Here is a 71,661-nt window from a genome sequence, read left to right on the forward strand (position 1 = left end):
AATCAAAATGAATTTGGATACCACGGGGTAAGGGGTGGCCTAATTCAGGGCAGCGCACAATTGTCTCTTCGCTTCTATACATACATACATACATATTTTATTGGATTGAATGTAGAAAAATGGTGACCATTGTGTTCTATTTTCACCATGTTTATCATTAGTTTGCTCTTACCTGCATATTTTCTATTGTACACGAACATGCAAATAGGTAATAAGTATTGTGGTTGACCACTGGAAACTTTAGGGGCTTTGCATTTGCTTCTCCAATTAAAATAATGGTTTCGACTTAATAAATTTACAACATGATCTACATACTCGGTTTATGAATTTTTACACGTTTTTCTTCCAAGACGAATTCAATCTCACTCTTCAATAGCAATCCTATTTACGAGTGTGTTGTTGAAAAATGATAAAACTGTTTTCAAAATGCTAGATAAATATTTTTTCAATACCATAAGATGTATAAATGGTAGAATTTTATGCCGATTATGTTTTAATAAATGAACCTAAACTCTGAAAGATATGGGGTTCTCGCATGATTTTATCGTCAGAATTCGATGTTATTAACGAGAACTTATGTAGGAAAATTATCACAACATACTTTGTCTGTGCTGGATAAAAATCTAATAAACGCTGTCGATGTGTTCGTTTCCTTGGATAAATTTTTGGGAGGACTTAATGGAAATCAGGTGAAATATCATCCGAATAAATCTTGGCCAAAATATATAGCAATATTAGTATTGCTTGTGCTAGGCCGATGAACAGGCAATATATGCAAATGCATTAATTAGGGTTGTATGGATTGATTGATATTCAAAATTAGCCATCACGCCTCCATCTGTGATAAAGTTAATAATTTCTTGATTTAATGATATGTTGTATATTTTATTGAATTTGGCAATTGATGTATGATTTTATTGCTCAACTCTTCTATGGCCATAGAGCTACATTTGTAATCTAATTAAAATACTTTAAAAATTAAATATTAGTAAATATTTTATTAGTGGAGCTCCGTGTGTAATCATTGTACATAGATTGTGTTAACTAGCATAGTAGTCTATTTAGCCTAATCAATGAATAAATATATCTTTTTAGTTGTCTAATTTAGTAATAAATAGTATAATCGATAATATAGATAGTAAAGTAGTGTTAAAATTCTAACTTTAAATTACCATATTTTACCCTCAATTTAAGCCATTTCTATGCTTTCTCTAAGTACTTTTGTTTTCTTAAAATACTTCAGCATACAGGTGCACCACGCGCCAATGACAGTGATAACCAGCGGCGTAGCCAGGATCGGGCCTTGGGGGGGGGGCCCAGCCAAAAAAATTAGATTACCCTTTTTAGGCTTAAAATTTCACTCACTCATACCGTTTTAACGTAGGGAATTGATACATAGTTACCCATATCTTACAAGGGAACCTTAAGTACTGTCACCTCTCGATTTCCTTCCAAATGGCCTTAATCGACAGATAATTTGGTTAAACTAAAACTTTATCATAGAACATGCGGTGCAAAATCACGTTTTCGCGAAATATTTGGCGAGAACTGCACCAAAACCTGTCATTTTCCCAATGCTTTTAACATAGCCATCAGCCTTTCGAATGATGAAATGAACTTTAAGGAATATTGAAAAATTATATAGTTACCCGTCCGCGTGATTTCAGCCCGATTACGAATATGTAAAAAGTGATGCAAGCTTTTGCCAATTTTTTGCAAATTGCGAAAATCGGAAAAATTTCGCAAATTCGAATTTCTTCCTTTTTTAAATTCAACAAATTTTTCAGTTTAACTGATATACAAAACATTTCTCTTATTGCAAAAAAAAATGCAAAAATTTGCAAAAACTGAATTTAGCAAATTTTTCATGAAAGTAAGTTAAATAACCAATGCTAGTCTATTTTTACGTATTTTTCGAAATTATTTGCGGTATTTATTTTTGCAAGTTGCAAAAACTTACAGGGTGCAATTTTTTAATTGAATATGTAGAATTTTTTGCAATGTTTGCATGTTTTAATTTTCCAACAAATTAACTTTGGTTTTATTCGCTCATACCTACATATGTGACAATTTTAAGTTTCTATAAAATTTAAACATTGGAACCTTCAATTTTTGCAAACTTTTGCAAATTTTTTGCAATAAGAAAAATATGTTTTGTATCAGTTAAACTGATAAATTTGTTGAATTTAAAAAAAAACGAAGAAATTCGAATTTGCGAAATTTTGCAGATTTTCTCAATTTGCAAAAAATGTTCAAATCTTTGCATCATTTTTTGCATATTCGTGATCGGGCTGAAATTACGTGAGTACAAATATAATTTATTAAGATTCTACAAAGTTCATTTCATAATTCGAAAGGCTGATGGACATTTTAAAAGCATTGGGAAAATGGCAGGTTTTGGTGCAGTTCTCGCCAAATATTTCGCGAAAATGCGATTTTGCACCGCATGTTCTATGACAAAGTTTTAGTTTCACTAAATTATCTGTCGATTAAGGCTATTTGGAAGGAAATCGAGAGGTGACAGTACTTGCTAGCAAGGTTCCCTTGCTAGCTTTAAGTATTAAAAACCACTAGCTTTAAATAGAATGCGATATGCACTGCCTGACTAACCAACTCCTCAAACATGTATTTTATTTGGTGGAAATATGGTGTATCTAGATAATTCATCCCAGTGATTTTCTTATGACAAAAAACGGACCAAACATTAACAAGGGTCTGCAAAGTTTTATAGTACGAAGTAGCTTTAACGCAAAGCGTGGCACCTCAAATGGTAGTACCACTTTAAAAATAAACCTCCTATTTCTTGGATAGCCTGTTTTACATTCAAAGAAAAATTGTACGATAAGATCCGGGCAAAATGAAGGATTTAATAACAAAATTTTAAAGATTACTCAAATATCAAACCAGTTTTTACTTTAAAAAAATTTGCCAAAAGTCATCAACAAAGAGTTTAGGGCAGGAACGAAATAATTAGTCCAAAGATTAAGTACTAACAATGAGGAGGTGTGAGGTGGTTACCCCCGATATCCACCGGACTAATTTCAAATTTTTCTTGCTCAAAAATAAGTGGACCCGAATTTTCTCGTTTTCCTGAATGGGCATGTTTACGCTCTTGGCGAAATTTTCAAAACAAATTTCAGCCAAAATTCGGATTTTTAAAAACGCTGTAACTTTTCGAATTTTACCCCGATTTCAAAAATTACACCCAATCTTTGTGCAGAATTACATCACTGAAAATATACAAAATGAGAAAAGACTGACTATTCTCAAATTTCATGAGATACTGACTTCAGACGCTGTCCACACCAATATTCACGATCTGGAGAGAGTCATGAGAGTGGAGATGTTGTTTTCCACTCTGAGCGACACTGCTAATGGTGATGCTCACCAGAAGTGGGCGTAGCACGGCCTCGTTTTTCGAATGTCAAGACGGTTAAGGCTACATTTTTTTATTTACATTTTTTTGAACTCAATGTACAAAATAAGTCTTGATTGATGTGACTTTGAATTTCGTCACTTTAAGTTTTGTTAACGCCTCTTGTTTTCCGATGATTTTCGGAATTTTCCCATCCATAAGCTTACATATATTAATCTGTCTCAGAAAAGCAACATAACTTTTTGCACCCTGTCGTCTGCAACCTAATTTTTTTATGGTGGTTAAGAAATTTAAGATGGCATTAGAATTTGTGGAATTTGGGTTGCAGACGACAGGGTGCAAAAAGTTATAGCGTTTTGAAGTTGTCATTAGAAGATAGCAAAAATTGAAATTTTTCTAATTTTCTAATTAGAAAAACGCCGCTGCCTTCATTCACGGTTCAAATATCCCCGGAATACTATCGTTCGGTGACGAAAAATATCTGGAAATCAAGCAAGAAGAAACCAATCATAGTTTGCAGGATAAAATACATCTCCGTAAAAAACTTTGCTGTCTCTTAGTTTTCTACTTTGAACGTTTCCCTCCATACTTAGGAACATTACGAAATTTGATCAACGCTAATGTTCAGAGGTATTTTGCTAGGTTTAAATTACTACGGCATAGAGCTCGAAAATATACAGGAAACCCGGAAAATATTTTCACTATTCTTGTAACCGAGAAGTTGGAGGAAAGGGGACTTTGTTATTTAAGAACGTATCTACCCCAACTGGTGATGATTTCCATAATCAAGTCGGGTAAATCACATGTCAATGAAATTTGCCTGCCTGGTGTTCCTGGGACTTATCAATGCAAATTATCAACTCAACTTCTTGGTATAAACTTGAATTTAGCTGAGGCTCTAAAAAATACAAATTTTCCCGACAACTGGGATCTTGCTCGTATAGCTGGTTATCACAGTTATAAAAAAGAACTGTTTCGTAAATGTGCTTCGAAAGATAGCCATCCATTTGAAATTTGTGAAATAGATGCGTATATCTTTCACACAGTAACCAGGAAAGTTAACACGTCCCTGTACAAGGTCAGTCCGGAGGGATCATGGGAGGGACCAATAAGTGAGAAACTGTGCGATGCAAATCAAAAGGGTGTAATGATCCCACGAATACAGTAAATAGAATTTATAAATATTTTAATTTTCATATACATATGTACGGGCATCAAGTATTACTACTTTTTGAAAGCTTGTCAGCGGTGTTGGCAATACCGATGGCAAATTTGTATAAAACTTTGTATAAAATTGACTATTTAGTTGGCGCGCATTACCAATTATCTTAAATGGTTGTCCAGATTTGACAAATCAAATGAAGTATTCAAGGGTAATTACACTGCCGAGCGAAATAAATTGTACGGTGACTGTCTCCAGATTCAAATTACCATAACTTCTCGAGTTGTGGGGCTATAATATTCAGCTTTATTTTGTGTTGTGCACAATTTAATAGTAATTAACTGGGAGTCATGTTTTGTACAAAAAACCCAATGAAGCATCCAAGAATGGAAGTGATATGAAAAAAGTCAAAAAAATTGTGTGCGAAATAAATTGTACACTACTATAAAAATTACAAATAGCGAACAAAAACTCATAATTTAGTATCAAATGAAACTCTACTTAACGTATAGGACCCTTGTAACTTAAAATCACTGCATTTTCACAACCCTTAATGGGTCGAACCAAACTTTGAACGTTATTTTCTCACATCTTCGAAAATTCTAAATTTAACATCGTTTCTGTCCGAAATAGTTAATGTTCGGATTTTTTCTTCTATCTGGTACCACAAGTGTTCGACTGGGTAAATCTTCAGGGAATGCGGAGGCCATTCCCACCCTGCAACCTTGATTTCTTAACAAAATCAGTTGCTCTACGTTTCCACATGCTTTGGGCCATGGTCTTTCTACAATACAAAACGTCGACCTGAACCAAGTTTGGCTGCAGAATTTTGCATGACCCAACTCAAAATATCTTTATAGGTAAAATGGACCGTCAAAAATCATGGCTTCCAAAATTATTTACCTAAAATGAAGCATTATGTTACTCAAAAAATCAAAATTTTTAATTTTTAAATTTTTAGAATTTTTAAAATAGTATGTTTCAAATGGTGAAGGCTTTTGCGGACTGACTTTTGTGGTCGGACGGTAGAAAATTCAATAATTTTTGAGAATATGGACGGATTCTAATTTGGCGAAGAAAGTGACGCCGTTAAAACTGAAGAACTTACAACGAACGGTAAAGCGCGGTCCTGTTCGTATTAAGCTATGTATATGTATTGGTCATTCAGCCATTGAATTTCTGAATTTCTGAAAGGAAGGATGAACTAGCATTACTGTCAAGATATTTTGAGCCGAAATATTAAAATTTCCGCCGCCAAACTTGTTCTTCGTCAACGTTTTGTACTCCTGAACGACAGGATTTCTAAGCATCCTGCAAGGTCAGTCTGTGCAGTTATTAACAAAGCCAAGGTTTTAGGGTGGGAATGATCTCCACATTCCCTGATTCATTTACCCAGTCGAACACTTGTGGTACTAGATAGAAGAAAAAATCCGAACATTAACTATTTCGGACAGGAACGATGTTAAATTTAGAATTTTCGAAGATGTGAGAAAATAACGTTCAAAGTTTGGTTCGACCCATTAAGGGTTGTGAAAATGCAGTGATTTTAAGTTACAAGGGTCCTATACGTTAAGTAGAGTTTCATTTGATACTAAATTATGAGTTTTTGTTCGCTATTTGTAATTTTTATAGTAGTGTACAATTTATTTCGCACACAATTTTTTTGACTTTTTTCATATCACTTCCATTCTTGGATGCTTCATTGGGTTTTTTGTACAGAACATGACTCCCAGTTAATTACTATTAAATTGTGTACAACACAAAGTAAAGTTGAATATTATAGCCCCACAAGTCGAGAAGTTATGGTAATTTGAATTTGGAGACAGCCACCGTACAATTTATTTCGCTCGGCAGTGTATGTTTTACCTATTTTTAGTAAGTTAAATTCACCATTTTTTTTATATGCCTTCTTATGTAATTGGTCGTGGCATTTATTAAACGGCTTCACAGGAAGCATTGGCTTCTTTGAAGTAATTTAGATAGGCATGACCATTACATACATAGGATGAAAGCATTTCCTTGAGTTGGGATAACTGCCGCCTGTTCCTCACCCAATAATTAGACCTGAAACCCGAAAATTCACACCAGAATGGATCATCCTCCATGATTGTTTGTTGCACGATGATCCTCGGTTATCAGCTTCACTAAGTATCCTCTAGACTTGAACTTAATGTCTGTTCCCAGTAGGCAAAATTAGCTTCCGACCAGCAGACCCTTTTCATTATTTCCAAGTCCACATGTGGAGAGCTGCGTAGCCACTCTTTTAAGTTTGTTACCATTGGAAATCCATGACTTTCGTCGTGGCTTCTCGAACATTAAACCCCTTGTTATGAATTCAATATCTCAATACCATGCTTTGTTCTCAAATTGGACTTAAGTTTCAGAGCCGAACTCTTCCAATCTAGGAGAACATGTTGCTTGATTAATCTGCCAATTTTCGACGTAGTTATCTTTTCCCCGTCGAATCCTGGTCAGTGAGCAACTACGGCGGTTAATTAGAATTTTTTTTAACTACGCTAAGAACAGATGTAGGACATCAGGTAAACAGGAAGCCTGTTTTCTCGTTTAGATTAGTATATGGTGCCAAAAAATTTTGGTGGCTCCTTCCAAACTTCTTTCAATGACAATGAAAGTTGCAGATGAATTACGTAAATTTAAATCAAAAGTATTGTTAAAATCGAATACCACATTAGATTTGTCGAGTGCCTACATATGTATTAAGTTTGGTTAATGCTCATGCATATCAACGTTATAAATGGGTAACTTTGCCAATGCTTCTTGGATTTATGATGTATGCATTTATGTAGTAAGCGTCTTAAGAAAAGCGTTATTTATCCAGGTTTTGCAAAACCCATACTCGTCATATCGGAGAAAGTTTGGCAAATCCTACAACTATTGTGACAGGAGTATCCAGGTATAATTTTATTACCTGCTTTTCCGAAGAGCGGGTAAGCTTTTGGTTATACTTGGAGCCTTTTCAAAACCAGGTTTGGGTCGGGATCTTTGTAGGATTTGTTTTGATTTATGTTCCAACTGATGTTTACGCCCGGGCTGTTCTTCGCAATAGAAGGTAAATATATTCAGAAAGGCGAATTTTAATTATTATTATGCTGGACAATTTGAAAAATGCTTAAAATATTATTGAATTAAGGTTTAACCCGTACTTTTTCTACATCGGGTCCATCCTCGCTCAATACTCATCAGTTCCTGACAGGCTCTCAAAATTGAACCCGTTCCGATTGACTATGGGCGTGTGGGCCATCTGTTCTACAATTCTTCTCAACTGCTATATTGGATTAGCAATTACAAATTTAAATTCCCCACTATCCAGCAATGTTCCAAATGATTTCGTCACAATTTCAGGCTCGCGTAAGATTTCAGCTTACGAAAGGAATCAATCTTCCGACGGATATCTGTTGAAGAAACGATTCAATTCGTTTTTGGAATCTCATTTGACTCATTTGAATCTTCAAATCCCAAATTTTTACAAACCACTGTCAAACAGCTTCATTTTGCTTTCTTTACCAGTAGGGGGAATTGTGATTCCGAAGTATCTACATCATTATGAGTTACAAAATATCGTTATGAGTTCTTGGCCGAAGTTAGGTAACAATCCTGGCTGGGTTACAGAAGTCTTATACTATATGATGGATGCGAAAAAGAGGTTTTATCCGATTCGGTACAACAATTACCCGGGTAAGAAATTGCTTAATTTTTATGTGAGGTAAAAAACTTTGGTTGCATTTGCACCTTAGCGCATAAGTATTTTTCCACATTTTTTTCAGTTCGAAGCGTCCTTCTGCCTACAGACATCATAGCAGCAATTGAAGAAGAAATCGTGACATGTGGTAAAACTGCTCTTATTGCAGAAAAAACAGATGCGATAGCACATTTACAATTCTACACGAAACATTATCCTTGGTTAACATTTAACAAAGTTTCAAAGCAAACTTCGCCGCCTGGAAAATTTGTTGGATGGGCATTTGAAACCGTGCGGGGTTCTCCGGTAGTTAACAGATTCGTGGGGCTGATTGAATCAGGAATTTATGAAAAATTGATTGAGTTCATGGCTCTGAATATAGTTCGGCAACAATTAAACGAGACTACAATAATAAAACGCAAGTTGAGTTCTCTCCAAGCTTCCTCTTGTGCACCACGTATCTCTCTCTCGCTCTGCATCTGGATCTGGATCCTCTTCCATCTGGGTCGCGGGTGTGCCAGGGCAAGTAAAGTGTGTCCCAAGGCCTTTTCGCCATGTGAGCCTCGTCCACTCACACCCCCCACCTGCGTGCCTGGTAACACCCCCTGCCACACCCGTCCCAGCAACGACAAGCTGAGCCATCAGGCGAAGATGGATTCGCCGGACCAGTGCACAGGAGGATCTACGCTTTGGAGGGACTCCCCAAGTAGGTTTTGTTTTGGTATATCGGGGTGGTGACCGTGGGGAGTGGTTTGTTTGAAGAGGGGGGGAGGGGGTCGTGCATGGCGGAGGGCAGCATAGTCTGGTCTACGGGGGTCCCATGACCTGGCTGTGTTGAGATGGGGGAAGGGGTAAGTGGGGGGGTCATCGGCCCCGGCTACGGCTTCCATGGGGGACGTGGGCAGATCCCACGGTCCGTGGATACCCCCCGCCCAACAACCTTCAACTTTCTGCTTCCGCATGCAGACGCCACCCTCATTTGGATATCACCAGCACCCCACGGAATCCTCCTATGTATCTCTGCCATACATTTTCCTACCTGGTGTCCAGTTTGGGCCGAATGGTGTATTGGGCCACCTTCCCAATACATGTAGAGGTTTTCCGAACTATCGGTTTTCCCTCTACACCCTTGCTACTGCTGTTATATACATATTATCCTTAGATTGTAGCCTAAAATATTATTATGGTGTGTGATTAGCCTTATTGGGATGCCGTGTGCTACTTGTGGATCATGCCCACAACTGAGCACACACTTTACTAATTCTTAGATTGTACATTATGAGATGAAACTATGTATGTAAGTAGTTTGAATGAGTTTGTATATGTAACGAATGAATGATTATGATTGTAAGAGCTTGCGCTATATCAATCTTGAATAAACCTACCTACCTATCTAATAAAACGCAAGTTACTTGAGAAAACTGGAGTTAAGTTAGGAATTAATGCAATTAAATTGGGCGAAAATATTCAAACCGTGTTTATGATTTGGGCAGGGTTAATAGTACTGGATGGGATTTTCTTTCTGGGTGAAATCATTAAATAATGATTTCAATATTGCAAAGTCTATTATCATAGGCGTAGGCAGAAGATAAATTAGAAATAGTATTTACTTTTTATGGAAACTATGTACACCGTAATAAATTCAATCATGTCACCAGTAGGTCACACCTTGATCACCGTGTACAAATAAACCACCAATACTCAATCATATCACGTCTAACACAGGAAAACTAACTAATCACCAGAACCGGCAGAGTCACGTCTGTTAAAGGAATTATTAGAGTGTAGCTGGTTAAATTGAATATATGTATGAAGGTGATTATTGTTTATACTTGTCAAACATAGTAACGACTCGATTCTCACCTGTCTGAAATGTATAATAATATGACCTGTATATATTTATTATGTAGCTTAACACTAATTTAATTCGAATTTGGCGCAATCGAAAATTGTGTAGCCAGGGTAAGGATAACCTTGGGGTTTTGCTACTGATTACCCCTACCCTTGGGTTTTACCTGCGTTCTGCGGGTATTCGAAATAGTTGGAGTTCTGGGAGCAAACTGAGTCAGGACCCCATATGAAAACAAATTATTTTTCATCAATTTTGTAGCAAAATAGTTTCTTAATTTAGTTAATCTAATTAATTTTTAAATTTGTTCTTAATGTGCTATTATAATATATGCATTTTTAAAACTTGAAATCCGTCCTTTCCTCGATTATCTGGTGGGTATGGGTCAAATTTGCTACCCAAAAACCCACAAAAACCCGGAAAACCATAACCCAAACACCCGGGGTAGCATACCTTGTGCGTAGCTATTCAAGTTATTGAGTAAATTTCGTTTTGCGTATTTGTCACCAGTTGTTACAATTTTACCCCGACAATCATTAACAAATCAACAAATTAATGTCTTGATACATATATTTTAGATCTAATTTTGAACATGAATGTCATAGCTTTATTAGTCATACATACATTCATATGCAATTAGAATACCAGTATGAAATAGGCCTAAATGCAAAGAATTAATGTTTAATTGAGGTTAATGTCTGCTTTATTCACACAAATACAGTTATTACAATTGTTAGGCATACATATATTTCATTTTGTGAAATATGTACATAAATTACATGCAAATCCGATATACGTGGGTGTTTTATTATTGATTTTCAAAATGTATGTTCCGCACTGTTTCTGGTCAAACTTTTGATGAAATAACAAACTTCAAATACATTTAGGATGCTGTGATTTTTTTCAGTTCTGTAAGTTATCATTAACGCTAGCAACAACTCATCAAAATTTACCTCGAAAATATGCCAAAATTTACGACTTGATTTCATTATCATCCGAACACCGTTTATCCCTGATGTCTTTCTTTAAGTTTCGATACGAATAATAATCACTAAGGGTCAAGTCTGGACTGCACGGGGTGTGGTTTGTGCAGGTAAAGAGATTTTCGTCTGCAGCAGCCCTCTAAAACAGCCAGGTATTTGGTGGTGCGTTGTCGTCTAAAAAAAGGCCAACTCTTTATTTTGACCCCACGTTTCTTTTCAACCGCAGGACGCAGCACCATCGGGGTTCCTGCACACACGGCCCCATTTATTGTAGTATTTCCAGCAATAAATTTTATAAGGAGGAGACCTTTGGTATCCTTGAAAATGGTCATCATCAATTTTTTGTCAGATTTTTGCACTTTTCAATTCACGGGCGGTGGCAACCCCTCGTGCTACCACTGAATGAGTTATTATTTGGTTACCGGGTCATAATAGTATACCCAAGTACCATATCCAGCTAATAAAATATTGAGTAGATTCAAGTCTTTATTTAATAGGCTAAAATTGGCATTGCAAAAGTCGACTCGGTCCTGTTTGTGAGATGCCGAAAGCAATTTTGGTACCCAAAGGACGGAAACCATTTTTATACCGAAGTCTTCAGTTAATATGGAACAAATTGTTGTTTTTGGAACACCCATCTCATCTGCTAAATAGGACAGTTTCAATCACGGATTTCTCATTATTGGTCCCTCTAGTTTCCGGAGCCTTTCTGTGGAAGAAACGGATTTTGAGCGTCCTGGCGACTTTTTGTCCGAGATCTCTTTTCGCCATCATTTAAAATTATTGGCACAATTGAATTTGTGTTTTGTGTTGAGCAGTTTTCATCGTAAATTTTAAGCATTCGATCATAAATCTACGACCCGTATTACCCATCCAGCATTAAAAATTAAATCACACTACGATATTTAATTTGCAAATCTGTCATTTTTTCCGCCGAGGTAAAGTTTGCCGATTTATTGCCAGCGTTTATGTTAACCCACAGGGATGAAAAAAATCACAGCCTCCTAAATGTATTCGAAGTTTATTATTTCATCAAAACTTTGGTCAGAAACAGTGCGGAACATACCTTTTGAAAATCAATAATAAAACACCTACGTATATTACATCTAAGGCTAGTAGGCATTCCATTTCGTAGTTTAAATTAAAACTATGTATGTGTGTTGTTTACGGGTATGTATCATAGGGAGACGTTCATAAAGTACATATGTATAAATATAACGCCAAAACCGAAGCAGTGCAGTCCGAGTGCAGCGTGGAAATGTGGCTGCTATTTTGGGATCTCTTCCAGCCGGACGAGAGTTGGATGAGATTTTTTACCTTTAGGACAACTACAATTACAACAGTTTTTTTATATTCAGATAGGGATACTTATGTACGGCGCTGGTCGTTTAGCTTTTTCGAATTAATTATTTGTATACATCTCTGCGAACACAATTTATACTACAATGAATAAACTATGTACATGTAACGCCAAAAATTTTGATTTTCTAGACCCTACTGCTCCCTTTATCTAATAGGCACGATGTCATTGGAGCCTTTGGCCCCCTCACCCTTTGTGTTTTATAATTTACTAACAGCTCCTTGTTTGTGCATTGATGTACATTAACAACCATAGTGTTAATTCTTTTAAATTAAGCTACACTCCGACCAGTAATACCAGGACACCTAACATTTTTTCCAATTTCTCAAAGGCCGTTCAAAATATTTAGCCTTTTCTTTCACCAATTACTACTGCGGTGCCTAGTAGTCTTGTCGCAAAGTTTCGTTAAAATTGGTGCAGGGGCGGAGAAATTATCTAATAATATGTTAAAATCAGGTGGCCAGTAAAACAAGGACACCCCACAATAAATTATTTGTTTTTGACGGACTTAATTAGAATCTGATCCAGCTTGTCCAAGAAATTAAATTGTGAGTATATTGGTGATATTCTGGTCAATATATGACGTAAACTAGCTCTTTTTTTCTGTCGATTTTACATAGTGAGGGGCAAATTCCCGTACTTATTGCAGAGGGGCAGAGTTGAAGCTCAATGTGCTTTACGGCGGAGTATTTCCGAAACGTACACTCACCTAGGTGTCCGCCGACCCTCCGTAACAAGGTTTAAGGCCAAGGGGAACACTTTCGGTAGAACAAGGAAGCGAGAACGCACGCCTAAAACGACAGAAATGCAAAAATTCAACATTCTCCGTTGCACGTGTATTTTCCTAGAAAAATGGGTAGAAACGGGTTTACAAAACTTAGTTTTACCTTGGTTGCATGTGTATTACAAATGTTTGCACGTGTATTGAACCTACTTTGTTCTTTGCATCATTTCTTATTCCCTGTGTTGATCGTCATACATTACATTAACCGTCATAAACCGACGATCTTAACTTGGGACAAAATTAGACAACAAAAGGTGAGGCATGGGATACATCAGTTCTGGATTGTATTGGACGGGAAATAACGGTATTCTAGAAAAAAGTTACTGGAGGGATCAGTACTCTCCGAATTCCAATTCTATAATTTCGTCTATCACGTGGAAATAACTGTGAATAATCACGATCAAACCATATCCACTGTTGGACCTGTACTTACGGAGACCTGCAGTGCTGCTTAAGGATATAGTGAAGTTGTGAAAACACGTAAGCATTGCATATCCAAAGACAAATAATTGGAATGAAAGGATCTCTTCTTTTCGTATAAAGTCGCAATATTCAGAAATATATTATTGTAATTATTCATTGCAAGCAAAGATATCATGTACATCACAATGGATCATCTTGATTCCGTCAAGAATGAAAATATTTTATCTGATGATGTAATGGAAGCATATGTTCGTCCTATTTTGATGAATAGAAAAAATGAATTATCGGTATTGTTACCCCAATTTATTCGTAGAAATGGATACGCTAATGTCAATGGGTCAAACGTTACCATAACATTTTACCCATATTACAGCACATTATATATGTGGTGGTGGCTACTGGAGAAAAAATTACAGCATGCAGATCTAGGTGTCTGAATTTACTGATCCAATCAGCAATTCAATAGAGATCTGCACCAGGCCTAAAAAATAATTACACTAACAAAACTTTCACTCGGAAAAGAACTTCTTCCACCAAACTGGTAGCTGAAAATCCTGAAGAGCGACTTTATCTTTATGTAACAACTCGTAGCTAATTAAACCCTTCGCTTACTCAACGAAACTATAAAGTTTGGATTAGGCTGACTAGGAAAACTTATATACCAAGCTTTTTGAGGTTTTTTCCGCATCTCTCTGAAAATCGAGACACGGACTATTTTGTCACCGTTAAAATCACAAAGAGGGTACCGGATCAATCACTTAGAATCCCAGAGTTAATCCTGAACTCCTGGTTTGGAGGCCGACGAAGCATCCCTCTCGATCAACATGATGTTACTGATATGGGGGAAACTGTATCCCTTGTGAAACTGAAACTGGAAATTGTATTCCAAATTAAGAAACTCGACTAGTTGAGTTTATAAGCTAGTCCAAATCGATTATGATTCATGTATATTAAACTCTACAGGTATATTAAATTTTTGTAAAATTAGAGTACATGAATACTCTGCACTTATTTCATCAAATGCCGAGTTGGAGGTGCTTATCAAGAAGCAGTGCCTAATTTGGCACGAAATTTTACGAGATTTTAAGATATAGTGATAATTTCCAAACTTATACACATATGCGACTAGTGATGAGTGTGGTATCTTGAATCCAGAGTACAAAAGTCAACGGTTTCCAAAATCATTTACGTATAAAAATCAAGCTGTCAAAAAGTTAGTACGTATGAAATAAACCCATTATCAAAAACTGTGAACTTTGAAATTACCATTTTCATGCTTGCTACATGTTTAGAAAGATGGGGATATCAGTAGGTTGCACAGGGATGATACACGCCTTGGACATTGAACGTGGAGGCTACGATAATCGCGTAATCAATTGGCGTGACTAATCCTAAGTAGACGCCTATTTGTGAAACCCACGTTCTACCACGCGTGTGACTCACCCGCTCTCTTCTACGCCCATCTCCTCTCCAGAAATGATTCCCGAGAGTGATGACGAAATTAATAACAGCTGTACCGCAACCAGTGTGTGAAACGGACCAAAGCTTTATGTTACAAAAACGCCCAGAAGCATGTGGAAATTGTGAAAAATTGAAAGCTCAAATTTGAAAACCAGTCATACAAGATAATTCATTGTGTCTCAGACTTGTGAAAAATGGGTTTTATGACATGTGTCGTTACAATAGTAATGATGGAGTATTACCCAATCGGTCTTGCAGTATCGGTCTTGCAGAAGAATAATGAAATTAAATATGAAATAATCTCCAAATTTCACAAGAGGCAAAGGGATACTGGGCAAAAGTCCATCAATGTGAAACCTTTTTTCGCACAACAGATATCAAACCACAGGAAATAATTGGGACCCTTGCGTAGGAGACATTGAAAGCCAATTCACAACAAATTAACATCGGTTCCCACGAATTGGAAGACATGATCAAAGGACTTAAGATAGGCATAAAAGTCTTCGAAGTTGAGCTTTGATCACGACTTATTTGAGGACAGTAAGGGTATTTGAGTTTCAACAGTGTCGCATTTTCGAGATTTGGTCACACGTGGCAACTAAGTAGTCTGGAAAAGTATTGTGAGCACGGGGTAAGAACGGCGGCTACCAACCTGACGTCATCTTCCAATTGAAGCGGTGTCACATTCTTTTCTCGACGACAACCTATCCATTATTATAGTGGGATGAATGCAACAATATTGTTATGACTACTTTTAATACAGGGCGCTTTAGATTAAATAGGATGTATGTGTTAATCAGGATGAGTGATGCTTTAAATGTTATATTATTATTATTGCATCCAGAGATTGAGAAAGGAAGAAAGAGAGACATGATAATATTTTTAATATCTGGAGAAGCGAGGGAGTATAGTTGAAGAGAAATACCGACACTAACGACTGCAAAATAATCTAAAATAAGAATTTGTTGCTCCTCATTATTTAACTCATATGTCTTCATCAAAATTGCATGAAAATACTAAAGCCCATCCAGAGAATGTTCAAAGTATGTATATCAGAAAGAAGTTTTATCTGCTTTCCAGTAAGCCAGTAGCTGATAAGTCACCTGCTTTGTTTGTGTGCGCAGGACATTTCATGCGCACTAATCAACTGTCACCCAACAAAGGGACATGGAGAGGGATTATTACACCTATCTTGCCTCGGCATAACCTTAAGTTCGACCTCACCTTGATGTAATATAACCAATAGCAGCTTCAAGAATTCAAGCCAACGAATAACAAGTGAAAGCGATGGGAATCGTAGTAAAACCTATGAAAATTATTCCCGGAGCAAAAGACAACTGCTGATAAGTAGCTGAATCTTAACTATTTTCAGACAGGAAAGAACGACGAAACAAGCACCAAATGACGAATCAAACAATTTACAATAATGATTATTCGATTGACTTCCGTACGAAAGGGTGCACTCAGGGTGCCTGCAAAAGATTTCTGTATGACTAACAGAATGAAGGGAATGGACCTTAATGGCGTCCTGGAAAATGCTATAATGGAAAATACTGAACGTCATGGAAAAACTAAGACTATTAAAGAATTTAAGATATCATTATTTTCAGTGTTAAATAAGTCATTTTGAATGATCTTCCAGATAAAATAAAATAACCCAATTAAATTGATCATAGTATAAACTGCTATATGTATTGGAGTGTCCGAAGCCGATGGCTTGTATAAAGGTATGAGGCCTATTTCGTAGATAACATTTACTAAACATGGTAGTTATAGCCTAAAAATAAAAACAGTGCATCATTATTCAGGTAAAACTTATTACAAAAATTGATCTAGATAAATCAATGTGCCCGGTCGCAATATAAAATTCCAACATATTGCTGTTTGGAATTCCAGGCGTGCGTAAGAATTTACTAGAGCAAAGCAGCTTCACTCTCTGGGGCACAGTTCTTCACCATTCGGGGGTCGGACATAAACTCAGACCGGTAGGGCCGGTGTGAGGATTTATGAAGAATATTTTCACCAAGGCAAGAGATTATCCTCTCAGCATTATCTTCATAGATGAGATTGACAGCGTGGCAGCAACCCGCCATGGTTCAGAGACCAAAACAAGAGACAGGACCCTTACTGACAAGGGAGACCATTAGACCAACCAGGTGGATGACAAATAAGGAATCTGGGAACTTATTCGGTGAATTTATCGCTTTTCGGATCTCAGAAATAAGTCCAGAAAATTAAATCAGGCTGTTAGACTACTTAATGTTCACTTATTAGTTCTGTAAGAGATTCAAAACTGAAAATTTTCATATCCCAAATTAAATAATCTCGCAACTAAGCAGCCAAATCAAAGTATTAATTGACACGGACAATGTAAATAACAATAATGAGTTGCTAACGCAGCTTGAAATAAATTTTAAAATTAGTTTTCAATTTCCTGGGAATAATGTTCCTACGAAATCCCTACTATCATAGATGTCACTCGAGGCCGATGTTACATCGCCTACTGGAACTGGGTACTTGTGACACGAAAATCTGAAAGCAGCCACTAGATCCAATCCCGAGAAAACATCTTTTTGAATATACACCAGAAACATGGGTACGGGAAGGCATTCAGGGAGGTGCTAGAAACCGAGTCAAACAGGGGAGTAGCTGTCTAGCCCCTGAAATTTGTTGACACACGGTGGGCAACATAAACTTTGGGTGCATATAAAATCCTTCGAACCAATTTTAAGGTGTTTTCGGAGGCAAATTTCGGAGCTATCACGACTAAAAATTATGATACAAAACAAGTTGTAGTGCTGCAAAAAATCCCGGACAGATATGAATAGCCAAAAGATCTGCCAGAGCTGGGATATGGACACAAGCAACACTGAGCAGAGAGAGAAACTAGTGCACGAAACAAAATATTTCTCCTGAGGCGGACAGCAGAATCCATTATTGAAATTCAGTCTAAATACACATGTCAAAGCAAGCGAGTTATTTTCGCTGAACATAGACCAGGGGCACATGGAACACGTCGTTTTATTTAAAAGAATTTGGAGGCAGAAGGTGGCGACCCTGATGTGGTTTCCGTTATTTCTAAAAGCTCGAAATGCGGAACACCATGACAAAGTTAAAGCATATTGATAAATATAGGATATCAATGTACTTAGAAAGCGGTTAAGTAACTTTGGGTTATTTGCCAGAACACATTTTAATGAGATGGAATTACTAAAAGCGGAAGTAGCAACCCATAAGCCGACGTCAAACTACGCATAACGCAGCGAGCGATCCCTACGAGCTCGATATTCACGTGAAAAAGAAAGTTCCAGTAGAACTGAAATGACCAGATCATCTACTTCAAGTAATTTAACAATTTATAACACTAACTTTGTAAAATCTCCCTGGAGTGAGATATTAATTTCCTGACTACATATGTTGGTAGAAAGAAATTAAATTTCGAATTGAATGTTGGGCTTACTTTATATTCCAAGGCGAATGTCGTCATACATCGAGTAGCTGGACGTTATGGCCTTCTCAAAACTAAATTGCTCGTCCTCAGAAGTTGCATTGCTTATGCAGGAGGAAAGTGAATTCAAAACTGCATACAAACCCGAAAATGTTTAGACTGATATCGAACTTGTCGAAGATCAATCAGTAATCCAATCTAGTGCAAGTGAGGTACAACCGTGATAGTATTATGAAGTAAAATTTCTGCGTTCATGCCATATCGTATAAGTGTGCAAGGAATTCATCAAGAATAGGATGTTGTAAAGAGCACGAGAAAAGAGAAAATAGAGTATTTTGATAATATCCAGAAAACATGCATGCATGCAAGAAAACCATCTCAGACTATCGAAAAAACGTCATGAACCTTAGAAATAATCACGAAAGTTTATTGCAGTAAAACATCATTCGATGTTGATATTGAGCGAAGAGACAAACAAATGTAATTCATAGAATCAAATCAGCAAATGTATGAGTGAATTCTGAAGTTATGCTTTGCATGTCGAATTTGGAAACTTTAGCCTCCCTGTTAGAACACGCTTGGAGTAAGAGCCGACATATAAAACTAGGCATGCAATTTACAATTTTGCATGGAAGCTGTCTTGATCGAAAAATAAGATTAGAGGTCTTATTCGACGGATCAATCAGACCAATGAGATTTATCAACGCAATGATTTAAGTAGCACAAAAGTTAGGACCCAGTATTCCAAAGTAACTTGAAATACCAATGAGTTACATCCAACAACGCCGAGCGATTATCACAACTAGTTATTTTGGATAATTTACAAAAGCAGACAAACTTTTATGATTGAGGTCCTCACGTTGGGAACAACTTAGAGTCGGTTTACATACTCAGGTAAGATTTTGTGACGAAGTTAACCTCGGATGATATGCTATTATTCCGGGCCAAAGTCGTTAATCGATTCGAAATATCTGTTGCGATCTGCTACGATTAGTGATATAACATCTATCGATTAGTGGTATAATATCTTAAGAAGATGTGGCTAAAGTAGATGCCACGTGGACTACGGTCAATCGACCAATTCAAGCAACAAACTATGTCGACCACAAACCTGAAACAAGGAGAATTAGCTGCCTCCCAGGGATGGTTGTTGTGCTGAATCATACGGCACAGAGAATTATTTCGGATAATTCCTGTCCCTACAACATTGAATCTAAAAACATAACATGAATAACTGAGCCAAGAGATAATAGATTAAAGCAAAGAATATTCACGACAACTTCAGAAAAGTTTGTATTAAAACTCGTATGATAATTTGTATCAAAGAGTCGTAAAAATGGATTAAGACGACCGTGTTGCATCCTTGAAAGATTTAACTTATGAATCTGGGGTGGAATACGAGCGGGCATAAAGCATCCACTGCACTTACAGTCAATGGAACAAGTATAGGCACCACCCACGCAAGCTACCTAAAATTGCCTATAACTTTGGAATGCATTATCAAATTAGCATGAAACTTTGTACACATTTAGCAAATCTAATGTAGTGTTCGATTATAATCATGTTCCCGACTGAAATTATGTAACCGTAACGTTATTTTGATCTTGACACGAACACGTCAGGTTGGAACCTGCAAAAAGTATTGGCACCTTATGTATTAATTATTTGAGCGAAATTTTTATAACGATAAACCTCTGCCTTTTGTCAAGGTAAGTTAATCAGATCACAAAATATTACTTTATCTGCTTCGTAAGTCCAGCTTGGTATTGTCTAGAGCCAAAATTGCGACACCAAACGAGCTATTTTTGGCGGAGCGAGAAATAATCTTGCCTCCTTCTCAAACAAGCTTGGATATCGAAAACTCAGACAGAAAACATGCTCCGCCATATTTATTATTCGATACGTGGCCAAAGAACATGAAGCGACATTTCTAATTGCTTGTTTCCCATGATCCGGCAGAAAAAAGGCACCTTAGCCCAAAATCGACAGATTAATCAAGCAAAAAATCACTCGAGATCGGGAGATTTCAGCTCTCAAAACCATGTTGAATTTGAAAACCAACTGTGGGGTCAACATATCATACAATTTGGTGATCAATCAAAAATCATGCCATGGGGTTTCAGGGTCCAGTAGCCCGACAGACGCGAGGGTCCCCACACCGAATAAACTATGGAAATTGTAATCAGCTAAATATCACCCCACATAAATTTCTAACGAATGAAAACGAGTCGATTGGTGCGACAGGACCATATTTTGATTATTCGGATGGGACTGACTGGTTCAAGTTTGGCAGATGCAATAATAGGATCCGAAAAACCGATATGTTCGTATGGCTGTTTAGCACAGAGGAGGATCGATTATGGTTTGGGGTTAAATGACTTGATCGCGGCGTAGTTACCTGGTCATTATCGACGAAATCATGACCAAGGAGGTCTAATTAATCATTCCAAACGATAATTTGAAAAGATTTGACAAAAACCTGACCTAGGAAGGAATTTCATATTCCAAAAATGCAGTGGCCCCAAACATGCATCCAAATTAACGATGCACATTTTTGGAGACCGAAAAGGTTAAGCTTATTTCGTTGGCTGCACAGTCTCCCGATGTGATTCTGATTGTCCGGGTTGAGAAAAGAGGGACTGATGGGAAACCGCTCGTCGAAAAACGAGCTTGTCAAAAGTTCGAAAGAAGTGTGGGCAGCCATATAGAGAAGCGTTATCAAGAAACTTGTCAAATCAATTCCACGGCGTATTTATGCTCTTATTGCGTCGAGGGGAGGTGCCACGTAATATTAGAAGCAGTGGGACGTAATAAAATTGGCAATTCTTTGACTAATGATTTTATAAGTTAGAGGCATGAAATACATATCTAACTGGAAGGGGAAACAAAACTCTATGGGGAAACAAAACTCTATGGGGAAACAATCCTCATGCTTTTTAAGTTGCGGGTACGCGTACCCACGAGAAACTTGCTTATGCAAGTAGCCATCTATATAAGCGGAGCTCCTTCAGTCATCAATGAGTTAGAGGGTGCCAATACTTTTTGCGGGTTAATTTTGTATATTTTCCAACAAATTATTTAAAAACTGTGTTTATCTAATTTTCATCAATAAAATATGATTATAATCGAACACTACATTAGATTGGTTAAATGCATACAAAGTTTCGTGTGAATTTGATAATTCGTGCCAAAGTTATAACCATTTTTATTTAGCTTGCGTGGGTGGTGCCTATACTTGTTCCATTGACTGTAGGTCTTTTCTGAATTAGTACGACGATGTTGAAAATATGTAGTCAACTTGTCGATTTGCGTCCGGACTACCCCTATCATCGCTTATATCTTTGCCGACACAAGAGTCGGCCTGTACCATTTTAGAAAAAAAATGGTGCACATGACCTCTGTAAATACAAATCAGTCCGGAAAGTGTGGTAGAGACCAGGTAATTAAGTAATTGAGTAATTGTTAAAATTGCTGTATTAAAGTTCTGGACACCACAAAAGTACAACTTTCATGACAAGACGACCATGCACATCATAATTATTTGGAGATCGATCCTATCAAAATAAATGTTCAATAACTCCAAACAATTATTTAGTTTTCTGACTTAAGCTTCAAAATATTAGAAATAAGTGCTTATCTAACCAATTGGACTAATAAAAAACTAATGGGAGGACTCTTTAAATAAAATACTTTATATTTACAATGATATTTTAAATGTTTAGTAACTCTATGAGTAAATATTCGCATGGAATTATATTTTCACTAAATAAAATCAAGCAATGAGTTTAAGCAATGAGCAATAATAGAAAAATTCAAACACTAACACCGCAATTTTGAAATATGTAGATGAATACATATGCATGCAATTTTTTACCTATGCACAAATCTGCTCTATTACATATGTACGTATACATATACAAATATTGCCCTTGCTGTTTCATTTCTTGACGCTATACTGTTAATAAGTTATTGCATGTACGCAAGTAAATTAATCTAAATATTAACCATAATTATGTATTTTGATACATATATGTGGTTAAATATTCGTCGTTATAAAAGATTTTAAATTTGTACACTATTTTAAGCGTATTTTTAATTTGGGCGTTTCTTAACTTGGGCCTCCTCCTGAATTCCATTGTCCATCCTGAATCCTGTAACTTAATGTGTTACTTTTGAACCACCTGTCCAATCGAATAATGCTGATGCCTGTAATTGATTAAAGGAGAATTTGTGTAATGTACAATTTTCTTAGAAATTATGTTCCATAATTAACAACAATTTCACCTACATGCATATAATTTCATCTCGTTAACTCGATCACGTTACGAGATCCTCGAGAAACGGCTCAGGCTCGAGCGAAGGCTTGGCAGGGACATAAGTATGTGGTCATAATTCATGGTCCACGAAGAAGTTCATTTTTTATGAAAAAAGTTGGATGGATTTCTACAAAATAAAATGTTTATATTAATCTTTGTAATATTAGAAATTTTCAATAAAAACAAATTTAAAAACGCATTATAGGAATTATAACAAATCGCAAATATTTTTTAATCAACAAAAATAAATCGTCATGAATAGGTTTGAATTTCTAATAAATATGTTAGTTATTAGAAAACCTTTATTTGCTTTCCATATAAATAGATAATAAAAATTAGGAATATTTAGTCAATGTTTCCATGAGAAATATTAAATGATAAGAACACCGTGGAAATATTTTCAAATTCAACTATGAATTGAAGCTAAAGTGTCCGAATTTAAAATTTGTGTTAATTTGTAAAGCGCTATAATTAACTCACCGTTTTTGCGAGCACGATCTGAAACATCGTTTTTCGATTAGAAGTCCAGGAAATACTTGGCTAGAAAATACAAAATAGGGAAATCAATCGTTAAATCTATTAACAATTTAATACATTTCATATAATTTATGTGTATACATCTTCTTAAATTTTATGAAAAAAAATCCAGTAATCTATTTTGCAAATTAAGTAATCGAAACTTAAATTTGTGAAAAAACTGATACAAAAATTAAAATATATTTCTCAATTTTGAAACAATATTTCCAAATATTTACCTTTGATTCATATGAGATAGATTTCTATATATTTATCCGCTCATTGGTGTCTTCTGCCAATTCGTGTTTTTTTATAATTTCTTGCAATTTTCTGGCAATTTTCTTGCAATTTTTTGTCGAATTTTTTCGCAAACTAAGGAAATAACCATGTTGTAGCGAGTGAGTCACAGAATTCTGTACATGGGTGGGGCAGAATCTTGCCACGTACACATAATTAAATGCGTCATCACATCTTTACCAGGATTAGACGAAGAAACGTAATTTTACATATGTGCATGTAAAAATCGGATAATTCAAGCATTTGGTCACCCTCTTATGCACTATTCTAATATTTAATTGCTAACCAACAACTCGATAAAATTAGACAAATTGCAGTACATGTTTGACCCTTAATCTAACCGAGATGAATTAGGGTTAGTGTAGTGCATACGAGGAAGGAAGTCGGTTTAAGTAGTAAATATGTATGTACGAGCGCTCCGTTATTCAGCCCAGATTGACATATATTTACATATATGTAGAAGAATACGTGTCGCATAGTTTGGTTAGATTCAAGGATTCGGTAAAACCGAGTAAAAAAATTGTGAAAAAGTAGTCCCATTTTTTATTACGCGATACGCGATACTGTAAAATTTATGACTGTAACACGCGTAAAAATATGCTTAGGTATAAATTTTTGTCTTGATACAATTCAAGTTGTGGTCAAGATCACTATGCACAATACGTATGTAAATCGTACTTACTTATGTATGTATACACAAGTTCGTGTCTAATGTTGCCGACTTGATTATGTAAAAATGCGATACGCATGACTTGAGTACCTCGGAAATACATATATGCGGAGTGGAATTATTTTGCGTAAATCTCGCAATGCGAGTTTTCGACGTTATGTTTACATATGTACATGTTGTACAACTTAATGATTCTTGCAATTACGTCAGCATACGTGAATATGCCAATGGGACGACTAGCACAAATAATTCCACTGTATATACGTAAATACATACATATTTAAATATGTCCATTAGCAGGTAATTATATGTAGATACGGAGTTTTTTTACATACATATGCACATCTGGAAAAAACCTCCGTTTTTCTCCAGCGCATTCGTTGAATGATTTCTGAACAATTTCAGAACCTTAATTGTCATCACCAAACTTATAAATAGGGGTCCCAATCCCGGACGATTTTGGAAATCCCGGGAATCGGGATTCCCGGTTTTGGCCGTGAGAAATCCCGGGATTTTTTCCCGAAATTCAAATATCACCTTATAACTTCAAATTAGTCAAATTTGGGTATACAAAAAGGTACATGACTATAAAAGTACAGCGCCTGAGCGTATTTATAATACTTACATATCTCTTTATGTGTTTTCGGGCTCTGTGCATGCATGAATATTATTATAAAGTATGCTATTTTCTGGTCAACTCAAAATAAATATGGTAGCAATACAAATTAGCGATTATATGGTTTTGCCTGCTATTGAAAATGTTAAATCTCGGTGTATTTCGGCGTAGCCCAATTTTCGCCCTCTATCTTTGAGAGGTGATATGTGATATGCAAAAGTTTGACAATTTTATTCCAGAAATCTTAAATAATTAACCAAGAATGTTAACCCGAAATGCCCAAATTGACGTACTTATATTATTTGGCCTAAATTGCGAACCATTATTCAAAAACTTCGGTTGGATATGAAGTTTAGCAATTCAAAAATTTCAAGATCAAATATATGAACCACTTCGTGCAAAACGCATTAAATTTAGCTTTAAATTCATCGGCTAAAATTCGAACTCACTTCTAACATAATAGCATTTTTGAGCATAACTGATTTCAGATTTTATGATTATAATCTTGCTTAGTTCAAGTTAAAATCTAACATCGAAATTGGGAATTTGAAGCTCGATCTTGAACTATAAATTTCATTTTGAATTATATAATTTAGATATGTATAAATATATGTACATATGTATACGGGTTAGAAAAATGTGGCTAACCATATTGTTAAACATTTCGATTTTCGAGTCCAGGATCAATTTGTATGGTTACGTCATCGAAACTTTTCTTACCAATCTTCATATAACCGAAAATAATGTAAAATTGCTATTAAAATTGTAAATTATAAGTAATTTTCAGCTCTGAATGACGAATTGAAAATCCCGAAATCCCGGGATTTCAGTTCTTCAAATCCCGGGAATAAAATCCCGAAAAATCCCGGGACTGGAACCCCTACTTATAAATATTATACAAGATGAATCGGACTATCACAATACCTTGAGTACTGAGTAATTTTTATTTCATAGTATAAGTTGTATCGCAGAGTATGTGTATGTGTATGCAAAAAATGTATCAAAAAAAATCCGCAAAATTCGCAATTCCTTGATTACTTGTATACATATGTACATATTTGCATACGTAGTTTTTATCGCATTTCTGTCGTATGTAATAATTAATACTGGATTCCATAATTTCCACAAAAGTTATGTACATAGCGTTACTGTATCCTTCTTTATTGCATTGCACTTAATATTTTTTGCACATTCATTTTTAATTCGGCTTAATAATTTGAGTAAACTATTTTTTTGCAAGATCATCCTGAAAGCGGGGCCCTAGCACAAGTTACCCCAGGACCACGAAGACAACAGCAATAGCCCACGAAACCTCTTGGGTAGCCTTTCTGATCGGGATTAATTCCCGTGTAGGTGGAACCTTGTTTCCAAAGGTTGCAGACGTAAGGACCCGTGTGCTTCTCAGGGCGGATGCACTCGTCTTGAGTAAACGCGGCAGTGGGTGGTGTGGCCAGATCGGAGCACTTCTTCATCTCGGCGGGTGGACCGTATTGCTTAAATTAGGGGAAATAGAGTGTTAGAAATCTGGTAACGAGCTATGACAACACGTTATAATATATATATTATCAAAACGGTATAGAATCATCACCAAACGGGGAGCCCACATGACTTAACCAAATTGTGATAATATTTACCCCACATTGTGATAAATCTTCCCCACAATGTGTTAAATCCTCACTATCCAGTGTTACGTTTACACATTGTGGGGAAGGTTTATCACAATTTGGTTAATCCTAAGTCGTGGGCTCCCCGTTTTGCTAAGAGTGTAGAGTCACACATGTACTCCGGTCGGTAATGCTTCAATACCAATTTTCTAAGAGTGTACATATATGTGATGATTCAATACCGTTTTGCTAAGAGTGTATGTTTGAATACCGCTTGGCATTGTTTTAATTCTGGATAGATAGGATTGTGTACATATGTACAATCGTATCAATCCGGCATTAATATAACATGTAGAGAGGATGAGCATAGGATTACATGATTTTGTTTCGTGATTGTAAACACAGCGGGAAAATCAAATATTAGTCTGAATTTTGATCAAATGCAGAATTACAAATCTCAGGAGGACAACCCTTCACCGACAGAATCACCGATCTTGATGCCCTTTGGATATGTTGTAGTCCTAGGTGAGTCTAGTAAAAGTGAAGGAGGATTTCATTCCATGGCCCCATTTGCGCCCGCCACACCCACTCAAAGAGGAATCTTATGCCAAACTGGTCGCATTAAAAAATTCACCAAAAATCCATTTTTAATGATAATTTGATAATTTTTGCACCTTTTTGATCCCAGATAGTTGTTTTATCGTATCCGACATGAATTTCAATTTTTTGAATTTTTTGAATATTTTCGAAAATTTCGTAGATTTCGAAAAAATCAAAATTTAAAAAAAGTTGAGTTTGCTATTGGATATGATAAAGCAACTATCTAGGGTCACAAAAATGCTTAAATTGTGAAAATCCGACCAAAATTGGATTTTTGGTGATTTTTTTAATGAACCAAAACAGGGTATTTTCGCACCTTTGAGTGGGTGTGGCGGGCGCAAATGGGGCCATTGAATGAAATCCTTCTTCACTTTTGCTAGACTCACCTAGGACTACAACATATCCAAAGGGCATCAAGATCGGTGATTCTGTCGGTGAAGGGTTGTCCTCCTCAGTCTTAAACCGGCATTGTACTGAACGCATACAAGAGTTTCATATCTGCGCCAGAAATGAATCATAATTTCGACTATTTCATAAAATGTTTTTGTCCAGCCAAGATGGCACAATCATAGACTGTGATTACGTTTCTAGGCTACAATATTTTTTTCATGAACACTCGCTCAGCGTCTCTGTTATTGCGGTATTGATTCAAGTATGTACATCACACTACCATAGTGGTACTGATAAGTAATACCAAACATGAAGTATGCAAACATATGTAAATACAATGTGAATACTACATATGTACACTCTAAATAAATTTGATTAAAATTTACCCAATTTTGAGTAAAATTGCCACCAAAGCAACTATTGAGTAAAATTTACGCTAACAGAGGTAAAATTTACTCAAGGTTGAAAGATTTTTGCTCAACTTTGAGTAAATTTTACTCAATAGTTGCTTTGGTGGCAATTTTACTCAACTTTATTTACAGTGTATGTAGTCGCATACCGGGTACGGGTATCCTTGATATTGATCCGGGTAATAGTTCGGGCCGTAGTTTGGCGACGGGCCGGGGAAAATTTGAGACTGTGGGTAATACGTGCCCGCATAGTTTAGCAAATTGACACAATAATTCATCTGTCGTGCGCGACGCTCTTTTTGTCGTTCCGTCTGAAATTAGTAAAACAAATTCAAGTCGTATTCCCTTATTCAAATACTCAAAAGTACATATTTGAATTTCGAATTGCTACCAAATTTCTGCTTCCGTCCAGATACGAAATCATTCCAGGACTCAAAGTTGAGGTAGCATTTTTCAGCAAAATCGAATTATTTCCTTCCATCTGCCCCAATACTGAGGTAAGAAGGAGGCCAACTCCAAGATGTAAAATAGCGTCGGAAATCTTTGGAAAAATTATTATGTATGTATGACATTTGATTTGTATGTCATTTGGTTCACTAAATAAATTCTAGATATGTACATATGTATGTGTCCAATTTATTCGTATTTTTGAAGAATAGTACACTATTAAAAATCAATGGTAATCTTGAAGTAATCTTGCATCACTCTACGATTAATTTCCTTTTTGTCAGATCGGTTGCAAATTTTTACAACTATTTATGCAGGTATAATTTTAACACGGAGAAATCAACACCTGAATGAGTTTAGCACATTTCTAAGAGTGTAATTAAATAATAATCTTACAGTAAGATTCTTACTTACAAGAAAGACGGAAACGTTTGCCATGATTTCGAAAAATAGAATAAATCCCTGATTTGTTTCCAACCCGATCCTGTCAACACTCTGCCGAGGTCTGCACTTGCAATAGTTTTATTTGCTATTTTAAATCTATAAATTTATTTTTTTGCACATCATTGCAAAAAATAGAGTAGCTTCATAAATAAAATCCGGTTTATTTTCAGCAGACGACTTTTTTCATACAAATGAAAAGGATACATATGTACATGATTAAATAAACCGTCGCAAACGCGCATATGGAAGTAGCTTCAGACTTATTTCACCCCAACCACTCCCACGACATCGCGGGAACACTTAATTTCACTCTTTTTCATGTATAGATTAATTTTTTATAAAAATCTCATTTTGCCCCGACCACACCCCTTGGCGCCGAAGGGGTGTGGCACAACTCGGGAACACTTAATTCCACTCTATATCACCTATAGATTAAATTTCACTAGAAATCTCATTTTGCCCTGACCACACCCTCTGGCGCCAAGGGGGGTGGTCCGATTGACCCCAAAAGTTGATAGGATCCTCACCCTGGGGTCCTATGTATGATGGCGAAAACCGATTTCGATTATCTCGATCGGTTCTCCCGTTATCCTGCTGACGGCCGGACGGACGGACAAAGTCTTTGCATAAAGTAGCTGAAGCTACTTAATAAGCAACGTGACCTTTCTATAAAAGTACGGTTAAAACACGTTTTTCGAGGAAGTGCACCACAGATGAGAAATGTAGCTTTGTTAGATAGATAGCTCAATTCGCCTCAACTTGGTGCGGTGCACGGGCCTTTCCAACACTTAGCACCACAGCACGTCCACACAGAAAAGTGTGCATAATAATACAAATGATCTGAATGAAAATTTTTCATTGTATGGGGTATAACTTATTCAAAATAACGATATATAGTCAAATTTATCAACCGATGTCAATTTTGTTCTCAATAAAAATAGTTTATAAAATTCAAGGTGTAAAACAATCACAGGGACTCCTCTCCGATAGGGAAATGTGATACACCAAAATGAAGGGTTCTTCATACTGGTCAGGAATATATAAAATAACTTATTAACACCGGCAAACGTATATTAAGGTCATAAAAAAGGTCAGAGGTTAAAATTTTTATTCTATTTTTGGACGTTTTAGAGAATTTTAAGACCTTGTCTTACTTCCCCCAGGCGGAAAATTTTTAAGGTATTGTAAGATTTGTAGTTTTTCTTGTAGAATAGCGAATATCAATGTTTTTATGTAAGGTGCTAAATTTTCGGAGCACTAATTAATACTAATTATTAATTATTAGGGTAAAATTATAATGCTCCATATTGTGGTAGCTAGGTAGGATAGCTAGCTAGTAAAGATATTTAGGATGGCTAGGTAGGATTGCTACCTAGGATGGCTAGCTAGGATTGCTACCTAGGATGGCTAGCTAGGATTGCTACCTAGGATGGCTAGCTAGGATTGCTACCTAGGCTGGCTAGCTAGGATTGCTACCTAGGATGGCTAGCTAGGATTGCTACCTAGGATGGCTAGCTAGGATTGCTACCTAGGATGGCTAGCTAGGATTGTTAGCTAGGGTTGCTAACTAAGATTCTAGGGTTGCTAGCTAGGATGGCTCCCTAGCACTGTGCGAAGCTAACAAAATGATCGAATTCAACATTCGCTAAAAGCTAGAAATCTTACATTACCCCCAAAAAATTTGAGTTTAAGTATTTATACATACAGGTAAATATGAATTTGCATATATGCTTAATATGCAATAAACATGAGCAAATTTGAAGCAGTTAATCATTGGTCAAAATAGTGGTCATTTTTTAAACCTCTGTCCCAAATACTGTCTAAGCCAGTAAACAAAAATGCAAAAAAAGCAATTGCCCCGACTAGTATTGGAACCCACGACCCCGAAATGGGATAAAACGAATTTAAGCATGCTCAAAATGTGTTTTTCGCACATTTCAGAGCCACCACCGCGAGCTGAGCTATCTATCCATATATACCTTATCGTGTGCCAGGAAGTAACCTTAGTTTGAATAAAAATGCATGAAACAATCGACCTGAGTCACAAGTTGCATTGGAAAATATTTTGTTGTCATTCAGCTTAAATTCTGGTGCATTAAAATTAAACTGGGGTCTTCAACATATGTATGCACATAGATCAATATTTGGCTTTAAACAATTGAATTTTAGTAGGTCATATGTACATGCATTCATTCAAACGTATGTATTATCCACCCCCACAATTGAATCATTCACAACATATAACTTCGTCATTAAGAAGCGTCGAGTATTAATTAAAGGTACGTAAATTGAGTCAGGTAAACTATGTAAATCCCCACACAAAACGTAACAACGCCATTAATGAAACTTTATCCCTCAGGCTGGGTAAAAATGGGTGGTAAAACAACTCTGGTCTTAGTTTTGGTCGTCCTCGTGGCTGCCCTGCTGGTCATCTTGGCACACCCGGCAGACTCGGATGGAATAAGTGGTAGGATTTTTCACTGTTAGAAATATGGTATAAATGCATACATAGTCATTGATATATTTATTTCCTGGTGTTAAAGTTGCTCCTGCATGGTATTAAATTATGTACACCAGCCGGTACAAACTTCGTTACCGATATGGTCAAACTAAGCCTCTCTAAATATTGGATACTACGCGGTACTACTTATCAATACCAAATTGGCAAAGTATTATTTGAATACTGTGTGGTCTCATTTTAATTCTGGAAGTTTAAAAGTTTACCAGTAGCATATACATGTACATACTATTTAGATGATATTAAAGACGGGCAATATGAGAAAGTGGCGCGAAATGTCTAAGTATTGGTCTTGAATTAACAGCAGGAACCGATGACCCTTCCGGGGCTCAGACGGCTGTCACGGGGGAACCCAAAGATGGCAAAGGAAAGGGAAAGAAAAAGAAATTTGAGATAACACTGTCATTTGAAAATGTTACGCGTCTGAATGGTAAGTTGTTTATGGATATGCCAGGCTTGTTCCTTTCCTATCTTTTGCAACATAAATATGTATCACTGTATGCTAAGTACCCCGAATTTTGTCGCTGTTGTGGTTTTGCTTGTTTTTGTGGGTTTTTGGTAGAAAATACGAGCAATACTCGCAAGTAGTCGAGTGTTTCAAGTTGAGTAAAATGTAGGACTAGGACATTCTAAAAATTAATTAGTTATAAAAATTGAATTAAAAAGCTGGTTTATTGCATAATTAATAAAAAGGCAGATTATTTTCACAACTAAATACACCAGGGCCCCATTTTTCATGGTACTTTTCACTCTGCACTTTTCAACTTTTCACCAATTTTGCAAAGCAGAGGGTTTTTCAGCGACCGCGATTTGCAAAGTGAAAAGTGAAAAGTGAAAAGTCGAAACCGCAGAGGTTTTGAAAAGTGCAGAGAAGGGACCCGTTTTTCAACGTGTCGCTCTGCAAAATATTCTCTACACTTTGCACAAAAAAGTGCAAAAGGTCAAGAGGCACTTCACTCCTCACTTTTCAAAACTTTTACTCCGGCTCCGTCAATGTCGCTCCCTTTCGTGAAATATAATTCGGAATATTACTTTGACTTTCACTCCTCACTATTTGCATAAATAGTTATTTATTGCCAGCATTTACTTACAATGAGGAGGTGTATCTTGGTTATCTCCGATTTTGACTGGAGTAATTTTAAATTGCCACGCTCAGAAATATGCCGACCTATATTTTTTTGCGTTTTTCAGAATGCGTATGTTTTCACCCGTAGTGGAATTTTTAAAAAATCGGCAAATCAGAATTTGTCAAAACGCTGTCACTTTTTGAATTTTAGATAACCCGATCTAAAAAATGAAGCACAGTTTGTTCTCAGAATTGCTCTTAAATTATAAAAACCCCATTAAAAAAATTTGTAATTTTAAAAAACTTAGAAATAACATAAATAACGTAAAATTTCATAAAATGAAGTTTTATAGTGCTTCTTACCAAAAATTATGTTAGATGTTTGAAATCGGGTTAAAATTCTAAAAGTGACAGCGTGCTGAAAAATTCTGATTTTTTTAAATTCCGTAACTGGCGAAAACATTCACATTTTGGAAACCCCCAAACATCCGCTTATTTATAAGCGTGAACAATTTAAAATTAGTCCGGTAAAAATCGGCGATAATCAACTCCACACCTCATCATTGTTAGATTGAGCAACAATGGAGGTCTCCCAACGCACATATTCTCACAGATTTCGACCAAAGTAGTGTCAATCGATCAAAAATTTAACTAGTATGAAATTTGCAATATTTGCATCCGAAAAAGACAAAGCAGGGAGTAAAATCGGTGCATTTTGCAGTTGAATTTTTCTCAAAACTCTCGCTTCTCGTGATACATTTTTCAAAATAATTGCTTTATTTGTATACCATATTAATCCTATCTGAATTGATATTAATAAGTTCACTACAAAAGTTGCTTCTTAATTTTAAATAGGCTAGGAAGCCGTTCGTAGATATGCATATTTAAAGAAGAATCTGCGTGCTAAGAGTTTTGCAATTTGTCGTAGTTCCACGCACGGACCATAATCATGAAAATTATACTGTTTAAAATTTCTACCAACGCCTTTCTAACCTATAAATAAATTGATAGAATCAATTTTTGCAATGAATTTATTAATATTAATTAAGATAAACTAATTCAAGGACTTTTGTTAACGATTTTATAATTGACATTAATTAGTAATTAGAAAGATTCGGAAGATGGACCAGAAATTGTGCAAATTAGTTAGTTAAATAATTTTATAAATCGCAGGGATAATTCTGCACGGAGCCATAATTTTGAGAGGGGAGAAAATGTTACTCTGCAAAATCTCTTTGCATTTGACCTTTTTCTGCAGAGTGAAAAGTGCAGAGTTCACGATGCATAAAAAACGCTCTGCCTTTTCACTTTTCCTAAAATGCAGAGTGAAAAGTGAAAAGTGAAAAGCGTGACCATGAAAAATTGGGCCCAGGTCATGACTCAATTTGACCCCAATACCCCGAAAAACCATAAACGTACGTAAAACCCCTGGGTATGGGTTTTCATTACCAAAACCTCTGGGTTTTCCTTACCCTGTGATATGTATGTTCATACATACAATTCAAGACACCTACTAATGGAATGTCTATAAATTGTTTCACGCCCAATTCCAATTTTTTTGGACCCTCCCCCGTGTTACTTGTACCGTAAGGCGGCTTGTCACCCATGTCATAATGCTAATATTTTCGATTTTGATTACTTTCAGAAACGAAGAGCGAATCTGGTGGCGCCCTACCATAATTTATTTTCATCCAGAACAGTTCACAAGCTTAACCCCATCTTGACCGTGGACTTCCGAGACAAGGCTGGTTTAGAGTAAGAATTAAATGATTCGACAAGCAGATCCGCCGACTATTTCAAAAGTACAAATACTCTATTGGATTATGTTCCCCACATGAAACGAATTAAAACTTAGCATTTTTTCGGGCGCCAAAATTTCCTTTGGGGGGGTTATGAGAATAATGGGAGATAAATGTGGTGCACATAGGGCACAGCATATCTATGAAATGGGTTGATGAAATTTCAAAAACAAAATTTTGTTACACTCTCTGGATCAGTACCCCGATAGGTTTTTCGAACTGAGGTGGAATTCCGACTTTGAGGGGTTTTTCACAGCGACGCAAAATTGACTCAGAAATTAATTTTTCGCTATAACGAAAAAGTATGACGAAATGTTCATACATTAGCTTTTCACCAATTTTTACTACGTTGCAAATTATTAGTAGTAGAATAAAGGTTAAATTACAAAGAAAGTCGAAATCGACATGCGTGACCTTTTTCGGGGATCGAAAGGTCACAATGTCAAAGGTCACATTACCCCATAAATGGGGTATCGTTGGAAAGGTATTGGATTCAGAATATGTATACTTTGTGGGGTCTGAAACCACTCCCTGCAAGTCTAGAGGCCAAAGAACGAAAATCGGCAGTTGTCCAGAATTTAACACAGCAGTGGATTGGGAGCTAGCACGGAAGCATGCATGGGAAAAACTCAAAAATATTCTTTTGGCTCTATGTTTGCATGGAGTGGTTTCAGACCCCACAAAGTATATATATTCTTAATCCACTCGTCAATACCTTTCCAATGATACCCCATTTATATGGCTCCGTGACCTTTGACATTTTGACCTTTCGGTCCCCGAAAGAAGGTCACGCAGGTCGATTTCGACTTTCTGGGTAATTTAACCTTTATTCTACTACTAATAATTTGCAATGTAGTAAAAATTGGTGATGCCATTAGCATTAAAAGCTAATGTATGAACATTTCGTCATACTTTTTCGTTATAGCGAAAAATTAATTTCTGAGTCAATTTTGCGTCGCTGTGAAAAACCCCTCAAAGTCGGAATTCCACCTCAGTTCGAAAAACCTATCGGGGTACTGATCCAGAGAGTGTAACAAAATTTTGTTTTTGAAATTTCATCAACCCATTTCATAGATATGCTGTGCCCTATGTGCACCACATTTATCTTCCATTATTCTCATAACCCCCCCAAAGGAAATTTTGGCGCCCGAAAAAATGCTAAGTTTTAATTCGTTTCATGTGGGGAACATAATCCAATAGAGTATTTGTACTTTTGAAATAGTCGGCGGATCTGCTTGTCGAATCATTTAATTCTTACTCTTTACTCTTAAAGAGCAAGAGTATAGATATTTGGTTTGTGTATTGGCTTTATTCAAACAAATTAATAAAAAAACATTTACATTTGTCATAAATATATGTGTCAGTATGTTTAATACTCATTTAAAAAAGCATGCGGTGTAAATCATCATAATAACATGATGATTGGACAACTCGGGCTCCAAGAGATCATTATGTGTAGGGAACGTCCATATATTACGTCATCGTTTTAGTGGGTGGATGGCTCAGTTCTTCCTATCCTTCCCATGTTAAAATTACTTATCCCTTAATGTTTTCGTTGAGTAGGTGGGTGCTAAAATCGATAATTTTTTATGACGTTATATATAGACGACCCCACTAATCACATTTACTGACATTTTCATCCTTATCTCAAATTCATTCAACCCATATTTCCTAAATTCATTTGACAACTTCAATATGTATGATAGTTATTCAACAATTATCAAGTTAATAAATATATTTTTTCTTTGCACATGACAATCAAATTATAATGAATTGATTAGAAGAAATAAAAAATACCTGCGTGACTATGTATAGGTACATAATGTATGTATGTATATGCACAGATTTCTAACAGTGTATTTGATTTAAGTACCTATGTGTGCAAATATTTCATGGATGCAATGATTCATGTGTGGAAAATGGAGCTTTATTTATTCTAAGATTTACAAAAATCTGTCCCGAGTTTCGACCTGGAAGGTTATGTAGTAGGGGGCATCCATATATAGTATATACTGTCATCAGAAATTCTCGATTTCAGCACCCACCCACCCAACGTAAATATTAAGGGGTAGGGAATTTTAAAATGGGTAAGATAAAAAAACCTAAACCACTAAAATGATGACGTTGAATTTTACATGTTGCAAAAAAAACATGCCAGGAGCAAGTCCATCGTACACGTTGTATATAAGTAAATAAATAAGTAGCAACAGGCGACAGTAAATTACTCTTCAGCGAATTTAATGATAATTGATATTAATCTGGCACACAAATAACATTAGCTCTTATGATATTGCCATTTCAGTCGAACAAAGAAATCCGTTGACGACAGGATCGGGTCGGTATGGTCCTCGTAACCGCTCTGTGAAAAATATATCAATTACTTACTTATGAACTGGTTAATAAGGGAACGTCCATACATTATGTCATCTAAAAACGCCAATTTTTACACCACCCACGCACCACTTCATTATCCTACTCATGTTAAGCTTATCGCGAGTAAGATAAGCGACCCAAAACCATCCGCCCCCTATTTTCTTGACGTAATATGTGGACGTTCCCTAAGAAATATTGTATTTTATTGTTATTCAACCAAGATACATTTTTCTTACCACAATATCTGTCCTTTTCTATATACGCGATTTCCACAGCAACTCCAAAAAATATTAGAAAACTGACAACTTTCATGAATGTTGTGATAATTTTGACGCAGATTGACGAAATAATTTTAAGCATTGTGAATGTGAAAAATTTTTTATCTTAGTTTTTTAAAAAATGGGATACGTTTAAAACCAAATGGATCTCGTCACCAAATAGAAAGCAGAATGGAACTTGCCACTCGACTCGTGCGTGACGAGACCAGAGACGAGGAAAATAATGCGTAAATATTTAGCTTTCTGATAATCAATACATATGTACACACTCTTAAAAACCTGACGTTAATCGTCATCGAACATTAGCTTCACCGCGCGGTAATGATGTTTCTCACATATAGTGGTAGTGATAAAATTAACACCCGCCAGTCATAATTTGTCTCCATCCGGGCAGTATTTATCTATAGCTAAAAAACACTACGGTATTTACTTTAGAGTGACATTATTTTTAAGAGTGTACACGTGCGCTAACCAGACTTCCGTATCGATGAACTGTTGCTCGTTGGTAAAGAAAATGGGACATGCATCAACATATGACAGGCATATGACATATTTACATATGTACATATTTAGGTACCTATGTGCATACATATATACATACATATACATATGCATATAAAATGGTGCTCATTGAGGGTAAAGTGGTTCACTGCGATGCTTCAGTTATATATTTAGGTATGTACATACATACATGACAAATGTTTACTTATTTACGAGTGTGTAATTACGTAACGTACGCGACAGGACATGCATATGTATTTGAAAGTGTTTGTTGGAATCTGTCTACATACATAAGGACTAAATATTTATGTCTCGCTGAGGAGACAGAAATTTGTTGTATTTTTTAAAATTTAAAATTATCAATAAGCAATAATGACACTAATAAGAAATGAATTTATGCCATAAAACAGCTTAGAAAAATATACCAACCAACGTAATATCCGTTGACATCTGATAAATTCTTACGACCGCGTGTCGGTATACGCAAAGAAAATCAGGAAATGATGCCAGTGTAATTAAATAAACACTTGGATAAAATACGTAACAAAGTTGAGAGAAACGGACGGCCTGGGACTTTTTTAAACTTTTCAGGAGAGCGCGCTCTCCTGAAAATTATGTTATTATGTTAATAACATATTTTAATGTTATTATGTTAATGTTATTATGTTAATAACATATGTTATGTTAATATGAAAATTATGTTATGACATTATGTTATTCTCATTACGCTCGAGCGTAATGAGAATAACATAATGTTACTAACATTGCATCTCTTGAAAAGAAATTTGCATGAAAAGGTGTCACGACCTCATCCATAAGTTGTCTGTCTTATCACGATTTTTTGAAAGTGAGAAAGCCAAATCGTAAACATTTGACCAGTTTCTAAACTTTAATACCTATTAAAGTAGTTTTTGAAAAATCTGTTTTGTCTGCATAAAGTAAAATGTCAAATGAGTACCTACACTAAAATTTCAATATACACCGGGAAGGATTTAGGAATGGTCCATAAATTATGTCACGCTGAAGATGGGGGGGAGGGGTTCCAAGCTTCCGTGACAAAATGTGACCTATGGGGAGGGGGGGTTCGGCCGGTCCGTGACATCACGTTTCCCAGGTCTGACTTAATGCAAGCGTTAACTCATTTTAATTCTTCGACTAGGACCAAACTAGTTTCGCAATTATTTAGAAATATATGTCCATCCCAATCAGTGTTTCTGCTGTTAAATAACACCTCCACGAAATTAGTGCACGAAAATGATTTTAAACTTTTAATAACACCCACTAGAAATCTGAAAAAGTGCATGAAAATGCACGAAAATGCACGAAAATAATTTACATGCAAATAATATTGGAATAATGCGCTTTTTCTAAATATTCGATTAATTGAGAGATCTATGTGCTTTTTATGATATTTTCGTCACCATTTCAGTACTTTTTAGTACATATACACATATTTTTCATTCTTCAATACAAAAAATGAATGACAATTTCAAAAATGAAAATGAATGAACGGCTGAATACGGGCTTGTATTTTGTAACAAAACAAATACGTGTCATTTGTTTGAAATTTTCTTGCCGAATAATAATTCCGTGTTACTCGATATGTGTACCAAATACCAAATACCTAGATAGGATAAGTTTTACTAGCGCATGGCAGGATACATAAGCTGCGACTCGGGCTGCCAAATGGTGTGGTAAGGTTTCAAACCAGTATAGAGATTCAGATAGCTGAATCTTACCCCCATTTGGCAGGGTAGAAAAATATAAAATTTCTTGAAAATATGATACAGTGTCGGACAGATGTCTACGTCCACATAGTCGCGTCAATTTCATTCTCAAATTGTCACTGAACTACTGAACCAATTTTCATCATTGATATATCAAATTCTCACAAATTTAACGTAATTTCATAGCACATTATTAGTTTTCCGCTAAAAAATTTATTTTAGGCCAGAGATGTATTTTAATTCAAAATGAAAACAATTGGATGGACAAAAGTCAACGTCCAGTAAGAGAAAACATACAAAAAAAACTGTAATTTATAAGGAATGTTATAACAATTAATTTTTAATATTTGGTTGGGCCTCCGTTCGCTTTAAGGACGGCTTCAAGGCGTCGAGTCATAGAGTTTACCAAATTCTTGGTCACATCTTCCGAAATGGTTTCCCAAACTTCACGAATTCTGGATTTAAGGCCCGGAATTAATGAAAAAGATTGTTTTCTTATTTCTCTTTCAATGTGGTCCCACAGATGCTCAATGGGATTCAAGTCTGGAGATTGGGGAGGCCATTCTAGCTTCGAAATTTTTTTTTCTTGAAGTATTCCATGGTGTACGTGGCAGAGTGTTTCGGATCGTTGTCTTGTTGGAAGACAAATCGTCGTCCAAGTCCAAGTTTTCGAACAGATTCCTGGATATTACGGTCAAGTATTCCCTGGTACTTGTATTGGTCCATAATTCCGTCAACAAATTCCATTTTTCCTGCCCCACTTGAAGCCATGCATCCCCACACCATTACCGACCCGCCGCCGTGATTAACTGTGGGGTTGAGATTTTTTGGATTCAAAGCTTGTTTTGGATATCTCCACACTCTACGACGCCCATCTGACCCAAAGACATTGAACTTTGACTCGTCAGTCCATAAAATATGTCCCAGAATGTTTGTGGCTTGGAAATGTGGTCTCTGGCAAACTTCACTCGTTTGGTTGCATTCCTCGGTACAATAAGAGGCTTCTGGACTGCTCTGTGGGATTTCAAATTTCCCTTGTTCAGTGTTCTTTGGATGGTCCTAGGACTAACTTGTTTGTCGAACATCTCCTTGATCTCGGTAGATAGCTTTGGAGCACTAAGTGAGGGTGTAACGTTGACTTTGTTGAGCACGTGGCGTACTTCTCGGTGAGCCAAAATGGGTTTTCGACCACTTCTGACCTTGTTTTGGACTGAACCATTAGCTTTAAAGTTCTTAATGATTGTCTGGATGGTTGTCCTTGCTAATTTATACTTGGTCCATATTTGTCTCTGCGACAGCCCCCTTTTTGTCCACCCTTCCAGTCCTGAATGACAAGATCTCGAATAGCGATAGGAATTTCCTTGCGTGTCGACGCCATCATATTTTTCTGGAAGAAAATTATTTAAAAATTAATGCGGCATATGTTATTGATAGATTTATTAAGTTACCTGATTTTATAAATTGGAGAGATTTTTGTTGTTGACAATTAAAGTGAAGAGGACGTAGACTTTTGTCCGCTCAAATTTCATCCTCTCTCGCTCTGCACTATGATTCTCAGTTTTCCCAGAATTTTCAGAAATAACTCATATGTTTTATGAAATTACGTTAAATTTGTGAGAATTTGATATATCAATGATGAAAATTGGTTCAGTAGTTCAGTGACAATTTGAAAATGAAATTGACGCGACTATGTGGACGTAGACATCTGTCCGACACTGTATTTCCTGCATAAATTGCATTTTTATTCATTTTCGTGCATTTTTAGGCGTTTTTATGCATTTTTATGCATTTTTATGCACCGTGCATGCATAATAATAATTTCGTGCGCACAAAAAGAAACACCGATCCCAATATATGAAACCCTTGATCCAAAAAATCCAAAATTTCAACCAAGTTTTAGATTTTGAGATATTCAGCCGAGTTTCTAAATTTTGTTTAAACCTTTAAATAATTTTCAAAATACCCAATTGTTTGTAAGTTTAAAAAAAATTAAAAATTCATGATGCCATAAAGTTTGCATAAGTTCAAAAAATCGTCATAATTTTCCAAAAATGCATGCAACAATTTAAAAAAAACATTACTAAATCTCCAAAAATTTGCACAATTTAAAAATTCGTCCGAAAGAACCTTATTTTTCATAGTTTCAAAACTGTGTAGGGATTGGAGACAACTTGCATGATTCAAAAATGTTAACAACTATAAAATGTGTAGCAGTAACACAAGAAAACTGAAAAATTTGGTGTTTTTTTACAACTTATTTGAAATTCTTGCTATCGGAAAAATTCAGATTTTCAGGCGTGACGTGACAGGAGGGGAAGGGGGAGGGGTCACAACGAGCGTGACAAAGGCGTGACAACAGGGGAGGGGGGGTCTTAAAAAAGGGCTTTTTTGCGTGACATAATTTATGGATCGCCCCTTAGGTAAAATAATTTGTAAGTCTGTAGAATGGGCATTTAGTAAAAAAAATAATGATGTTATTTTATTATGCATGTGGTTATTAATTGTACGTATGTGAAGTAAAAAGTATGTAAATACTTGACCATTTAATAATAAATAAATCTTTGTATGCACCATGCATTCACCACGTGCACTGACTAATCCTTTGCAAAGAATTGCTTTCAAATAGGAATATGCAAGTATACATATCGATGCATCAATGTCAACCGATAATAAATTATCTATTTATAAATCCCTACCATCATGAGATCATTAAATAATTAATCGGGAAAACATTTTAGGTAGTACAAACGCCGATTAATACAGTGAATTTGGTTACATATTACTTTGGGTAAATACCAGCATGATCGGATTAGGTTTAATTCCTTAATCCCTGTATCTGCATAAATTAGGCAAATAAAGGTCAATAGATAATTAAGCAAGGGTACACCGTTAAAACTCTGGTACGTATAAATATTCACGCTGGTAACCACTTCTCAGTATTAAAGTCACTACGATTTGGTAAAAAAAATTCTACCGGTCTATAAAAATTTGCTACCAACACTTTAATGCCCAGCTAATTATTCGGCATTACTTACCAATACCACATTTCATATGCGTATCATTTCAACACCAGATTTCTAAGAGTGTAAGGTTCCACTCACAAGCACCTAGTTGTTGTTTGGCTTGAAAATCCCAATAATCGATTTGAAACTCGAACACAATGGAATGATACCACCTCAAATCCCGAGGTTGCTGCTAAATTAAGCTTTTGTAGGATTTACCGGATTAAATTGTTTTCAATTCCTAATGAGATGCACACATTTTTATGATGTGACTGCGGGTATAAAACCGCGTTTTTCCCGATACTCCGCATCCAGTCATCAAAATCTAACAGATCCCAAGCAAATAGAATGAAGACCTTCGCCTTTCTCGCGGCCTGTTTGGCCCTTGCATCCGCAGGGACGATGGACATCGACCTTATCTCCAAGGTCGAATCGGGTCAGGTCACCAACGTGATTATCGAGCTCCCTCAAATCATGGACCAGATCGATTCCCACGCCGCCCTCCAATCGTTGTCCGGCGACATGAAGGTCAACGCCCTCGTCGCCATGTTGGAAGGTCTCACCTCCGCTGCGCAGGCGCCATTCGTCACTCGACTGAGCGAACTTAGTCTCGCGCACGAAACGTTTTGGGCTTCAAATATCATCCTGGTCAAGGACGTTACGGTTCCCGCTCTGCAAATGTTAGGCGCCGTACCGGGTGACTTTGTAGTTCGGGAAGAGCACATGACCTCCATCTATCCAACCATCGTGCACAATAATGACACCGAAATCACACAGACGGTGCAGTGGGGAATTTCAAATATTCGGTGTAACGCGGTCTGGTCACGTACCCAAGGTGAAGGTACGGTCGCGGGGATTATTGATACCGGAGTTAACGAGGGACATACCGCGCTATCAGGGGGATATGCGGGGGCGTGGCGAGATCCTTATTACAGCACGGCGAGACCCACGGATCAAAATGGACATGGGAGCCATTGTAAATAAAATTATACGAAACAGAAAAATTAATAATTTTTGATTACTGAGTCTTTATAATCTACAGGTGCCGGGTCTATCCTTGGCAGAGCGAATGGAGTTGGATGCGCGCCTGGCGCGAGGTATAAATGAGTTAAATTTTGCTTATTATTCCCAAATTTTGAATCATTTCTCGTCATTGGGAATTTATTTAAATTCTGGACATCAAATTTGCAGAGCAGGTCGTCTCCACATATAAAAAAAATATTTTGATAGACTCCAGATGTCAGCAGCATTTTAAGCTCTTCTCAAGTCTAACAAGCTGTCAAATATAATTTTGAACTCTTCAAAACTGGCTTAAAAACCTAGCCATAATTATAGTAATAAATTTTTCTGACTACCAGTTTAAGGTTAAGAAATTTAAAATAAATTCCCATGGCTGAGAGCTGGATAAAAATTTGTTGATTTTTGTCGATTTTGGTGATGAGTAATTAAGCCCTATGTTAATCAAATTTCACCCAATTTACCAGGTGGATCGCCTGTCGAGGACTTAACCATCAGGGCTCCGGATCTGAATCGGCCCTTACCACGTGAGCTAAAAATAAATATAAACAATTTCATAAAAATCTTAAGATACAATTTCATAACTAAATATTTCTCCTCAGGTGCGCTCAATTCATGACCACAGCCAGCCCGAGACCCACAGTCGTCTCAAACTCGTGGGGCGGTGGTCAAGGCAACACGTGGTACAACAGCCAGGTCTCCACATGGCAAAATGCTGGGATCATCCCCGTCTTCGCGATTGGAAACGAAGGATCCGCCTGTCGGACGGCTAATTCCCCGGGGGATCAGGGCAACCTGATCTCCGTTGGGTCAACAACTTCAACTAATGCGATGTCCTCCTTCTCCTCGAGGGGACCTTCCACTACGAGCGTGCTCAAACCAGAAATTGCCGCCCCGGGTAGTTCAATTGTTTCCTGTGGAACGGGAGCAAACAATTATGCCACCATGTCCGGGACCTCAATGGCCACCCCACACGCCGCGGGGGCCGTCCTGCTTATCAAGGCGGTCAACCCGAGCTGGTCCTATTCCCAGGTTCGTAGCGCCCTTACCGCGAATACGATTAAGCCCGCTATTACCGCGGCGGACAGAGCGTGTGGACTGGTCACCCCAGGCGTGGATTATCCCAATTGTGCTTATGGTAAGGCTTCTAATATAATTTTTGGTAAAGAGTAAGCTGACTAAATTTAATATTTGCGCTTAGGGTACGGAAAAATTGATGTGGGGAGAGCCTTGGGAATGTAAATTTTTACAGATCGGATCTATGTGCATCAAAAAATTTATAATTTAATTTATTGTTAACACTTAAAAATCTCAAGTAAAATCATGTTTGTTAGTGGAAACGTCATTACAAAATGTGTGGTCCTGACTCACCTACACTTTATTTATGAGCCTAAACCTACACTTTTTGTGAAAGGTCATTCAACTGTACACTGGCATCTGCATTTACATGCAATAAATAGTTGGTGCTGATGATTTGTAACTTCCGTCTTCAGCCTCACCTCCACAGCAGCACCTTGCAAATGCCTCAACTCCAAATTTTAGAAACTGCATTTTCAATGGACTCTTTGTAGTACAGGCCAACAAACAGCAGAATGGTCAAACAAATGAAAGAGCCATCATGACAATAATGAAAAATATCATTCTTTTAATATCATTCTAATATCATGTCCAAAATAATTTGCTGCCTCATCCAGGTTACCTTCTTGGAACGCTTCATCCCATTTTTAATTTTAATAATTCCTGAATCTAACTGGACAGCCACGTTTAGGGCTTGTTGTTGCTTATCTATGAATGACGTACTTGTCAACTCACCCATTAAATAACGGTGACTGGGGTTAAAGGTCGCCTTTGTGGTCTGATTTGGTGCCAAGCTCTTCCCAGCGGGTAGAGTTATGAATCCGTTACCGTTAAGTAGAAAGGACGTTAAGCACATTAAGATTTACTAATTCAAGTGGGCGTAACAGTGCAATTCTTGCTACTTTATCATATACAACAAACCGGTATGGGGATTGTTGCGGTACTGTAGGGTCAAATAATAGTTTCCGTAAACACTTTGGTAACTCGTTTTTAAGCTATTTATTTATTGCACATAAGTTCACATTCGTTCACTTACTTCTACCTAAAAGCTACGTATTTCTTGGTTACATACTATAAAGGGCCTAACCCGGTAATCGCTGTTCACTCCTCTAAACTTTCCCGTACAATCACTCTTTCTCGGTGTTGCTCTTTTTATCCGGGTAATTGCGTAATTCCCTGTTCTATCTTTACCTATCTGCACACGACACATCTCTGGTTTGTGCAGATCCCTTCTTTGGCCCAATTACGTCATGCTTATGCATTTCCATAATTTCTTTCCGGCGACAGGATACTGTAAATGGGACGACAAAAGTGGCCAGACATTGGGAGAAAATTATGATGCAATAACAGTGCTTGAATTTTATCTTACCTTAGCTGGGTCAACTAAAAATGAATATGTACTATAAACATGCTTAAAATTGTCGTTGTAATAAATATTTAAATGATATAATTTCATAAATTGTTAATATTACATATTTAATAATAATACTCATATTCGTTGAGGCCGGAATTTTTTCGAATTGCGAAAGAAAACCAACATTAACGGTGACCTCGAATTCCTTCTCCATGAGTCGGACATGCATGGCGTGGGATTAGGACGCTCAGTCATATTTTAAGGACGTGCGAGGAGACCGATACAAATTACTTGTTCAGAAGACAACTACCTAATGATGGACGAGCAATGAAAAATAATGCACTGTATGACTATGTGGTCGAACAGGTCATATCTATTACTGGCCAAACTACCAAAACCTGGATCTTGGACTTATTTTCTTCTAAAGAACATTGTGTGCAGATTTGTTCACAACTATCTCCTGTGAAATGGGTGGGGGATCAAATTTCTTTGCTACGAAGTTTATGACATGTTTTTATGCTTTATCCTATCACAATCCAGAGGGCCATTATTGATTATAATGTCGCATGCATTTTCCAGGAGGCTGGTAGCATGGGAAGATTATATTATGTACCACCGTTATTATTTTTAATAATATGAGAAATAAAATTCTAAAAAAGAGGGAATGTTTTAGAAAATGTCTGTTTAAAATCTTGTAGGTTACAGAAATGTCTCAGGATGCAGAATTTATGGTGTGTGAGTGCAGGAGTGAGGTAAGACAAAGTTCAAACCCAACCCAACTGGGTTTGGGTGGGTTGGGCCGTTTACGAGTTGGGTTGGGTTGGGCTGGGTTTTTCCTTCGAGTTGGACAGGGTCTCATCTTTGATTTTTTTACTAAACAATTTGAATTTTTACTATTTAATTTGGAAAAAACTATAAATTTATACTTCACGAAGATTAAAAATGTGCTCTAGCATTTAGTACGGTGAGTGCGAAACCCGATAGTGTTGGGTGCGACCCAGCCCAACCCAACACAACACAACCCAGCTGGGTTTTGGTGAGTTGGGCCGATTACGAGTTGGGTTGGGTTGGGCTGGGTTTTTATCTTGATCCAGAAGTCGGGTTTGGTTGGGCTAGGTTTTCAAAACGTGCGACCCAGCTCACCGCTGGTGAGCAGCATACATACCAATAGTGGTTATCATGATAAGTGATCGTGATAATCACTATTAATTAATTATTTTAGTTTGAGAAACTCCACCCACAGCGAGTGGCATATCAATTCGAATGTATTTTTGACGCTGAATCCAACCCCGCCAATGGTTTTGACCTGCGAGGCCCCCGTGACCTTCCCGTGACCGTGGGGTTCTAATATGGCTTATGCGTGATGTCCCATATCAATTCGAATGTATTTTTGAGGCTGAATCCAAAGCCGTCAATAGCTTGGCGTTCATTGTAGAAGTTAAAGGGGTTTGTGGAAGTTAACGGGGTTTGTGTAAGCTAACGGGGTTTGTGGAAGTTAACGGGGTTTGTGGAAGTCAACGGGGTTTGTGGAAGTCAACGGGGTTTGTGGAAGTTAATGGGAGCGTGGAACGTGAGAATTTAAGTGGTTAGCTATCCAGCCACTCCCAGAGGGGGAAATCAGATTGTTCCGTAACCAGGGAAATTGAAATACAGCATGACTTTGATGCATGTATGCGCTATGACAAGGGACAAAGTCTCTACTGGAAATTATTTAAAGTTTAGGGATTTTGCGCTATGGGCACACCCCCCTCTGGGGGCCTAGAACCCGTTCTTGAACGGGCCTCTACTCTAGTTTGTCAATAAAGTTTAAAAATACCACCTATTCACATTTCTCGAATATTATTTGCCAAGTTACTTTCCTCTCGAGAATCCAGTTATCAAAATTGGCTAGGGGTCATGGTAACTGTTAAAATTGTACTTTTAAGCTAATTAATTAAAATATTAATCTCTTATTATGACAAAATGGAGAGAAATATAAAAGCGCAACAACAAGGTATCATTCAGACTTTACTTCTTTACTCTGAATAATTTGTATTGTACAACCATAGACTCTGTATACACTTCGCGTTAAGTCTTTCTCGGTCCAACGCCCGAGTGCTGCCCGGTGTGACAATACCAGAAATAACTCTACCAATTTGCGGGGTTTTGGACCCCATGGGGTCACCAAATCAGATTGTTCCACCGTTGTACGAATTAACCCCACAAATTGTCATAAATATACCAGAGCTCACCAACGGTGAGATGACGTGTTGCAATGTCCCCCTACGGACGAAATATCTGTTCTAACGTCAACAATTGCGACATTACGAGCCTTGTTGAAAACAGGGCGCGAGGTGCTGGAGGACTTGGCTCGAAAGAAGGTGAAGCGGTGAGAATGGAACAAACCAACCGTAACTTAAGACGAAATACTTGGGAAGGTCCTAATAGAAAACCAGTCATTTAAACCAGCTCAGCTAAACCTGGCTGAGAGGAATGTAAGCTGTTGATTACCGTAATTAACTCCGTCGGAGGAAGCGACTTCGCAAATCAAAAAGCTGAAGAAGAGTAATGGTAATGATATACATATATTTATATGTATGAGCAATATGGAATTATTATAGCATTGTGTTTACAGTATGTATCACATTTCATAAGTACCATTACTGATGCCCATAAGGCGAGTTTCTCCGTTTCGTGTGGTCGGGTTTTTGGATGGATTGGAAAGTTGGAAAGTAAATTGGGAAAGACAAAAAAGTTCATATAGCTGGATTTTTAAAAGAATGCCCTCTTCCTCTTGTTGACGGAAGCAATGGAATATTGATTGGTAGATTACCAGGATGAAATAAATTTATAGACAGTGTCCATAATTTAATTAAAAGATATTACTAATTATAATGCCGGTCTTGGTGTGATTCCACTCGTCCTTAATAAAGTATCACGTTTATTTAAGTTGACGTTATTTAAGTTGAAACACTCTGTTTTAATTAATAAAATATAATAATACCTTATTTCTCGCTTAGTTTAAAATCGACTATACAAAGTCATTTTACCATGAGTATAGCATATCCATATCCATCCAAAAAAATATGACTATACATCCAAAACTTATGATTAGGCAAGCAACGCCATACTCCACAACTGGACGCCCAGTTTACTTGGCGTCCAATCAGGGACAAAGCCTCTTCTCTTCCCAGTATTAACAGTCCTTACAAATAAGCAAGGGTACCTGAATGTCTCAGGAATTTGGAGAATTTTACACAGATATTCTTCATACGCGAACACATAATCAGAGGTTGTAAACTTGGGAGTAAAAGACATTAACGAGGGAACTCGTGATGGTATCATCAAACTTCTTGAACACATGGGGGTAAAAACTTAAATATAAATATACTGATGTCGAGTTCCTCAGTACTAATGCTGGCAGATATTAACGAAGGTATCTGCCATCGAAAATGCAAAAAAATGTAATAAACAGTGACAGGAATACATCTGATTTTATTCGCTCTCCGAAATTTCACAATTTTAATGCCGACACCGACGTAGAGAGACTTTTGGGGTAGGTCCCTTCCATGAAGGCGTATGTTCTTAGGATTACTTTTGCAAAAAGTGTGTCCCTTACATACAACCTAACATTCAAGCACTTGTTTAGATGAAAATCTTGCAGGTCATCACTCATCAGGAAAGCATTTTTGCAAGCAAAAATAGCGATGCTTTTCGTGCAGCAACTGTGGAGGTTTTGGCTCCTTTGAGGGGCTGTGGCTGGCGTAAATGGGCTCATGGAGTTTAAGCCCTCTTCACCTTTCCATTCCCGAACTACATACAACATATCCAAAGGAGATCGAAATCTGGCGACAACCTGTGACCTTCTACTTATCAGAGCTCGGCAGATAACTGGTAAAAACCTCAAAAATGTTGAGATTTTAGCTCGGATACATGGATACAGAGATGCGTTATTTAAATAAGTTTTTATTTAAATAATGCTTAAATAACGCTTGGAAATTATTTATTATGTAAAGTTAAATAATTGCTGGTGATTATTTATTATTTATTACTTCAATAATTTCCAATTGACGCTTTTTCTATTATTTAAGTAATTTGTCAGTGCAAAATTTGTCGTAGTGTTGACAAAAATGCACCTAAAGTGGATTATTTTGAACAATAAGATTTAAATTGATGCATTAAACGCTATTTAGCGTTAAACTCGTGTAGCGCGTTTAGCTCGCGGAGCGCGGAGACGCGTTGAGCGTCTCCTCGCTTTAAAGCGAAGAAATTTCGCTTTACTATATTTGGTACTTGTTAAAACAGCAAAATTGCTGTTTCGCGAAATTCCCCATTAACTGCATCGCCTCAATAATAACTAATTATTTAAATTTTAAACAATTATTTAAATTATTTGTTTATTTAATTATTTAATTCTAAATAATCCAGTCTTATTTATTATTTATTATTTAAATGAAATTAAAAATTTGGTGGTTATTTATTATTTAATAATTAAATGATTTTGAGAACGAAAATTATTTAATATTTATTATTTAAATAATTCATTCATTATTTAACGCAACTCTGTCTGGATATTTGGAGGCCAAGTATCCATATCCGTGTCAAAATCTAAGCTTGAGGGCGAGATTTTATGGATATCATGGATATGTATATCTATATATGAGCTCTGGTTTTACTTACACGATCAAATCTCAATTAATTAGCTTATTTGTATTTAATTAGATCTTAATTATAATGCATACATACCTATAGCATATGTACATATGGTTACTACATTTATTCAATATATGATTGGAATATTTGCCTTGAAATTCAAATCAGTTATTTGTGTGTATTTAAATAGTGCGGTACGAGTAAATATATACATTACATATATAAATATATATATAAATATATATATTTACTACATATTTATAAATATGTAGTAAATATTCACCGAAATTTCAAAATTTGAAATATTTAGATTGCTTCCGTTGTTATATCTATTTACTGATACACGTATTTTAAGATGCATATGCATAATTTATTAATTCCTCCTGAGTAGAACGATGTATGTATTTACAGAGCGCTGAAGAATTTGCAGTAAAATTGCCAGGATAATGTATGTTTACACCTTTTACCAAATTTCTAGTTTATTTCAAACGCTACCCAATATTTAGTACATCCAAGTCTTATCCAAAAGTTAATCAAAAGTTAATCATATTTCAAATAAATAAAGATACACATCATAAATATTTAAACATCAATTTCAAAAAGAATTACAACTTAGCCTAACAAATTTTTAACGTTTGAAAAGAATGCCAGAAAATCCTTCACTTTTTAACTTTGCTTCTCAACCAGTACGTCTTCGTTGCCGGTGGGGGAGGAGGACGCTTCCGAAATTTCGTCATGAACTCGTTCTCCACATTGGGAAACATTCCCGGCAGCTCGGCTCCCCGTGGGTACGGATCGCGCCCCATCTCGTACGGAATGTCCAGATATTTCAGAGTCGTGCAAATTTCTTCATCTTTCTTGGGGAGGAAAGTGTCCAAAAAACCGCCATACTTTTCCCGATACTGCCGACCACTCTTAAACCGTGAGACACGCCAATTCCTGTCCGTCGGGTAAATTCGGAGTGACCGGATGGACGGCAGGTGCGCCTTGTAGCTCATGCTGGCCGCGTCCCCCGGAAAGATAAGCGTCACCCCCTCATCGGATCCACGTTTAACCCAAAAGTCCAGCCTTTCCAACTTGGGGAGCGCGGGAAGCCGAAGGGTCACCCCGAACTGACCGTCTTCTCCACACGTTGACACGACCAATTCCAAGTGCTTCAAAGTTTTCCCATTTTTCTCCATCAATTTTTCAAAATTTTGAAAATCTTGCATTTTCACGAGGATCGGCAGACTTAAGCTAGTCAAGGGTTGCTCTAATCCGAGCAGAAAGTCGAGGACGGGTCCCGCCTCGTGGATGAAGGGAGTACTCACTTGGGTCAAATTAGGGTACGACGAGGGTCCCACGGTTTGCATGTGGTCAACCAAAAATGAGGACAGGACGGGGTCGCCGTGAATCGTGATGGACTGAATTTTTTTAATGGCGGATGCCCAGGCTGTCAACCAGGCGAGATTTAACGAGGCGAAGTCCGTATTGCGAAGGTAGTTGCCGTTCAGGAAGAAAGTGAAGGCTCTGAGATGCTTGAAATCCAGATTTGTCGCGATTTGATAGGCTGCCTCTTCTCCGTTTGGTTGCAAAAGGCTCATGTCCATATCGAGGATTAATTCTTGCAGTGTGTCTTGCAGTTTGGTGACAACCTGGTCAAAAAACATTTAAACACTTCATTTAAAATTCATTCGAAAAATTGGAAAACAGTTCATTGCTCATTTATTCAAAAGTTGAAAATATTTCATCATTTTATCACAAATTCCCCTTTCCTTAAGTTTAAGTTAATTAATTATGATTTGATCGTAAGCAAAAGCAGGGCTCGGCGGTTATCGCATACATCAGATTTTAGCTCCTTGGTCGAGTTTTCACCCGATATCCGCCGAGCTCTGGGCAAAATGTTTTAAAATTTACACACCAATTGGTTCCGTCCAGGGGAAAAATCCACATTGTTTTCTTCCCGTGAAACCTCTTCAGCTTCCTTGTTTTCTGCCTCTTCGTCCTTATCGATGTCAGGTTTGAAGGTTCTCTCCTTCATAAATTAAATAAATAAATCGTTAAATATTTGTAAAACTTTTGGGATACGAGATTTTCAAAAATTATATCATTATATCACCGCTGATTATTTTCTGCGACATAAAACGGTCTCTTATTTTGCAATAATTTAGGTCCCCTCCCCTACACAAAAGTTTCAAATTTCTCACCTTGAAAAGCAGCCTGACCGGGGCCCCGTCCCCCACCGAGAGTTCAAATCTGTCTCCAAAATTAAGCTCGAGTCGAAAACTGCTGTGATGCTGGCCACATGAGCAAGTCTTGTTTTCACCGTTGACGATATGTTTCGTCCCCTAAAAAAGAAAGAAATAAATGTTAAACACGAACATGACATGAGCAATTATTTAATTAGAGTTAAGATTCATTCAGCAATTAGATAGTAGCTTTGGAAACATCTTGTAAACTCAACACCTACTCGCATCGGCATTATGTAGTACTCCCCATTAGTGCAGGATATTTCGACGAGTGACGCCGACCTCATGGCCCAGCTGTTGTCGAAGAAAGAATCAGAGTCGTAGCCAGATGAGGAGTGCTCGATATTCAAGAAGATGAATTCGCCTTGATCTTCCCACGAGGTAAATTTAGTCCCTAGAGTAAACTAGATAAGTAAACAAAGTATTTAGAGGGTACTAATTAACTAAATAATCAGTAAGTAATTAACATTAAAACTATTCGAAGTTAGTCATCGTTATGTATTAATATTTATTAATTAATTAATTAACTAACCTTCCGCCTGTCCTGATACGGCAAGATTGCAAACTCCTTCCAGTATGCGGTGTCGTTTGGCTTGGCGACATCCTGGTCGTCATCGTCATCCGACGAGTCCAAGACGCTTTTCCTTGGATTGGCGACGTCCTTGTCGTCATCGTCATTCGAGCCGGCGGCGTCGTCATCGTCATCCGACCTGGCGGCGTCATTATCCGAACAAATACACTCCCACTTAAGTTCCGAACACTCGTGACAAATTTCAATGAGCAGGACCCAATCGACCCCTCTCATTTTGAATTTTTAATCAATAAATTGCTTTAAAAGTTGTACATAATTAAATTTTGAATTTTGGAGTGACTTGTGGAGAGAAAAAGTCGGTTGCAAAGTAGACGCTGTGTTTGAGATTGGAGCGGTTCAAAGTCTCATTTTGTACCATGTGCATCAAAAATGACTGGGGGCCATCCATATATTACATCATCAAAAATTCTCGATTTTTGTGCACCCACCACCCACCACCCAGCGTAAGCATTATGGGATAGGGAATTTTAACATGGGAAAGATAGGAAAACCAATCCCACCCACCCAATAGAATGATGACGTAATATATGGACGTTCCCTTGGGATTTTATGACTCCAAAATTTTGACTCTAAATCAGTATTTTAAATTTTGTTTTCAACTTTGTAATTGGAATAAATTTTTCCATATTGCGAACTATTTCACAAATTATGTAACACAAAAGTTGCGATTTTCTAAATCCCCCCTCCCTTTAAATTGTGTCCTATAGGCACGAGTCATATTACACCCTGCCCCCCTTTCGCGTTACATAATTTGTGAACTGCTCTAAGGCATTTCTTTTAAAAAAAATAAAATTATTTTTAATAGTGTGTTTTTCCGATGACGTAATATATGGACGTTCCCAGACATAAAAAAATCCACGCCATTGTCAGTGAGACTCCAAACCAGCTCCAATTTCAAACATTACATTCGTTGCACACCAAACAGACTGCAGCCTAAAGAAATTTCTCTCTGCTTCGTAATTTCAAATTTAGTTTTTTGCCCATTTTTTGCGCAGTTGATTAAAAATCCGAAATGAGAGGGGTCGACGGGGTTCTCCTCATTGATTTCTGCAACGAATGTTCCGAATTTAAGTGGGATTGCGTTTGTTCAGATGATGACGACAAGAAGAAGGACGTCTTGGGCTCGTCGGATGACGAGGACGACCAGCAAGTCGTCAATCCAAACGACACCACAAATTGGAAGGAGTTTGCGATCTTGCCGTATCAGGACAGGCGGAAGGTTAGTTAGTAAATATTTTAATCATCATAAACTTGGAAAAGTTTATATTGATGGTGTTAAGGGGCCGTCCAGAAATTACGTACCACAAGACGAGAGGGGCCAAAGGCCCTAATGATATCGTGCCTGTTTCAGGGGGGACGGGGTGCCTGGAAAATTATGATTTTTGCTTAACACAATTTATGGACGGCCCTTAATTACTTACTGATTAGTAATTTAGCAAATTAATTCACTCGAAATATTTTATTTTCCCATTTAGTTTACGCTGGGGACTAAATTTACCTCGTGGGAAGACCAAGGAGAGTTCATCTTCTTGAACATCCCCGACCAGCGTAACCGTAACTTCGACTACTCCTCTGACGACGACTCGGATTCTGACTACGACGACAGATGGACCATGAGGACGGCGTCACTTGTCGAAATATCCTGCAATAATGGACAGTACTACATAATGCCGATGCGAGTAAGGACTTTTAATTTTTCAAACAGCACGACTAATTATCTGGCAAATATTTACCGTGATTAACTGATTGGTTATCTTTATTTTTTTAGGCAGCCCACCTTGTAGTCAATGGTCAAGATAAGAGTTGCTCATGCGGCCGACATCACAGCAGTTATCGGCTCGAACTTAATTTTGGAGACAGATTGGAAATTTCTTTGGCTCCGGGGGGTTTGCAAAGGGAAAAGATCACGCTACTGTTCAAAGTAAGAGATATGTAGAATTTTATTTTATTTTGCTCAAAAATGTGTTCAAAAGTTTTTTTAACGATTGACTCACTTTTATAGGAGAGAACCTTCAAACCTGACGTCGATAAGGACGCTGAAAAGGTTCCACAGGAAGAAAATAATGTGGATTTTGTCCCTGGACGGAACCACTTGGTGTGTAAAAATTTGAACACTTTTTACTCAGAGCTCGGCGGATATTGGGTGAAAATCTCAAAAATTTTAAGGTTTTATCCCGGATAAGTGAACTCCAAATATCAGTATTTGGGCTAAATCTCGCCCATTCATACCCGCCGAGCTCTGGTTTTGCTTACGATCAAATCATAATTAATTAACTTAACCGTATTTATTTAGATCTTGTCCCAGATCTTGACCTATCTTCCTGTCCAAAGTCTGAAGTGCGCGCGCCTCGTATGCCGCGATTGGAACGAGCTAGGGTCCCGAATCCTGCGAAAGAGGGGATACGCCACGTTCACGTTTTCGTACGAGGGTGGCTGCACGACCCAAAATGTCAACGCTTCGATGCAGTTTTACCGGTACATTCAGGAAATGGGGGACGCGCCCATGCCCAATTGGACCTTTTTCCTGCCCACTTTTGAACCCGAGATGTACCCATTTTCCGAGAGCGGATTTAATATCTCCAAACATAAACCGGGCGGAAAATATATCATGGATTTGGACTGGTTCCTGCACCCGAATCGGGGACATCACGTTAAAAGATTGGTGCTGCATGGAGCCCTCGAGGCACGGTTTGACTACAAAATCTTCGTCAAGGTGGGTACCAGCCATCCATACCTGTTCACATTCATTCATTGAATACAGAAGGATTAAGTTATTCATTCATTTCATTATTCCCTTCATTCATGTGCACGAATCATGAATAAGTGTTGAGTGAATAATTTTTTCAAACATTTTGATTTAATGAATTTGGAATTTATTCAAAATTATGTGGTTATAAATATTTATTTATTCATTTCATTCATTGTTCCAGAAATTCATATTCATAAATGAATATTGCATGAACATCGCATGTTTGAAAATATGAACAATACTTTCAAACATTTTGATTGAATGAATTTTGTACAAGTATTTATTCATTTCGAATGAATGAATAATTTTAGTGTATTGAGAAATCCATCTAATAAGGAGAATTTGAGATAAATGATTAACTATTTTCAACTTTTGAATAAATAAGCAATGAAGGACTAATTCTTTTCCAATTTTTTGAATGAATTTTAAATGAAGAAATATTTTTTTCCTAACCAGGTTGTCACGAAACTGCAAGAAACTCTACAAGAGTTAACCCTCAAGATCGAGATGAACCTTGTGACCGTTACCGGGCAAGAAATCGAATATCAAATCGTGACAAATCTCCAATTCCAGCAGCTCAAAACCTTCTCTTTCTTCCTGGTTGGAATGAATTCCCGTCAATCGGACATGACCGCGTTCAACCTCGCTTGGTTGGCGCCCTGGGCATCCGCAATTAGAAATGTCGACTCCATCCTCATTAACGGGCATTCAGTCCTGTCCTCATTTTTGGTGAAACACATGCGCACCGTGGGACCCTCGTCGTACCCTAATTTGACCCAAGTGAGTACTCCCTTTATCCACGAGGCGGGACCCATCCTCGACTTTCTGCTCAGATTAGAACAACCCTTGACCAGTTTAAGTCTGCCGAAGCTCGTGAAAATGCAGGATTTTCAAAATTTTGAAAAATTGGTGGAGAAAAACGGGAGAACTTTGGAGCACTTGGAATTTGTCGTGTCAACGTGTGGAGAAGACGGTCAGTCCGGGGTGACCCTTCGGCTTCCCGCGCTCCCCAAGTTGGAAAGGCTGGACTTTTGGGTTAAACGAGGATCCGATGAGGGGGTGACGCTTATCTTTCCGGGGGACGAGGCCAGCATGAGCTACAAGGCGCACCTGCCGTCCATCCGGTCACTCCGAATTTACCCGACGGACAGGAATTGGCGTGTCTCACGGTTTAAGAGTGGTCGGCAGTATTGGGAAAAGTATGGCGGTTTTTTGGACACTTTCCTCCCCAAGAAAGATGAAGAAATTTGCACGACTCTGAAATATCTGGACATTCCGTACGAGATGGGGCGCGACGCGTACCCACGGGGGGCCGAGCTTCCGGGAATGTTTCCCAATGTGGAGAATGAGTTCATGACCAAATTTAGGAAGCATTCTCCTCCCCCACCGGCAACGAAGGGGTACTGGTTGAGAAGTAAAGTTAAAAAGTGAAGGATTTTTATGGCATTGTTTTTTTTCAAAAGTTGATGATTTGTTGGGCTGATATGTAATTCTTTTGTGTTCTTTTTGAAATTTGATGCTTAAATTATGATGTGTATCTTTATGTGTTTGAAATATTATTAACTTTTGCCTGTTTTTATATGTGACTGGGATGTATTAAATATTGGATTGCTTTTGAAATAAATGAGAGATTTGATACTGAAAATGGTGCAAGTAAAGGTCGTCCTAATTTTACTGGGCAAATTTTTAACAGCTTTATTAAAATTACTTCAGCTGGAGTATGTAAGTGTTGTTTACTGATTTTTTAATTATCAATCAACTACGAATTGTCAGTTAAACTCATCAAACTGAAAACCAGTTGGAATCATGAAATAAATGAATGCCAAAACAGTCTTAGCGTTTTATGGTTCCAACTGGTTCTCAACTTGGTGTTTTATGTACGAGTCTGCATAGATAGAACGAATACGATATTCTGTTGTGGTGCACTTCCACACGATAAGGTATATATGGATAGATAGCTCAGCTCGCGGTGGTGGCTCTGAAATGTGCGAAAAACACATTTTGAGCATGCTTAAATTCGTTTTATCCCATTTCGGGGTCGTGGGTTCCAATACTAGTCGGGGCAATTGCTTTTTTTGCATTTTTGTTTACTGGCTTAGACAGTATTTGGGACAGAGGTTTAAAAAATGACCACTATTTTGACCAATGATTAACTGCTTCAAATTTGCTCATGTTTATTGCATATTAAGCATATATGCAAATTCATATTTACCTGTATGTATAAATACTTAAACTCAAATTTTTTGGGGGGTAATGTAAGATTTCTAGCTTTTAGCGAATGTTGAATTCGATCATTTTGTTAGCTTCGCACAGTGCTAGGGAGCCATCCTAGCTAGCAACCCTAGAATCTTAGTTAGCAACCCTAGCTAACAATCCTAGCTAGCCATCCTAGGTAGCAATCCTAGCTAGCCATCCTAGGTAGCAATCCTAGCTAGCCATCCTAGGTAGCAATCCTAGCTAGCCATCCTAGGTAGCAATCCTAGCTAGTCATCCTAGGTAGCAATCCTAGCTAGCCATCCTAGGTAGCAATCCTAGCTAGCCATCCTAGGTAGCAATCCTAGCTAGCCATCCTAGGTAGCAATCCTAGCTAGCCATCCTAGGTAGCAATCCTAGCTAGCCATCCTAGGTAGCAATCCTAGCTAGCCATCCTAGGTAGCAATCCTACCAAGCCATCCTAAATATCTTTACTAGCTAGCTATCCTACCTAGCTACCACAATATGGAGCATTATAATTTTACCCTAATAATTAATAATTAGTATTAATTAGTGCTCCGAAAATTTAGCACCTTACATAAAAACATTGATATTCGCTATTCTACAAGAAAAACTACAAATCTTACAATACCTTAAAAATTTTCCGCCTGGGGGAAGTAAGACAAGGTCTTAAAATTCTCTAAAACGTCCAAAAATAGAATAAAAATTTTAACCTCTGACCTTTTTTATGACCTTAATATACGTTTGCCGGTGTTAATAAGTTATTTTATATATTCCTGACCAGTATGAAGAACCCTTCATTTTGGTGTATCACATTTCCCTATCGGAGAGGAGTCCCTGTGATTGTTTTACACCTTGAATTTTATAAACTATTTTTATTGAGAACAAAATTGACATCGGTTGATAAATTTGACTATATATCGTTATTTTGAATAAGTTATACCCCATACAATGAAAAATTTTCATTCAGATCATTTGTATTATTATGCACACTTTTCTGTGTGGACGTGCTGTGGTGCTAAGTGTTGGAAAGGCCCGTGCACCGCACCAAGTTGAGGCGAATTGAGCTATCTATCTAACAAAGCTACATTTCTCATCTGTGACTTCCTGGTAGATGGTTTGGATTCATAAATATGAAAATGCATGCATCGTTTTACATATTTTGATTACAAGGCGAAGTGTTGCCAAACATGGATATGTGTTTATGTATAATGGGTGTCTCAAGATGATTTTCACAATCTTGTCGTAGGATCTATCTAATTTGATTCAAATTTTTAACTTAACTACATAGATCTTGACCCGGCTCGATAATTAACTAGTGTGGCACGGAAGGATAAAAGTTTGATATATCCAATCTTAATGTTAAAAATATGTATATCAACATGTGCCGCAAACGGGTTACTTACGCACATGATGTGCGTAAGTATTTGAAAGTTTGGTATCTACTCGCGTAAAGTGTGTGTGATAATAACTTCAATTATATTTAATTTCGTCCTAAACAGTTTAGCAACACATTATGACAACCAAATATACATATGTACATATCCGGTTATCAGAAAATTAAATACTTTATGTACACGTGTTGAATAGTACACTCTAAATAAAATCATTACCAAATCATTACCAAAATGCACACGTATATGACTGCGGAAACGGTAATAATAACCACCAGCTGGTAAAGAAATTGATTTAACCCGAAGTGGTAATAAAGACCACTTTTTCGGATAAAATTAATACCATGATGTATGACAGATGTACTACAATATGTAGTAAAATGTCTACCGCCTGGTACTAAACCACCCCATTTTGTACACGGTGTGCTATTCATACCGGTATTAATGCTTGTATTACGTATACCCCATTATTACCAAATGTAGTGCAGATTTCCACCGAAAAGAATAGATTTTTGTTTTCTTTACAATAATCTTTCATTAAATTATATTTATTGTAAAATAATTTTGACATATAATACATAATTACAAAACTTAAGAATAATGCAGACTATTGAGTTATATACATACATACATACATATTTACATGAAATTTAAATCGAACTAAATATTTTATAGCTTTTGCCGTACACTTATATAATTAACAACTGTTTTACAATTTTGCATTGTTTCAAAGTAATCATGTATATATAAATCTTTCACTTTAGCAATACCAAACATAGAATCCGAGTATTTAACTTTAAACTAAAAATAAAGTCGATCTACGCCTCCTGATCGTCTTGCAGAAAAATACCTGCTCTGATTTCCAACTTGAATTTTTGTTTAACTGAAAAAATAAATGCATAAGATTATTATTTACTCGTTCGATGATCACCATCTTGATAAGGCACCTACATATGATAATTTGATACTCACCTGTTTCCAACAATTATATATAATTTCCAGAAGTTTTTCAATTTTTATCCCACGGGCAGAATTGGTTCGCCGTGTTGACTTGAGTTGAGCTGAGCGGAAACTAAAACTGAGAAATGCGCACTGTTTAGCGTCTCACATTTCACACCAAATGTATTAAAATTCTTACCTCCATGGTAATAAACTACACCAAAATGTAGATCTCATCAGCACCACAACGGAAACAATTTGTACTACACTTTATTAAAATTATGGTATAGAGTGTTATCTAAATTTGTAGGATATAATTACCGGCTCGTAGGAATTTATTACCAAAATTATAAACATAACTTAAAACATTGCGGTGGAAGGCTAGTTACCCGTTTGGTGTTGATACGGTAATAATCCCGTATAATTTTTGTAGGACGCGTTATTACCAAGAGCTCGGTAAAGACGCTTATTAGGAATTCTTTACCAAGTTGCTAAGAGTGTAATAGTTGCAGGTCAGCCTTGCAAACACAATCTTTAGTGAATGTATGTACACTCAGAAATGATCATGGCGTGATTATTTTACTCGTTCATACATATGTAATTAATAAATAATTAGTATTAAGAAGTGGTATGTAGTGTCGCGCCACCAATTTTTCTACTCATTTATGTATGTATGTCGTTCAACTGTCTTTCTTTATTTTGAACTTCGTCGATGTAAAATTTACATTTTTTATTAATATCGTCAGCATACAAAAGTGTAATGGAATATCGATGGATGATGACGTCATCTCATGTTTTCAACATTTGTATATTATGGGCATGTGATGTTTTATCATAATATTTATCGTATTTATGTAGTATGCACACGTGCATATTTAATTAATCTATGGAAAAATCATGCATAAATCCCTAATAAATTTATGAAGTTGTGGTAATATCGAACTCCAAAACATTCATAAAATAAAAACCATCAAATTATAATTTTATAAAAATTTATTATTTAGATAAAGTTACCTTTCTAACATTATTTCACATGCTAGGAAATGTATTGCATCCCATATGCATGTACACAAAAATCAAGTATGTAAGTCTTGTATGTATTAATTAGTTCGGGTTCTGGAAGAAAATGAAGGCATTCCTGGGATTTCAAGGGGATTTCATACCTGCGTGAGAAATTTTTTTCTGGCGAGAATTTCTACGAAATTCGCATATTTCATGATTCGTTTTGTTAGCGATATGTATATACAATCAAACATGAACTTATGTACATATGCACATACATATGTACATCCAGCACCATTTGCATCTATGTACCAACCCACAAAATAACTACCGGTGAATCAGTTCATTGCCTGATTAATAATGATTCACTCGCGTCACGCCGGTGTGAGACCATTCGACAAGAATGGTTTTAAATTGTGCTCAAGAGACCAGAACAGGCCGTGAAAACTCAATCCAACTCTGGATCGTGGTCACTCGTTGAGTAACTAATTTTCCAGTTTTAGAATATCATAAGCATGTTATGAAATACGTATGCTTATGTACCAACGTATTTCATACATTTGGAACGATCGTATACACGTACTGTGCATGCATACATGTAAATATACACGTACACATTGCAGGTACACCATCGCTTAAATAATGTCTCGTTTCAGGGAATTCTGCACAAACGTTGGTCAAAATGTACAGGGTGGCTCAGCATTGGGGAATTTCTTTCCAGCAATTTTTCAACAACTTCTGTGTTCCTAACAATGGAGGTCTCCAAACGTATGCTCACAGATTTGGACCAAACTATCGTCAATCGATCACAAGTATGAAATTTGGAGATAGAATTATTTGCCAATGCTCAAGTTTCGCGGGGATATTTGCATAAAAAGAGGAGAAAATGTACTCCCAAAGCTGGCAAATTTTTCATTTTCCAAATTTTCTGCAAATTTTTCCCGTTTTGGATGCAAATATCTACTCTAAACCTTCGCATTGGCAGATATTTCCATTTGAGAATTTCATACTAATTAGATTTGTGATCGATTGTGGTCCAAATCTGTCAGCATACGTTGGGAGACCTTCATTGTATTTAAGTCCACAAAATTTTTAATTACAGGAAAACACAACATTAAATTTAAACTGTTTTCTGGTAAATGATCTTTGCAAATTATCAAAACTCGGGTAAAATACGTGTACAATTATTTAATTTCAAATTACCACGAATGTCTGTCGAGAGAAAATCTTGATAAATGATGTCTTCTGGACTGGATGCAAGATGATGACAGGATGAATCTGAGTTACGTATTCAGATTTAGGTACACTGTTAGAAATCTGGTAAAGTCACGCAGGTATTAAGTTCTCGGTATTAACGTATACCGGTAAAAATTTGCTACCGACCTGGTAAAACTTTAATACTGGTGTATTACTACGCAGGATTACTTATTAATACCACTTTGGTAGAGATATATACACTGTAAAGCATCCGGTAGAGTCATATGTATATGTACTCCGTCCGGTAATGATTCGCAACAATTCAATACCAGTTGCCTAAGAGTGTATGAATACCGATTGGTATTATTCTAATACAAAATTTCTAAGAGTGCACACTTCAAGAAATCTTCGGGACAGGACGTCCTATGCCTTACATAGATTTTGATCTAAAATTACGTCATTTTTACTTTATACTACCTTCATGACTGATGATTTTATGCTGCAATCAGTTAGAATCATGGAAAATTGTTGGAAAAATTTCTTCAGGTAAAGCATTTTTCGAACCACCCTGTATTTACGTACATACGTAGATATTTAAATATAGACGAAATTGTGCTTTGTTAGTTTACAGGTATCAAAGTGATCAAATAATTTGAGCACATACATATTTACGAGTGTAAAATTTACACAACAATTATCACCTGGTACATAATGCACTCTAAGAAGCTGGGTATTGATTCTTAAAAAATATCAATACCAGCAAATAGTATTAACAGTTATTACTATTATAGTACTAATGTGCAGTTTTAAAATAATACTGATATTTAAAAAATTAATACCAGTAGAGTTTAAAACTTATTTAATACTGTAAAGTATTGATCAATACTTTTCCAGTATTGAAATTATACCATGTTTTTAATGACTCAAGTTTGTCCGTTACCCCACGCGTACCCGGCACATTCAACTCAGCAATTCGTCAACATGAGCTCCACAAAATTAGTTCGAGTATCAAATTCTTTTACATCAAAAAAATTAATTCCAAGTGACGGAAATTTTGAGGATTTTGTTACTTCAGGTAAGAAAATTTTAAATTTACACACGATTTACTTATGTTAATAACTTATATTACATATATTTAACAATATTTTAACCAACAATCTTAATTATTTTTTCTAGTGCGAACGAAATTCGATTTAGGGAACGAAGTAATTATCCGACTTGAAGATGATCAGGGGGCAGAGGTGGACTCGGATGTTTTTCATATTTTATTAGAAATTGAAAACATTCCAAATATAGTCTTTAAGTTGGGTGGAGAAGAATCTCATCATATAACAATTAATTTGAATCCTGACGACAGGAACAGCTCTTCAAGTACCGAGTTAATGTGTGAGCTTTTTAATCGTATATTTATATTCTTAAATGTCTAAATATATAAGTACATAAATATTTATTTACTTTTCAGTCACCCATTCACCATCATCCAAAATTCAACGGCTGCAACAGGATGGTTTTAATCAGGTAAAAATAAAATTATTAATTACCCACAGTTAAAATATTATTATTTATTATTTATTTTAGGTGCTGGGTAATTCAATTAATGATAATCAAGAAATTAGCAGAGTTGTAGCAGATTGCAACACAAAAGGGTTTGTCGATGACAAGTCAGCTGTGATTCTTGTGCAAGAATTTGTTTCAAAACTTGTGGAGCTAAAAGGGTAAGAAGTATTTATTTGTATTTAAAATTCCTCCATAAAATATTTAAACTTGATTTTTGTATTTTTTGTAATTTTAGTGAATCTCCAAGTTCTTCTGACCAAAAGAATTTGGCGTCAGCAATTATTCAATATATTCCATGTTGGCGATACGCTGGGTCAACTGAAGGCTTGGTAAACCATATAACTTTTATAAATAATTAATTCATATTTAATTTTCGTAATTAAATAATTTTTATTGCATTGCAGGATATACTTTTTGATGAAATTGGACGGTCAGGACTAATCCAACGGAGATTGAGGACAATTCACCAAAAACTGAAAACCACTGAAAAAAAGAAGGAATTAAGGGCAAAGAAGACACAGCTTGGAACTGGCGGACCTAAACCTAAAACTGCAAAACTGGATGACAACGTTGACAACGGACAATATGACGAGTTAGTTAGGAGTTTAAATGGCAGCAGTGCAAAATCGGGATCCGCAGAAATAATTAAACTGGCGCACGACACCCTCGAGCACAGAAATTACTTACGACGAGTCAATCCACAATCAATCCTGCTGGTTTATACAAAATTTGCGGACTGCGACTTTTTAGTATAATCCGATTAAATCAATATTATTTGTCAGTATTTTTAATTATTTAAGTTAAACATTAATTTTTATTTATGTTAGATCCGCTTGGAATTTTCTCTTCTTCAAGGAGAATCACAAGAAAACTTTACAAGAATTTGGCCGTCATTTTCCTCACAGCTGCTGGAGAAAGTGAAAGACTTAAAGCAATCCCCGTCTTTATGTAAATTTCTAACAGAGGAGTCTGGTTTGCAAAATACTATTTTTTAAAAATTTGGTTTATTTAAAACAAAGTTTTCCTTGAAATTTATCAAAATTCGTTTTATTTTAAAGATAATTGGGACTCTGAAGTAGCAGCACTCTTCGTTCTTCTTTATTTAATCCCCCCAGCTGCCCAAGGGAGAGGAAAAGGGAGTCGGTGTACAATTGATGAAGCAAAGAATTTGCTGATCTCATTTTATAAGGTACATAATGACTTTTAAATTAAAATGTATTCTAACTATTTTAATTATTCAAATTGTTGTTATGAATTTAATAACATTTTTTTTCCAGACTGCAACTCCTCTACCATCCATCCTGGATACTTGGAGCGAGGATAAGAGACAACCAAACCTTTTGTGTCTTGGAGAAAACAAGAAAACACTTTCTTCCTTTTATCTCGTTGTAGATAAAGTACTGCTGCCAATTGACGCTAAGAATTCTGCACAAGCAATTGACCTCCTCTTCAAATCACACTACGTCTTCGGAGCAGAATACGACAAGAACTTGCAAGGCCTATGGAAATTTCTTCAAGTTTATATTTATAAGGTTGACGTGGACAGTACTGATCTTTCGGGAAAGGTGAAAAGTGTTTTTACTCAATTAAGTAATATTTTTAATAATCTCATTTAAAAAAATGTTTACTTGCCCAGTCTGTCAGATATTAGTTTTAAGGGCGAGTGAGTTTCAAACTCATTTAAAATTTGTACATAATTATGGACACAGTAATTTTCCTCAATTAATTTGCCCTTTTAGTTCATGTAATATAACGTTAGGGACATGGAGTGGATTTTTACGTCATGTAAAGTCACACGATAAGTTTCTAGAAATAGGCTCCCAGATACCAAATCTATTTTTTGAGCCAACTTTAAATAGTTCCAATTTTAGTGAAGCTCAACAAGAGATTAATATCGACTTTGAGGATCCCAAAACTTTTGAAAATATCTCCGTTGATACTGGTATAAAAATAGTTTCAGAAATTTTAGGTAATTTCTGTTCCTCTATAATTGCAAGTGGTGTTAATAACTCTGTAATGGATGTAATTGTAAAAGAAATGGAATATGTATTTGTAGAAATTATTAACTTAGTTACTAAATTAGGGAAACAAACTTTAGGTGAACAATTTGACATGGTTGCTATACAAATACGCTCATTAGTATCTGGTTTTGTTAAAGTTAAGTCCAGCTATCAGAGGCAAAACTTGTACCAGAGCAGAAATAATTTAATTTTACCAACTGAGATAAGTTTAGGGAGCAGAATAGACTCTAAAATTAAAGATGCAAAAAGACAACAAGTAGTCGTGGAAGATACGTTTATGTACGTACCTCTGCTGAAAACACTTGAAAAAATAATCCAAATTCCACAATTATACCAATATTTCGAATCTATTTCAAAACCCAATGGACAAATTTTTAAATTCTGTGACTCATTTAAAAATAACAAACTCTTTTCTAAATATCCACAATCAATCCAGTTACAATTATTCTATGATGACTTTGAAACAGTTAATCCTTTGGGATCTAAAAAAGGGATCCACAAACTTGGGGCGCTTTATTTTATTTTACGTAATTTGCCCGATTATATAAATTCTCAACTTTCGCAAATTCATTTGTTAGCTTTGTTTTATAGTGAAGACGCAAAAAAATATGGTTATGGGTCAATTTTAAAACATGTTTTACCTGACATTAAGATTTTAGAAACGACAGGAATTTCAATTGGGGGAAATATTTTTCGAGGCACAGTTTGTTCTGTCGTTCACGATAATTTGGGTGGAAATTCGTTACTTGGTTTAACAGAATCATTTAATTCTAATTTTTTCTGTCGAATTTGTTATATTTCAAAGGCTGAAATCCAAAATGAATTTGACCATAATTATATGCCGATACGAAATTTGACCAATTATAGTTTACATTTAAATTCAGAAACTTTTGGAGTAAAAAATATCCTTGTGAATTAAATTCGCTTCAATTTTACCATTTTCTAGATTCTCCAACAGCTGACATAATGCATGATCTCTTGGAGGGATTCGTGCCATATGAAATTAAATTAGTTTTCAAAAAATTAATTAGTTTGGGATGTTTTAATCTTGAAACAGTCAACAACATAATCTCCGCTTTTGATTTTGGATATTTAGAATCGAAAAATAAACCAAGTCCAATAAAATTAGATGGAACTGGAAATAGAATCGGTCAAAAAGCTGCGCAACCTTGGTGTTTAATCAGGTTTTTACCAATGATTTTGGGAGATTTAATTGTCGATGAAGTCCATTTAAAATATTGGGATTTAATTTTGCAATTATTAGAATGCATGAGCTTTATATTTTTTCGATCTTTTAATGAGTCATCAATTTTAACCTTGAAATCGCTTATAATTAAACACCATTCGCTCTTTAAATTTCTATTTCCAGATCAAAATTTGCTACCCAAACACCATTTTATGTGTCATTATCCATTTATAATTAAAATGTCTGGCCCTTTAATTTCTCTATGGACAATGCGGTTTGAAGGAAAACACAATTATTTTGCTCAATTGGCCCATAACAATAGAAACTTTAAAAATATTTGTTTTTCACTTGCCATGAGGCATCAGCAATATAGTTCGCATGTTTTCAAAAATTTAGATTTCCATCATGGAATTAAGACTGACAAAATTTGTAAAGCTACTATGTCTGAGTTTGATGATTCCTTCGATATTGTAGAATCATTAAAAAACTATTTAAACGATCATGATATCTGTATTAAAACTGAAATGATGACAACAAATCAGATTTGGTTCAATGGCTACAATTATAAACACAACTTTGTGGTTTGTTTCGAAATGGGAACAATATTTCCAAAGTTTTAAATAATTTCTGAATTTCTGATTCAAAATGATAATTCATGTCTGCTTATTCTCAAAGTTCTGGAAACTGAGTTTTTTTATCGCCATTTATTTGCTTATAAGGTTAGAGTAACTGAAAATTTGTACAGAGTAATAAATGTAAAAGATCTAGTAACACATGATGCGATGGAGATTAAACAAAATTGTAATTTGTCAGGATTATTTGTAATTTCTAGACATTTTTTGTAGTAATATTTAATTGTAAGTTATATATATATATATATTTCATGAAACTTTGTCCTGTAAAGTAGTAATAGTTATAAATAATTTTATTTATTTATTATAGCAGTAATTTTTATTTTAAATTTGTTAAAAGTTGTAATTTATTGAAAATAAAATATGATTATGTACAATGCATTTTATACCATCAATTAATGATTTAATACCGTGCAGTATTATTTTTCATTATAAAGGCATCAAATTATAGTATTATTTATAATACCGGGCAGTATTATCATGCTTTAACGTTTTAATACTGTACATTTAATAATCAATACCGAGAGTTACAAGACGATTTATACTGAAAGTTCATTGTTTAATACTATAAATTAATAAAGTAATACCGCGGCAGTATTACTCATAATAATACCGCAGGGTATTATATCAATACCAAAACGGTAGAGTCACCATATAATACGGCCGTGGTATTAAAATGGTATTGATTTTATTAAGAGTGTGCATTTGCTCAGGACACCTGTCAATCGTAGCTAAAAATTTAGTGCGCAATCAATATTCGCTTGGTACAGGTGTGAAACTAAATTTGCCAAGTTTTCAACGTATTCTAAACATACTCACGGAAAGATGCCAATTTGCACAGTCACCTCCATCACGTGAGAGAGATTTATTTAAACGCTTACTTTTTCTACTAACATATTTTAGGCGCAATTAAATATACTCTTAAGTGTTTAAGTATGCAATAAAAATTTCTTATTAGGAAATTCGCGTAATTGGTAAATACTTTACCAAATTAGTGGCGTTTGAATTATGTAATTACATATATCCAACAATCGAGCTCTCTCAGCATATTCTCTCCGATTTTGGCCAGTTTGTTCGAATCCATCATAAACTTTACTAATTAGTATGGAATTTGTAATGGACATCAAGTCCAAATGGTTACATGCATATGTTTGGCATCCGAAAATGAGAAAATTTGGAAAGTGCAATTTTTTAAAGTTTTTGGGGTATGTTTTATCCTAATCAAATCTCTGATTTATTGAGACTAATTTGGTCCAAGAGTTTACCCTCTAAAAGATATGTGCTTATCTATTAACTAATTTTAAGTACAACGCTCACCGTTAAGCTTCTTCTAAATTAATGTGTGTGAAATTTAAACTAAAATCTTTACAATAATAATTCTCCTGCACATTTCCAGGTATAACAAACAGGGCCACATTAAGTGGCACATTCACCTCTATGGAATACCTGCCTGTCTGGAAAATGATCTGAAATCCAGGTTTCCAGAACTCGTTGCCTATGGAAAAGGGCCTGTGAAGTATTGGTACGTGGGATCCCAGCAGATTGGAATATTTAAGGACAAAACTGACCCCGTCGTACGGATGGATAAGGTCATTCGCGATGGACGAATCGGTAGGCGAAGGGCACATTAAAAATAATACCGAAGCAGAGGTCGACGCCGACAAATTTTCGGCGGCGGCGGCGCAAGTTTTTGGTGATTTTTCGGCGGCGTTGGCGGCGCGGCGCGGCGTCGCAATGTTAAAGGAATAGTAACTAAATAGGAAATCAAATTTTTCGGCGGCGGCGGCGCGTAAAATGCATCGGCGTATGGCGGCGCGGCGGCGTGAGATCGGCGGCGTCGACCTCTGTACCGAAGATACTCGATTTACGTATAGCCGGCTCTAAAGACAGCAAAAATACTAGATGATGTCTTAAATTTTGCAGGTCATCATGTAGACGTCACTTGTTCCGTGCTGTCAATTTATCTCAACTATCTGGATGAAAATAATTACAAGGTTGTTACGACCAACGTGGCCAGCCAGGCGGGAATGGAGAAGGTGACATATTCTTTGCAGACAGTAGAAAACGATCCCTTGAAAAGTTTTATGGGACAAGGCTTCAAGGAAAAATGGTGATGACTGGATCCCATTTGTACATATGTATGCACTTACGTACTTGTTAAAAAAAATTCTCTCCTGCTGATCAGAAGTTAAATTAACTCCGTATGCATATTTATGTATATGTGCGTTTCTATAAAAATGAAAATTTGTAAAAAATCCAAAATGGTGTGAATTTATTTGTTTTGCTTATTCATCTTCTTATAAAGATTAGATTAAATAATACAACATTTTCTCGACCTTGTTGACGAATTACTGAAAAGTTCTATGTAATATTTAGATACATATTTATTTATCTATTTATATAGTCACGTAGTTATCATTAAAAATTAGATAAATGCATTCAATCTTTATAAGGAAGTAAGCTGTTCCTCGTCCACCAGTAACAATTAATTATGGTAAGATCTGGCCGCCAGTGGCTGCGGAAGCGTGTGGACAATGTCCCCACGCTTATTAGATTTCCCATTCATCTGCCTACACTATTAATATATATAAATCCCTCCATCCTCTCTCCAACAGTAGTGTTTATGTCCCTACGGCTTCCGCGGCCACTGTTCGTCGCCCTCACACCTTCAACTCTTCCAACTTCCCCTCCACCTCGTTCAAAAAGCCCAACTCTGTCCCCAACTCGACCCACTGTTTCACCTTGGCCGCCCTAAGCTTAGGAAACCAAGGTCGAGGTGGGTTAGATGGGCGACATTTAGTCCCATGGGATCAGTTAAGGCGACATGTTTTAAGGCCAAGCGGGTGGGGGTGGCCAAATTTAGGAAATTTTCTGTCATCAATTGCTCAATTTCGATACAGGAGAGGGTCTCGAGATTGGGGAATAATGCGACAAATTGGGGTATTATGGAGGAAATTGTGGCCTCAAGTTTGGCGGACTGGCCCGGCACGTGGTACGAGATAATACTAAGCTTCTTAACTTTAAAAAATGAGGAATTCGGTTTTGGCGTCAACGTAAGAACGGAATTGTCAAAAATTGCACTGTTCGGTTTGGTCAAGGTCAACTTGAGGGTGGTCAGATTGGGGAAGGAATGTGATAAATAGTGCAGATATTGGAGCCACGTGGGGTCCGGGATGACCAACCGGGTCCCCAGGGTTTTCACTTTGTGGGCATTTTTGTAAATGAAATCTGCACAAGAGGAGAGATTAGGAAATTGGTGGAGATCTAAGTTTGTGGGGCAGTTTCCTCGCGTGATAATAATTTTGTCGTGTTCGGTAATATTTTCTGGGGTGAGGGAAATCCGGTATAAATTGAGGAGACGGTGACGAACTTCGGTTTCCCACGTGGTATTGATGAAAGTGCAAGTGAGCAGGTCGGATTTGGGGAGGAAGGTCACAATTCTTCGTAAGATCTGAAATAGTAAGGACTTTCTCAGATTTTTGTATGCACACTATAAGAAATCTGGTCTAAATAATTTGGGGGCAAATTAGCATACCCCTGGGGTAGCATACCCCTGTATGATACCGCAAACCGATCGCGATTATTTCAATCGGTATATACAATGTCATGGCATTTGACATTAAATTATTAAGTGTGCAACAAATAATAGACAAAGCGAAAAAGCGAATTTTGAAAAGTTTAACATTGCGCTTGTGGGAGAATTTGGAAAAATTTGTATCATTCATATTTTACAAAAATTCATCACTTGCT

General features: G+C 36.5%; 6 protein-coding genes and 3 long non-coding RNA genes across 11 annotated transcripts in view; 4 read left to right on the forward strand and 5 right to left on the reverse strand.

The window, feature by feature from the left end:
* Positions 1 to 12,075: 12,075 nt before the first annotated feature.
* Positions 12,076 to 18,752, reverse strand: LOC118436841. The gene is made up of 2 exons (XR_004835727.1): positions 13,140 to 18,752; positions 12,076 to 12,398 (listed from the first exon to the last, which is right to left on the reverse strand). It is a non-coding gene; the product is annotated as an uncharacterized LOC118436841 (long non-coding RNA).
* Positions 18,753 to 22,002: 3,250 nt separating this feature from the next.
* LOC110854750 lies at positions 22,003 to 23,797 on the reverse strand. Its single transcript, XR_002548371.2, has 4 exons — positions 23,618 to 23,797; positions 23,343 to 23,402; positions 22,835 to 22,989; positions 22,003 to 22,752 (listed from the first exon to the last, which is right to left on the reverse strand). It is a non-coding gene; the product is annotated as an uncharacterized LOC110854750 (long non-coding RNA).
* Positions 23,798 to 36,460: 12,663 nt separating this feature from the next.
* LOC110854807 lies at positions 36,461 to 37,336 on the reverse strand. Its single transcript, XR_002548375.2, has 2 exons — positions 36,849 to 37,336; positions 36,461 to 36,598 (listed from the first exon to the last, which is right to left on the reverse strand). It is a non-coding gene; the product is annotated as an uncharacterized LOC110854807 (long non-coding RNA).
* A 5,088-nt stretch (positions 37,337 to 42,424) lies between these two features.
* LOC110854543 (subtilisin DY) lies at positions 42,425 to 44,490 on the forward strand. The gene is made up of 5 exons (XM_022102983.2): positions 42,425 to 43,096; positions 43,163 to 43,217; positions 43,605 to 43,664; positions 43,740 to 44,275; positions 44,339 to 44,490. The coding sequence occupies exons 1-5, from the start codon at positions 42,469 to 42,471 to the stop codon at positions 44,377 to 44,379; spliced, it is 1,320 nt and encodes a 439-aa protein (XP_021958675.1). The 5' UTR covers positions 42,425 to 42,468; the 3' UTR covers positions 44,380 to 44,490.
* Positions 44,491 to 50,649: 6,159 nt separating this feature from the next.
* Positions 50,650 to 53,339, reverse strand: LOC110854459. Its single transcript, XM_022102894.2, has 5 exons — positions 52,961 to 53,339; positions 52,650 to 52,832; positions 52,387 to 52,527; positions 52,101 to 52,214; positions 50,650 to 51,834 (listed from the first exon to the last, which is right to left on the reverse strand). The coding sequence occupies exons 1-5, from the start codon at positions 53,231 to 53,233 to the stop codon at positions 50,860 to 50,862; spliced, it is 1,686 nt and encodes a 561-aa protein (XP_021958586.1). The 5' UTR covers positions 53,234 to 53,339; the 3' UTR covers positions 50,650 to 50,859.
* A 594-nt stretch (positions 53,340 to 53,933) lies between these two features.
* Positions 53,934 to 57,408, forward strand: LOC110854460. The gene is made up of 6 exons (XM_022102895.2): positions 53,934 to 54,239; positions 54,496 to 54,699; positions 54,789 to 54,941; positions 55,023 to 55,115; positions 55,314 to 55,733; positions 56,226 to 57,408. The coding sequence occupies exons 1-6, from the start codon at positions 54,033 to 54,035 to the stop codon at positions 57,198 to 57,200; spliced, it is 2,052 nt and encodes a 683-aa protein (XP_021958587.1). The 5' UTR covers positions 53,934 to 54,032; the 3' UTR covers positions 57,201 to 57,408.
* Positions 57,409 to 63,275: 5,867 nt separating this feature from the next.
* On the forward strand, positions 63,276 to 65,720 carry LOC118436838. Its single transcript, XM_035855476.1, has 9 exons — positions 63,276 to 63,590; positions 63,692 to 63,901; positions 63,978 to 64,033; positions 64,094 to 64,230; positions 64,308 to 64,401; positions 64,477 to 64,821; positions 64,900 to 65,044; positions 65,131 to 65,261; positions 65,350 to 65,720. Exons 1-9 carry the CDS (start codon positions 63,425 to 63,427, stop codon positions 65,686 to 65,688), a joined length of 1,623 nt encoding a protein of 540 aa, XP_035711369.1. The 5' UTR covers positions 63,276 to 63,424; the 3' UTR covers positions 65,689 to 65,720.
* A 2,947-nt stretch (positions 65,721 to 68,667) lies between these two features.
* LOC110854717 lies at positions 68,668 to 70,056 on the forward strand. 2 transcript variants are annotated; one of them, XM_022103177.2, is made up of 3 exons: positions 68,668 to 68,765; positions 69,308 to 69,522; positions 69,835 to 70,056. In XM_022103177.2, exons 1-3 carry the CDS (start codon positions 68,737 to 68,739, stop codon positions 70,023 to 70,025), a joined length of 435 nt encoding a protein of 144 aa, XP_021958869.1. In that variant the 5' UTR covers positions 68,668 to 68,736; the 3' UTR covers positions 70,026 to 70,056. The 2 variants fall into 2 exon arrangements, with proteins under 2 accessions (XP_021958869.1, XP_035711412.1); XM_035855519.1 differs by lacking the exon at positions 68,668 to 68,765 and adding an exon at positions 68,785 to 69,116.
* A 566-nt stretch (positions 70,057 to 70,622) lies between these two features.
* Positions 70,623 to 71,661, reverse strand: part of LOC118436870 — a 1,829-nt gene continuing 790 nt past the window's right edge. For both annotated transcript variants that reach the window (XM_035855518.1, XM_035855517.1), the window contains exon 3: positions 70,623 to 71,362. In XM_035855518.1, the coding sequence (XP_035711411.1) occupies positions 70,649 to 71,362 (714 nt within the window). In that variant the 3' untranslated portion in view covers positions 70,623 to 70,648. The remainder of the gene's footprint in view (positions 71,363 to 71,661) is intronic.

This window comes from Folsomia candida, unplaced genomic scaffold (genome assembly GCF_002217175.1).
Source record: "Folsomia candida strain VU population unplaced genomic scaffold, ASM221717v1 Fcan01_Sc010, whole genome shotgun sequence".
Taxonomy (NCBI): Eukaryota; Metazoa; Arthropoda; class Collembola; order Entomobryomorpha; family Isotomidae; genus Folsomia; species Folsomia candida.

Coding starts and splice junctions, on each gene's coding strand:
- LOC110854717 (XM_035855519.1), top strand. CDS start 69,016: ATGGAATTTGTAATGGACATCAAGTCCAAATGGTTACATGCATATGTT. Junction 69,117..69,307: donor AATTTTTTAAAGTTTTTGGG/GTATGTTTTATC, acceptor GCACATTTCCAG/GTATAACAAACAGGGCCACA. Junction 69,523..69,834: donor CATTCGCGATGGACGAATCG/GTAGGCGAAGGG, acceptor TAAATTTTGCAG/GTCATCATGTAGACGTCACT.
- LOC110854459 (XM_022102894.2), bottom strand. CDS start 53,233: ATGAGAGGGGTCGATTGGGTCCTGCTCATTGAAATTTGTCACGAGTGT. Junction 52,833..52,960: donor CGTATCAGGACAGGCGGAAG/GTTAGTTAATTA, acceptor TTACTTATCTAG/TTTACTCTAGGGACTAAATT. Junction 52,215..52,386: donor CGGTCAGGCTGCTTTTCAAG/GTGAGAAATTTG, acceptor TAATTTATGAAG/GAGAGAACCTTCAAACCTGA.
- LOC110854543 (XM_022102983.2), top strand. CDS start 42,469: ATGAAGACCTTCGCCTTTCTCGCGGCCTGTTTGGCCCTTGCATCCGCA. Junction 43,218..43,604: donor GGATGCGCGCCTGGCGCGAG/GTATAAATGAGT, acceptor CCAATTTACCAG/GTGGATCGCCTGTCGAGGAC. Junction 43,665..43,739: donor TCTGAATCGGCCCTTACCAC/GTGAGCTAAAAA, acceptor ATTTCTCCTCAG/GTGCGCTCAATTCATGACCA.
- LOC110854460 (XM_022102895.2), top strand. CDS start 54,033: ATGAGAGGGGTCGACGGGGTTCTCCTCATTGATTTCTGCAACGAATGT. Junction 54,942..55,022: donor AGATCACGCTACTGTTCAAA/GTAAGAGATATG, acceptor TCACTTTTATAG/GAGAGAACCTTCAAACCTGA. Junction 55,734..56,225: donor ACTACAAAATCTTCGTCAAG/GTGGGTACCAGC, acceptor TTTCCTAACCAG/GTTGTCACGAAACTGCAAGA.
- LOC118436838 (XM_035855476.1), top strand. CDS start 63,425: ATGTTTTTAATGACTCAAGTTTGTCCGTTACCCCACGCGTACCCGGCA. Junction 64,402..64,476: donor CTGGGTCAACTGAAGGCTTG/GTAAACCATATA, acceptor ATTGCATTGCAG/GATATACTTTTTGATGAAAT. Junction 65,045..65,130: donor ATTTCTAACAGAGGAGTCTG/GTTTGCAAAATA, acceptor TTTATTTTAAAG/ATAATTGGGACTCTGAAGTA.